The sequence below is a fragment of the Larus michahellis genome, unplaced genomic scaffold, assembly GCF_964199755.1.
Source record: "Larus michahellis unplaced genomic scaffold, bLarMic1.1 SCAFFOLD_34, whole genome shotgun sequence".
Taxonomy (NCBI): domain Eukaryota; kingdom Metazoa; phylum Chordata; class Aves; order Charadriiformes; family Laridae; genus Larus; species Larus michahellis.
In genome coordinates this window covers 954398-1023920 of record NW_027436399.1, presented here as the reverse complement: position 1 = coordinate 1023920, position 69523 = coordinate 954398, and the positions used below count along the sequence as shown (strand labels likewise).

The 69523-nt window shown below is 52.2% G+C and overlaps 5 protein-coding genes across 5 annotated transcripts in view; 1 reads left to right on the top strand and 4 right to left on the bottom strand.

The window, feature by feature from the left end:
• Nucleotides 1-4570, top strand: part of LOC141737312 (olfactory receptor 14J1-like) — a 7267-nt gene extending 2697 nt beyond the window's left edge. Inside the window, exon 2 of the mRNA XM_074571991.1 lies at nucleotides 4516-4570. Within this exon, the coding sequence (XP_074428092.1) occupies nucleotides 4516-4570 (55 nt within the window). The remainder of the gene's footprint in view (nucleotides 1-4515) is intronic.
• Nucleotides 4571-24689: 20119 nt separating this feature from the next.
• On the bottom strand, nucleotides 24690-28183 carry LOC141737366 (olfactory receptor 14J1-like). Its single transcript, XM_074572052.1, has 2 exons — nucleotides 28121-28183; nucleotides 24690-25928 (listed from the first exon to the last, which is right to left on the bottom strand). Exon 2 carries the CDS (start codon nucleotides 25903-25905, stop codon nucleotides 24973-24975), a length of 933 nt encoding a protein of 310 aa, XP_074428153.1. The 5' UTR covers nucleotides 25906-25928; nucleotides 28121-28183; the 3' UTR covers nucleotides 24690-24972.
• A 6405-nt stretch (nucleotides 28184-34588) lies between these two features.
• Nucleotides 34589-36134, bottom strand: LOC141737367 (olfactory receptor 14J1-like). Its single transcript, XM_074572053.1, has one exon. It carries the CDS (start codon nucleotides 36096-36098, stop codon nucleotides 35067-35069), a length of 1032 nt encoding a protein of 343 aa, XP_074428154.1. The 5' UTR covers nucleotides 36099-36134; the 3' UTR covers nucleotides 34589-35066.
• Nucleotides 36135-48697: 12563 nt separating this feature from the next.
• On the bottom strand, nucleotides 48698-55808 carry LOC141737311 (olfactory receptor 14C36-like). Its single transcript, XM_074571990.1, has 2 exons — nucleotides 55805-55808; nucleotides 48698-50142 (listed from the first exon to the last, which is right to left on the bottom strand). The coding sequence occupies exons 1-2, from the start codon at nucleotides 55806-55808 to the stop codon at nucleotides 49160-49162; spliced, it is 987 nt and encodes a 328-aa protein (XP_074428091.1). The 3' UTR covers nucleotides 48698-49159.
• Nucleotides 55809-60847: 5039 nt separating this feature from the next.
• On the bottom strand, nucleotides 60848-61765 carry LOC141737310 (olfactory receptor 14C36-like). Its single transcript, XM_074571989.1, has one exon. The coding sequence runs from the start codon at nucleotides 61763-61765 to the stop codon at nucleotides 60848-60850; it is 918 nt and encodes a 305-aa protein (XP_074428090.1).
• Nucleotides 61766-69523: the final 7758 nt, after the last annotated feature.

Sequence of the window (69523 nt, the reverse complement as noted above, 5' to 3'; positions counted from 1 at the left end):
TGTGAGATAAATTTGATGAAAGAAGCACCCTTTTTTCTGCTCAGGGACTGGGCGACAAGGAGGGTGATGGGTGGGTATGGACTCATAGAATCATAGACTCATAGAATGATAGAATGTATTGGGTTGGAAGGGACCTTGAAAGGTTATCTAGTCCAAGCCCCCTGCAGTGAGCAGGGACATCTTCAACTAGATCAGGTTGCTCAGGGCCTCATCCAGCCTGGCCTTGAATGTCTCCAGGGATAGGGCCTCCACCCTCTCTCTGGGCAACCTGGGCCAGTGTCTCACCACCCTCAGTGGAAAGAACTTGTTCCTAATGTCTAATCTAAACCTGCCCTGCTCTAGTTTAAAACCATTGCCCCTCTTCCTATTGCTACATACCCTTGCAAATGTCGAGCCATTGACCACTGCCCTCTGGATGCCATCATCCAACCAATTCCACATCCACTGAACAGTCCATCCATTCAATCCATATCTCTCCACTTTAGAGAGAAGGATGTTGTGGGGGACCGTTTCAAAGGCCCTACGAAGCCCCGATATACAACATCTGTAGCTCTTCCGCTGTCGACTGATGTGGTCACTCCATTGTAGAAGGCCACTAGATTGGTCAGGCAGGACTTGCCCTTGGTGACGCCATGCTGGCTGTCTCGAATCACCTTGCTGTCCTCCATGTGCCTTAGCACAGCCTCTAGGAGGATCTGTTCCATGATCTTGCCAGGCACAGAGGTGAGGCTGACAGGGCCGTAGTACGCAGGGTCCTCCTTTCTACCCTTTTTAAAAATGGATCTCATGGTAACAGCATCAGAAAAAAAAAATCCAAAAAAAACAAAAGCAGAAAAAAAAGCCCAACACAAATTTGAACATCGTGGGAGCACAACTGGGATGGACAGACTAGCACACTGATATCACCCTCAGGGACTGAGCAGCTGCCTTCTGCTTCCTCATCATCTGGAGGCACTACTGTCTGTCACCCAAGTCAGACCCTTGGGTCACATGAACCATTTTTCAGTTCTCATAGACTATACTCATTATTTCTCCATCGACTCTGACAAGAGCCGAGTTACCCAGATATCCAGGCTGTGGACGGCATATTTCTCATGCAGTGACCGCTTGGAGTAGCTCTACTGACCTCTCTCCATATTTGCCATTCTACAGCTTTGAGAGGAGGAAATCACCCTGCAGCGCCTGGCCCTGGCCATGGCTACTCCAAGCCATAGCACTGATTCCTCACAGCCTTTCTGACTTTGGTCTTTCGGTCCTGGTGGGAGATGATATTATTGTCTTAATCTTGAATTTGTTGGGTAACCCAAAAGGAGAGACTGGAGGCTGTTGGGTTACATGTAGGGCTTCAGAGAAATCAGGGAGTGCATTAACCTCACACAAGGGCAGGAGATACTTCCCCCTGGAAGGGGTTATTTGTGCTATTGGCCACACAGCCACCCAAGGCAGCTGGGGTAAGAATCACTCAACCAGGTTTTAGGCATTGGGGTGAAATGAATCTGCACAAATACAGAGATTTGCAGTGTAGTGACGTGACCCCGTCCTTTTTTCCTTCTCATGCACGCAGCTCAAATACAAGCTTTGTCTCCAGGCCCCTTCTGGATGTGAACCATCATGCAGACAGCAGAAACAGTGTGAGTTCAGCCTCTCGGGGCAAACTTTGTCTAACATGGGGGTAACGTGGGGCACAGGCCCAGGTTTGAACGCAGAGAGGTGGAGGTGCGGAGAAGCCTTTTCTGTTGCTGCACCGTTGAGGTAAACCCAGATTGAATCGGTATCTTTTCTGCTTCCCTGGGTTTTGGGGGGTTTGTTTTTTATTCCCCTTCCATGAGTTTAGCAGTTTCCCTTTGAGCAGCTAAATCTCATTTTTCAGTTTCTCCACTTTTTAAAGACATAGATGAGTCATGCCTGACATCTCATGATGGCTGAGGGAAATGTCTCAGCCTGCAACTGGAAATAGGTGAAGTTGTGAGGAGATAAATGTGTTGCTTCAGACAAGAACTGGTATGAATACAGCAAAAACAGAGAGTGAAGGTGAATGAGCAGGAAAAAAAGGAAACCTGCCCAGTCCATAGAGCTCTGCAGAAGGGGGCTGGAGCTGTACATAACATGAGGTGATACAAGTGGGATCACGACTTAGAGAAAATTTTTCAGCAAGGCTGTGTGAGAGAGGACCAGATAAACAAGAGACTCCACAGTGTGCGGAAGTGATGGGAAAAAAGGTCTTGGGGTAAAAGCGTGAGAAACAACGGGAGAGATTTGGGTTGCAGAGATTTGAAGTAGTCCTGTCCAGGTCTGAGAGGCTGAGTTTCAGAGACAAGGGAAAAGAGAGAAACTCTCAAGCATGTTTTGGAATTCGTGGTACTATCACTAACAACAGAGAGGACGTTGCTGCAAGGCAACTCTTATTCTTCATGATGATGCACTAAAGCTCTTTTATTTCCTTCCCAACACTTACTATTACTTGTCAAAGTAGCTGTAATTTTCAGTAATTAGCCTCTGGCACAAAGTTCTCAGGACAGTGTTTTTGCTCTCGCTGCTATCTCTTTGTCACCATTTAAAGATGACACCTCGTAGACAGAATTGCCCTGAATTCATGCCCGCTTTGTGTATTTTCTCCCTGGTTCCAGTAAGAGGTGGAGGGTGGGAATAGGGAAGTTGGTCCAGGCCAAGGTACAGATCCCAGATTTCTGGAAAGGCACAAAGGAAGGCAAATTTTTCATGTGGTGGTGTGACCGGTACCCACTGCTCCTGACCCCTGGAGTACACTGACACAACACTGTGACCTGCATTTCCAGTCTGCTGAGTCCTAACTGTGCAGCAGAGATCCTAGAAGCTCTGAACTGCCTTCGTCTGCCCTGCGTTTCAGCACGTCAAATGAAAGTAACCGAGTCAAAGAGTTGGTTTTGAGCTTCTTCACAGCCTAAAGCACCGCATGGGTAAGGAGACTGGCCAGGAAATGTAAATAATCAAAGGTAGGATGAGACACCTACAGAGCACAAGACAATGCCACCCTGAATTGTCCCAGGAGCTGAAGAAAACCTCACCTGTAGCTGACTCTCCTCTCCCAAGGAACACTGCAAGGCACAGGCTCATGGAAGAGTTTTTGGGAAAGGGGTTGATGGGGAAGCCTCTGGTCCAGCCTCTCACCAAAAGGTAGGGTTGTCAATCCCCAGGTCAGGTTGGGTGACATTCTGGGGAGCTGAAAACCTCCAAAGATGGAGATAACAGAGAGTCGATGGGTGTCCTGCTGCAGGGCAACGTCCGCCTAGTCCGTGTTTCCTAATGCTCAGTATAATCTCCATGGAGGATGCTTGCCACTGTTGTCTCTGCCAAACATCCTGGAGGTGGATTGTCTCCACCTTCCTCTCTCGAGGAAGATGTCACCTGCTCTTAGACTGCCCTGTGCCTCCCCTTCAGCAGACTGAAGAGGCCCAGTTGTCTCAGCCTCTCCACACAGCTCATGTGCTTCAGGCCCCTAACCCCATCCTCACAGACTTCCTCTGGACTTTCTCCAGTTTCTCCATCCTCCTTTCCCAATAGGATCCATATATGGCATCCACCATAACTCCCACACCCTTCTCCCCAGGACACTCCTCAGCCAGTCGGGTCACAGCCTGTCCCAGTGCACGAGCTTTGTTCTGCCCCCAGTGCACACCTTGCCCCCTTTGCCTTATGAAACTTCACTTCAGGAGGTTTCATTTGGCCAAGTCCCCAAGTGTGTCAAGGTCCCTCTGGACTGAAAGGCCAAATCATCAGCATTTAAGGTTTGATGGACAGTGCCTCAAACCAGATAAGCATATGGGGAATTGCAGGATGCTACAGGTCATGAAAGAGAATGATTTGCTTTATGGATTTGCCACCCAAGTTTGAAAATCAGCACACCAGCCATCTCAGATATACCCCAAGGTTGTAACAAAATGAAAAGCGTGGCCAAGGGGGAATGGATGGACAGGGAAACCGTTCATTTTGGAGGGCAGTTGGATATAAAAAGAGAAGCAATTGTCGTTTCAAGGAATGAAAAGGTCAGGGCTGTTTGGGGGCACCTCTGAAGCACCCTGGCACCTGATGTGAATTACTTCTGGGGTCAGAGACAACCTAAGAGCTTTCCCTAATTTGAAGAAATGAAGGGGAAGGAAGGACAGTCATATTTAGGCTAGAAGGGTCCTCGGGAGGTGTCTCGAGCAGCCTCCTGCAGGGCCAGACCAGTTACTGAGGGCTTTCTCCAAACACATCTTGGTCACTTGCTAGAAGAGATCCAGTGCACGCTCCCTGGGAAACAGCTTCCAGCACTTGACTATCCTTATGCTGGAAAAGTTTCTCCCTGTATCTACCCTGACCCTCTTGTTTGTCATCCCATTGCCTCTTGTCTTTGTGTCTTGTACCATGGACATGAGGCTGACTCAGTCTTCAGAATGAAAAGTCTGGGAAGATCATGGAACAGATCCTCCTAGAAGCTATGCTAAGGCACATGGAAGACATGGAGCTGATTTGAGACAGCCAGTATGGCTTCACCAGGCTCATGTCCTGCCTGACCAACCTAGTGGCTTTCTACAACGGCATGACTGCATGAGTGGACAAGGGGGGAGCTATGGATATCATCTCTCTGGACTTCTGCAAGGCCTTTGACACGGTCCCACACAACATCCTTCTCTCTAAGTTGGAGAGATATGGATTTGATGGGTGGACTGTTCGGTGGATAAGGAACTGGCTGGATGGTCGCATCCAGAGGGTAGAGTGGTCAATGGCTCGATGTCCAGATGGAGGGGGGTGGTAAGCAGTGTCCCTCAGAGATCCGTACTGGGACCGGTGCTGTTCAACATCTTCATCAATGGCATAGACAGTGGGATCAAATGGACCGTCAGCAGGTTTGCTGATGACACCAAGCTGAGTGGTGCGGTTGGCATGCCAGAGGGACAGGATATCATCCAGAGGGACCTGGCGAGCTAGAGAGGTGGGCCTGAGCAAACTTACGAAGTTCAACAAGGCCAAGTGCAAAGTCCTGCACTTGGGTCAGGACAACCCTCGTTACCAATACAGGCTGGGGGATGATGTGATAGAGAGCAGCCCTGTGGAAAAGGACTTGGGGGTCCTGGTGGATGAAAAGCTGGACATGAGCCAACAATGTGTGCTTGCAGCCCAGAAGGCAATCGTGTCCTGGGCTGCATCGAAAGAACCGTGGCCAGCAGACCCAGAGAGGGGATTCTCCCCCTCTACTCTACTCTCATGAGACCCCACCTGGAGTATTGTGTCCAGCTGTGTAGCCCCCAGCACAAGAGGGACATGGACTTGTTGGAGCGGGTCCAGAGAAAGGCCACGAAGATGATCCGAGGGCTGGAGCACCTCTCCTGTGAAGAGAGGCTGAGAGAGTTGGGGTTGTTCAGCCTGGAGAAGAGAAGGCTCCGGGGAGACCTTATAGCGGCTTTCCAGAACCTGAAGGGGGCCTATCAGAAAGCTGGGGAGGGGCTGTTTGCAAGGGCATGTAGCGATAGGATGAGGGGCAATGGTTTAAACTAGAGCAGGGCAGGTTTAGATTAGACATTAGGAAGAAGTTCTTTCCACTGAGGGTGGTGAGACAGTGGCACAGATTGCCCAGAGAGGGGGTGGAGGCCCCATCCCTGGAGACATTCAAGGCCTAGGCTTGATGAGGCTCTAAGCAACCTGCTCTGGTTAAAGATATCCCTGCTTACTGCAAGGGGGTTGGACTGGATAACCTTTCAAGGTCCCTTCTAACCTAACAGATTCTATGATTCTATCATTCTAAGAGCTGGACATGGATGTGAAAACCATCAGCAACCAGCCCTAGCTCTTGTGATCATGACCTTGTTAGGTCACCTCCCAAAGGGAAGGAGAAAGTTTATTCTCCTGCCAGGTGCCAGACCTCACAGGATCAGACTTTGGCCTAGTCTTGCGACTTTTTAGGGGGGAGCCCGTGTGAGCAGCACAGAAGGGCAGCAGAGCCTGGTACAGCAGTTCTTCAAGTATGAGAGTGTGCAGAACCATCATCAGGGCAACAGGCAGAGCTATCAGGAGAGAAGCTTGGGGAAACAGGAAAGTCATGGGGAAGCTCCATAGAAGAAAGGAAACATGCAAGACGTGGATGCAAGGATTTAAAAAAACCAAAACCAACACATCACAACACCAAAAAAAGGGAGGAATTCAGAAATAGAGTTGGATTTAGGAAAGCCAGAGCTCACACAGAGCTAGAACACTTGCAAAGGAGTTCAAGGGTACAGGGGAATAGTCACCGGCATAGGACAGTGTAGGGCAGCCTCTGGTGGGATCCCACTCTCCTTTCGGGGGGGGGGGGGGGGCTTTGGGGGGCCCTTTGTGGGGGCTGGGATTGCCCAGATCCTTGTGTATTTTACTGTGGCTAACTTATCTTCAATTGAGGTGCCTGAGAAGACACCAGGTCACTACAGCTCCAGGGCTTTCTTGCCTCTTCACCCACCCACTCACTGCCTAGAGCCTAGGAGGACTCCTACCGCTGTCCTGCACTCAGCATCGCACACCCCCACACCTCCCTGCCCCCAGGAGCAGCCCTGAGCATCCCATGAGGGAAAGGATCCCCATTGCTGGGGGATGGCCATCAGCGCTTGAACATCCTGCTTGATGGAACACATCAGGGGCTTTCACAAGAACCTCCAGATTTGATTTTCAACCTGTAACCAATGCCCCTGACTTCCTGCGTCACCAGCCACAGGTTCCCTTCCCAGCGAGGTTCCCTTTCCTGGTCATTCCCTCCATGGTCTCTCTCCACTGATTAGCCTCGCTGGGGCCCAGTAGCACCCTCAGAAACTTGGAGATTTGCTGCTGACTTCTACTTCTCCAGAGGCTTGGGCTTTCAGGATCTGCAGTTCAGGAACTTGGCACCAGAGGGCTCATTAACATGCAAAACTCACCCACAAGCCAAGCCTGTAGGCATGATTTTCTTAACTCTTTAGTTGTTTTCTGGTTAATCAGAGAAATTTCAGAAGTTAAAATATTGCAGTAATAGAAAACAATAAGAAAGGTTTTTCCTTTTGCTCCAGTTTTCTTCATTTCTTTTCTTACACATTAAGTGATAGCGGCAATCTCCAAATGGTATTGAAAGCCGACATCTCCAATGGAGGCTGAAAATACAGACAAGTAAAGACCCCAAATGTCAGACACTCTATGGGCAGTCCTTGTCCCAACCCACATTTCTCTCTTCAGCCACCTGGGACTCCAGCAGCCTTGTTCAAGTCCGAGTTTTCTCCACTGCAGTCTGTAGCTCCGTCTTTCACCCCATCAGCACTGGTATCCACAAGTTTTATGAAAACCAGTGCCAGCCTTGGCTGTCGTGACCATGAAATAGTGGGGTCTCACCTCCCAAGGAGAAGGAGAATAGAAGAATGCAGATGACAGACCTCAGAGGAGCAGACTTTGGCCTAGTCTTCTGACTTTTTTGGGGGAGCCCATGTGAGCAGCACAGAAGGGCAGCAGAGGGTCTGCAGTACAGTGGTCTGCAAGGACAGCGTCTTTCAAGTGCGAGAGTGTGGTCATACCCATAGTCAGGACAACAAGCAGAGCTACCAGAAGAAGAGCTGGGGGAAACCAGACACTCATGGGGAAGCCCCATAGAATAAAAGAAGCATGAAGAGGTGGATGCAAGGATGAAAACAAAGGAGGAATTGAGGAATATGGTTGGTTTTAGAAAAGCCAAAGCTCCCGTAGAGTTGACACTTGCAAGGGATTTGAAGGGCACAACAATGAGCAGTTACTCCTTCAGGAACAGCTAAAGAATAAACAAAGATAATGTGTGGTCACGGCTGAATTTGCAGAGAGTAGGTGTAGATAGGTACGAGGTACTCTTGGCCTGCGTCTTCACCAGCAAGGTCTCCCAGGTCCGTGTGCCTAAGAGGCAGAACCCCATGCGAAATCCAGGAGTGGATGCAGATCAAGTCAGGGGCTACATAGGTAAGGTCAACCTTTGGTAGTCCATTGGACCAGACAGGATGAATCCAAGGATGTTGAGAGACCAGGCTGATGTCAGAGCAGGGCTGCTCTGATCCATTTTGGATCATTTTGTGTGGCTGGGCAGCAGCTCTGTGGAAATGGCCCTGGCGCTCCTTGAGTTTTATCAGGCCAAACAAGAGCCAGCAGCAAAGGCGGCCAACAGCATCTGAGGCTGTATGAGCAGGAGCACAGCCAGGAGAAGTGATTGTCCTGCTCTGCTCCGCACCTTTTACACCACACCCTGCCCAGTGACAGTGAGACAATGGCAAACAGGAGCCAGCTCACTGGAGGGCCACTAAGGTGGTAGCCCTTCCATTGTCCTTCAAGTGTTTGTGTGATTTCCCTAACAACAGCAGCATATACCACAACAAGAAAACATTAAAGCAACAACATCATTGATCGGCCTAAATATAAATACCTGCCCTGGAGCAGTCTACATCTGTGGTAGCCCCTCTGGGCAATGACAATGGAATCAAAGAATCAGCATCGCAGAACAGTAGGGGTTGGAAGGTTTGAAGAGGTAAGGTCTGTTCAGAGGATGTTTAGACTTCTGTGACACTGACTGTGAAAACATTCATGAGAGGCCTTTACCTATTTACAACCACTAACCTGAAGCCCTACCACCACCTCTAAGTGAAGGTAGTAGGGTAGCAAACACCGAGGGAAATGGGCAAGACAAATTGTAGCAGGGCTGAGTAGAGAGGAAGGATCACCTCCACCGACCTGCTGGCAGTGCTCTTCCTAGTGCAGCCCAGAAAGCCATTGGCCACCTTGCTGCAGAGGTGCAAAGCCTGGAGAAGAGAAGGCTTTGGGGAGACCTAATATCAGCCTTCCCACACCTTCTTGGCTAGCATCAAGAAAATGCAGACGGGCTCTTCAGTATTGTGCATGATGGGAGGATGATGGCCAATGGCATCAGCTGAAAAAAATGAGCAAAACATCCTCCCTGCCAAGACAGTCAAACACTGGAGGAGAGTTCCCAGAGGGCTTGTGTCATCTCCATCCTTGGAGCTTTGCAAGCCCAGAGCTTTTCAAGCCCAAAATGAAGGAAGCCCTGAGCAACCTGGTCTGACCCCATAGCTGACCCTGCTGTGAGCAGGAGGGTGGCCTAGAGATTCTGCATTTCACTCCACCATGGAGCTTTCCTTCATGAGGGGAGGGAAATCAGTCAGGTTCCTGGTGACCTCGGAAGTCAATCAGAAAGTCTGGTCAGACTTTCTTCTCCCACTCTGGGCATAGTTGCTCAGATGCAGGGCTGCTTGGCAGGTCCCCACAAACAGCCCTGATCCTTTCCATTGCTTCACCATTTCTTTTTCCCTCTTTTCCCACTCACAGGTTCCTCCCTTTGACCATCCTTGTATCCTCCCATGGGCAAATAGACCATCTCTATTTCCTCTTTCCTCCATGGTCCTAGTTTGGCTTCCTTTGTACTTTCATTTGGTGTTTCTGAGCTTCTCACCATGGGAATGCGTACCTTGGTGAACAATGGCATTGATCAAGTGCCTCCTTTGATTATCTGTAGTGTCCTGCCATTCCTCATGCTGTTATCTTGTCAGAGGCAGCACATGTCAGGGAGAGCCATCTGCAGGCACACATGAACGACTGGCCCAATGGAGCTTCATTCCTGGGGGACCCTGATAAACTCTGGGATTCAGCAAATGGAAAACTCACACAGTTTTAGAAGGAGAAGTGGTCAGACCTTTCCTGGGGGCAGGATCACCCCACAGATGAGGGCACGCTGTGGCCTGACTGGCCAAGGACTGACCCCAAGGAGAAGGGCCTGGGCATTACGAGGGATGCAACTTTAGCCAGTGGTACATGCGGACCGTGAACTGGACTAGCTGCACACAGGGCTGCATTAGGGGGCACGTGGCCACCAAGACAAGGCATTTATCTTGTCTGAGGGCAATAAAGAAAGATTTCAGGGCCTTGGGATGGCTTGTCAAGGGTTCAGGAGTACAAATTGCGTTCTCCTCTGCCCTTCCAGTTTTGGGGACTGATGAATGTGTAAACAAGAAAATCAGACAGATCAACACTTGGCTCCAAAACTGGTGCTACGAGTAAGGTTTTGGGTTCAGTGATCATAGTTTAATCTACAGGACACCGAGCCTGCTTGCTAAGAATGGGAAAACCCTATCCCAAAAGGGGCAAAAGGGACTAGGCCAAGAGTTAGCAAGGCTCATGGACAGGGCTTTAAACTCGTATCGAAGGGGGAAGGGGATAATACCAGGCCCACTAGTAATGAGCCTAGGGATAAAGGGCCAAGGATGGGGGTGAAATTGGTAGTCCAGCGGAAGTGCATCTACACGAATGCACGCAGCATGGGCAACAAACGGGATGAGCTAAGCCATTGTGCAGCAGGACAGCTATGATGTAGTCGCCATCACGGAAACGTGGTGGGATGACTGTCACGACTGGAATGCTGCAATGAATGGCTATAAGCTCTTCAGAAGGGATTGGCAAGGAAGGAGAGGCGGGGGTGTGGCTCTGTACACCCGGGAATGTTTTGATTGTATAGAGCTAGATTCCAGTGATGGTAAAGTCGAGTGTTTATGGGTAAGGATGAAGGGGAAGGCAAATAAGGGAGATCTTGTGCTGGGAGTATGCTATAGACCACCCAACCAGGATGAGGAGACGGATGAGGTATTCTATAAGCGGCTGGCTGATGTCCCACAATCGCCAGCTCTTGTTCTGGTCGGGGACTTCAACCTGCCAGGTATCTGCTGGAAATATAACACAGCAGAGAGCAGGCAGGCTAGGAGGTTCCTCGAGTGCGTGGAAGAGAACTTCCTGACACAACTGGTAGGTGAGCCTACCAGGGGAGGTGCCTTGCTAGACCTACTGCTCACAAACAGAGAAGGACTAGTGGGAGATGTGGTGGTCGGAGGTTGTCTTGGGTTTATTGATCATGAAATGGTCAAGTTTTCAATACGTAGCAATGTAAGGAGGGGGGTTATTGAAACCTCCACCTTGGACTTCTGGAGGGCGGACTTTGACTTGTTCAGGACACTGGTTGAGAGAGTCCCTTGGGAGACAGTCCTGAAGGGCAACGCGGTCCAGGAAGGCTGGACGCTCTTCAAGAAGGAAATCTTACAGGCCCAGGAGCAGGCTGTCCCCAAGTGTCGCAAGTCTAAAGGGCAGGGAAAATGGCCAGTCTGGATGAATAAGGAACTTCGCATGGGACTTAGGAATAAAAGGAGGGTTTACGCCTTTTGGAAGAAGAGACAGGCAACTCAGGAGGAGTACAGAGATCTCCTTAGGTTATACAGAGAGAAAATTAGGAAGGCAAAAGCCCAGCTGGAGCTCAACTTGGCCACTAATATTAAGGACAACAAAAAACACCCCATGGTGTTCAGCCTCCTGAGCTGGAAGATAAGGGTGGAGAGCAGAACAACCCACCCATAATCCAGGAGGAAGAAGTCAATGGTCTGCTTCTGCACCTAGACGCACATAAGTCTATGGGGCCAGATGGGATTCACCCAAGAGTACTCAGGGAGCTGGCGGGAGAGCTCACCAAGCCTCTCTCCATCATTTATCAACAAACCTGGTCAACAGGGGAGGTACCAGATGACTGGAGGGTGGCTAATGTGTTGCCCATCTGCAAGAAGGGTCGGAAGGAGGATCCGGAGAACTACAGGCCTGTCAGCCTGACCTCGGTACCAGGAAAGATCATGGAGAGGATCATCATGAGTGAGCTCTCACGGCAAGTGCAGGGCAGCCAAGGGATCGGGGCCAGCCAGCAGGGGTTTAGGAAGGGGAGGTCCTGCTTAACCAACTTGATCTCTTTCTATGACCATGTCACCCGCCTTCTGGATGCGGGGAAGGCTGTGGACGTTGTCTATCTGGGCTTTGGTAAGGCCTTTGACACTGTCCCCCACAGCATTCTCCTGGAGAAGCTGGCGAATCCTGGCATAGACAAGTGTACTCTTCGCTGGGTTAAAAACTGGCTGGATGGCCGTGCCCAGAGAGTTGGGATTAATGGGGTGAAATCCTCTTGGCGGCCGGTCACCAGTGGTGTCCCTCAGGGCTCAGTTTTGGGGCCAGTTTTGTTTAATATCTTTATCGATGATGTGGATGAGGGGATTGAGTGCACCCTCAGTAAGTTTGCAGACGACATCAAACTGGGTGGGAGTGTTGATCTGCTTGAGGGTAGGAAGGCTCTCCAGAGGGACCTGGACAGGCTGGATCGATGGGCCAAGGCCAACTGTATGAGGTTTAATAAGGCCAAGTGCCGGGTCCTGCATTTTGGTCACAACAACCCCAAGCAACGCTACAGGCTTGGGGCAGAGTGGCTGGAAAGCTGCCCGGCAGAAAAGGACCTGCGGGTGCTGGTGGACGGCCAGCTTCACGTGAGCCAGCAGTGTGCCCAGGTGGCCAAGAGGGACAACAGCATTCTGGCTTGTATCAGGAATAGCGTGGCCAGCAGGAGCACGGAAGTGATGGTGCCTGTGTACTGGGCACTGGTGAGGCCTCACCTCGAGTGCTGTGCTCAGTTCTGGGCCCCTCTGTACAAGAGGGACATTGAGGTGCTGGAGCGTGTCCAGAGGAGAGCGACCAGGCTGGTGAGGGGTCTGGAGACCAGGGCATATGAGGAGAGGCTGAGGGAGCTGGGCATGTTTAGCTTGGAGAAGAGGAGGCTGAGGGGAGACCTCATTGCCCTCTACAACTCCCTGAAAGGAGGGTGTGGAGAGGTGGGTGTTGGCCTCTTCTCCCAGGTGAATAATGACAGGAGCAGAGGAAATGGTCTGAAGTTGCGGCAGGGGAGGTTTAGGTTAGATATTAGGAAGAATGACTTTACTGAAAGAGTGGTCAGGCACTGGAACAGCCTGCCCAGGGAGGTGGCTGACTCACCATCCCTGGAGGTATTTAAGAAACATCTAGATGTGTCACTTCAGGGCATGCGCTAGTGGCAGAGACTGTAGTTTGTTTGGTTGGACTCGATGATCTTAAGGGTCCTTTGCAACCATGAAGATTCTGGGATTCTGTGGTTTCAGCAGACCTGCTGATCTGTTAGTCTCAGTCTCTTGTCCAAACTTAACATCTGCTTTTCCATTTCTCTCCCCTCCCCAACACTCACCAGCAGTAGGAAACTCAAAGCACAAACTCAGGAAAGATCTTTGCCTTTATAGGAATTTCTGCATTAACAACGGTCACGAAAACTCCCCTCAGAAATGTCCTGGGCGTGATGTGGAATTGTGAATAGCCATGACCCATGCAGCACCCTCAACAGCAGAAGGACTCTGCCCTGCTCGGGGTCACTCCTTCCACCCACACCTTCTCGCTGCAGCGCTGTGAGGAGCTCCTTGGGCAGGCTGAGAGCTGACCCTGGCAAGCAGCAGAGTCCCTGCCCCGGCACACAGAGCCCTGGGCTGCAGGGACCCTGCTCTCAAGGACAGCCCTGGGCACCCCTGCCTGCACACCCACCTTCACAGTCCTGCAGCCGTCCCTTGAATAAGGTGTCTGTGATGCCGTGTCCCTCTGAGGGTGTAGCGGGGCAGCCCTGCTCTGCAGTACATCCTTCCTCTCACTAAGGAAACTCTTCCAGTCATCCTGCCAGATTCTAGATTCTTTCTGCCTCAGGGTGGGATGTGCCACCTCCAGGAGACTCTTGCAGGATACTCATCTGCATTGCCCAGCTGCCAGGTACTTGCTGTGTCAGGGCGTGAAGATCTCTCCCTCAGTGAACTCCCAGTGTCCTCCCACTACTCTCAATCCCTTCATCCCCCAGCCTGTATTGAGACCAGGGCTTGCCACCACCCAGGTGCTGGACCTTGCACTTGGCCTTTTTGAAGCTCATAAGGTTCACATGGGCCCACTTCTTGAGCTTATCCAGGTCCCTCTGGATGGCATCCAATCCCTCAGATGTGTCAACTGCACCCCTCAACTTGGTGTTGCCTGCAAACTTGCTGAGGGTACACTCGATCCTTCTCTCTGTGTCGTTGATGAAGATACTAGAATCAAAGAATCATAGAATTGCCTGGGTTGGAAGGGACCTTTCAGATCACCAAGTCCATCCACCAGCCTAACGCTGACAAAACCCATCACTAAACCATATCTCTAAGCACTACGTCTGCCCATCTTTTAAATACCTCCAGGGATGGTGCCTCAACCACTTCCCTGGGCAGCCTGTTCCAATGCTTGATAACCCTTTCAGTGTAAAAAAGTTTCCTAATATCCAGTCTAACCCCCTGGCGCAACTTGAGGCTGTTTCCTCTTGCCCTGTCTCCTGTTACGTGGGAGAAGAGATCCAATGGCTCTTCAATGGCTCCCTTTCTTCAATGACTGATGGCTGAGGAGGACCCTGTCTGTTATCCGGAATCCTGTTCCCATCCATTGCTGAGTCCAAACAGAAACTTCCCCAGAGCCTGCTGGTGACATCTTCCTGGGAACTTGATACATTTTTTTATCTGTTGTATCAATATCATTATTTCCTTTTTAATTTATTATTCTATTTTATTGAAGTAGGGGAGTTCTTTCTAAACTCATAAATCTCTCTATCTGTCTCCTTCCTCTCCTTGGAATGAGAGGTGGGGGAGAGCATCTGTCATCTTGTCATTGGCCAATCTGGCATAAACCAAGACACATGGGCACTGCTGGTTTCCCTCTCTGGAGAGTGCCAGAGGCTGGATCCCCTTCTCAGGACAGTCTCCTTGCAGGAAGCCACAGGCACCGGGGCAGCTCACCGGGTTCTTACTGGCACTTCACTGGCATCTGTTTTGATATAGTTGGTGCTTTTCTGTGACTGCTTTTTCTGCACAGGTGATCATAAAAAGACAACTATTCCCAAAGAGATGGTCAACAATGCCCCGTTATGGCCAGGAAAGAGCTCTGGAGGAAGGAAGGAAAAAGCACCTGGACGATGTAAAATGCTCACGGCATCTTCAGCAGAGTAAGCGGTCCTGAGCAGCAGTAATTGTCTGTGTGTAGGTCTGGGACAGAGGGTCTGGGGATGTCAGTGATAAACAAGGGGATGGCTGATGGCTTTCATGAATCCTGAAAACCATGTCTGCAACCAGCAATGGAAAACAGTTAATGTCTGTGGGCGGAAGCTGAGGAAGAGGATCATCCTGAGAAGATGTCAGGAAGGAAGGTCCCCTCCTGTGCAAACCAGGGATGACAGGGACATTTCCACCTCATGTGCAGGCCTCAGCCTAGGAGATGGGGAATGCCCACGGCTTGGTGTAGCTGTGCTCAGTCGTGCCCTATGAGCTGACCTTGCCCTTTTCTTCCTCCACTCCCTACACATGGATGGACCTCAGGAAACAGCCATGAGCCTGGAGGATGCACAAACCTCCTGGGCCAAGGTCCCATCACTGCAGGGGGAAAGAAGCGGCTTTCAAGACACATAAGCGTGCAGGAAGAGAGTGTCGTGTGTGTGACAGCGTGTGTGACAAAGACAGGAAGAGGGTATGAAATAGCAGGGAGTGGGAGAGTGTCATGCTGAAGTGAAATAGGTGAAGTTTTCATTTTGAGGCAGCAGAAAAAGGAGTACGTTGTGTTCAGTGCTGGGATATGGATCTAAATAGAGGATTCAAGCAAGTTTATGGGCTGTGACATCTTTGGTGATTGAGGAGCAGTAGCAGGGCTTTGGAAGAAGCTGCAGAGGTTATGAGGAACTCTCAGATATTGGCAAATCCTCAGAAAATGCCAGCTTTGTGTTTCAACTAACAGAGAGTGAGGATGGGAGTCATCAGTAAAGACTGTGACATCCTGGGGTCAGAGCGAGGTGGGGAAGCAGGGGTGGTGGTAGTTAAAACCTGCAGAGAAAGTCACTGGCATAGGACAGTGTAGGACAGCCTGTGGTGGGGGTGGCCCCTTCTTGGGGGCTGGGATTGCCCAAATCCATGTCTATTCAACCATGGCTAACGTATCTTCGATTGAGGTCCCCAAGAGGACACCGGGTCACTACAGCTCCAGGGCTTTCCTGCCTCTTCACCCACCCACTCACTGCCTAGAGCCTAGGAGGACTCCTACCGCTGTCCTGCACTCGGCATCACACACCCCCATGTCTCCCTGCCCCCAGGAGCAGCCCTGAGCATCCCATGAGGGAAAGGATCCCCATTGCTGGGGGATGGCCGTCAGCGCTTGAACATCCTGCTTGATGGAACACATCAGGGGCTTTCACAAGAACCTCCAGATTTGATTTTCAACCTATAACCAGTGCCTCTGACTTCCTGCGTCACCAGCCACAGGGGATGTTCCCTTTCCTGGTCATTCCCTCCATGGTCTCTCTCCACTGATTAGCCTCACTGGGGCCCAGTAGCACCCTCAGAAACTTGGAGATTTGCTGCTGACTTCTACTTCTCCAGAGGCTTGGCCAGTCCTTCAGGATCTGCAGTTCAGGAACTTGGCACCAGAGGACTCATTAACATGTAAAACTCACTAACAAACCAAATCTGTCGGTATGTTTTTATTAATTCCTTAGTTCATATCTGGTTCATTAGAGAGACTTCAGAAGTGAAAATATTTCAGTAATAGAAAACAATTCATTCTCTTCATTGCTCTCCAGTTTCCCATCCCCTTACTCCTCGCTCAGTCACATCCCTCTAAACTCCCCAGGTGCTGCTTTGAGCTTCAGGCAGTTGGAAGAATGCCCTGGTCTTTCAGCAGGCTGATAATCTCTTCAGCCAAATCCTTCCAGGTGTTTATATCTGTCATATCCCATCCATCTCTCTCCCATACTTGGAGTGAGGTTATCCCTTTGGATGGTGACCCTCGCTGGAGGAGGTTCACCAGGTTGAAGAAGCCCATGTCACTCACCATCCCCACACAAGGCACATGCGTTAGGCCCTAATCCTCAAAACTAAGAAATTCCAACTGAACTCAAGAAAACAGGTTTTGGCATCAAGAACACACAACCCTGGCACGGGCTGCCCTGAGAGGCTGTGGAGTGTCCTGTCGTGGAGATACTAAAACCCAGCCTGGACATCTTCTTAAGTGACCTGCTCTGGCTGACTCCCTCTAGGGCAGGGGGATTGAACTTGACGATCTCCAAAGATCCCTTTCAATCTACATGATTCTGTGAGGACATGGCAGTCCAGCAACATCTAGGGTAGATGCTTGTGAGGTCCCTTCTGCCTGAGAACCCAACAGGCCAGCAGCAGGCCAAGGCCTGGCATGTTGATTGTGAGGTCACTGCTGCTATAACGGCAGGAACCTGGTGGCAGGCCAACCCCAGGCTCAAGGCTGGGTTCGGTGCCTACGAGGTCATTTCTCCATGAGTAGCTGACAGGCCAGCAGCAGGCACGTGGTGTGGATGTTGGTTATGAGGTCAGTGCTGCCACAGTCTCTGATAGGCCAGAAGCAGGCAGATATTGATTTGGAGGTCACTTCTGCCTGAGTCCTTGATAGCCCCGCAGCAGGCAAATGGCCTGAATGCCAGTTGTGAGGGTGCTGCTGCCTGAGGACCTGAGGGACCATGAGCAAGCTCGTGGGTGTTTGAAGCCCTGTGTTCCAGAGCACCCCTTAGGCCAGCAGGTTGAAGACCAGGCTTGGTTCTTGTGAGGCCCCAAGTATGGGACATGCCAGCAGCATGCGTATGAATGCAACACACAGTATGGGACACGCCAGCACGTATGGAACACACCAGCGGCTAGAGGTCGCTTGTGGGATCACTGCTGCTTGGGCACATGATTGTCCAGCAGCAGGCTCATGACTGGGGTCTGTGTTTGTGAAGTCATTTCCTTCTGAATACCTTTGTAGGCCAAAATGAGGCTTGTGGCTGTGTTTGGAGCCTGTGTGGTCTCTTCATCTTGGAAACTTTCTGGACTCTAACATAGGTGGTGGGACATCCACACTAATGGTCCCAAGGCTTCTTCCAGCTTTTACTTTCTGAGCAGTGAAATGTCTTGGGATTTCTCTTCCATGGGTTGAGGCTTCTGGGCTCACTGGTAGGGCGTCCAACAAAGCTAAGATGCCTGGGCATGAAGAGTGAAATATTTATTAATATACAAACAGTGGTTTAACAAAATTAGTAGTGAACGCGACAGTGTTTTATGGGATGTGATGACAAGGTACACTTGATTCTTTATTGCACAGAGGACAGGGTTGGACAAGCTGTCAGGGAGACCCTCCCGTTGAGTCATGAGGCTCAACTTGCTTTCTAAACTCCTCCTCGGAGAGGAGTCTGCCTGTGGCTGGATCCAATGCGAGTCCCAGCCTTGGTTAACGGTTTATGTCTAAAGGATTATATATGTGCAATCAATCCTTTCTATCACTTAGCTAAGATTTCACAGTTTAACGTTCTATTAATCACGTACCGAGAATCTGTTGTGGCAAGGAATCTCTCGACGTGTAGGAGTAGAACCTTAAGCGAGCATCCCTGCTCAAGGGGAGATCCTGGCGTGCAGCCCACCGCCGTGCAGGAGAGCTCCAAGCACTCTTGGGCTGTCCACTATTTATAGAGTAAGAGAATTGACCTACAGTCATATTCGCGTGGGAACAAAATATCTAGGCCCCCACTCCAGACAGTGTGTTGGCTGTGTTGCCAGCCATCCCCCAAAGTCCAGGTGACACTCATCACACCTCCCACTGATGGTTATGGCTTGAGCAGGAGCTGGGGAGGGGCAGAAGCGGGAGAGCGCAGCGCCACAAGATGCGGCACACAGGGATGTGGTTTAGTGGTGGACCTGGCAGGGCTGGGTTTACAGTTGGACACAATGATGTTAAAGATCCTTTCCAACATAGATGATTCTATGAGTCTGTGATTGTTTTGAGCCTCGGGACTCTGTTTCCTCCTCGCCCCTTCTCTGGGAGGCCAGGAGGTGTCCCAGAATTTTCCTACACTTGGCATTGCTCCCCCTCACATCCCTCTGCCCCAGGAAGAGCCCTGGGCCACAAGCGAGGGACAGGATCTGCCTTGCCAGGGCCTGGGGCTGAGGGCTTGGCCTTTCTGCTGCATCAAACAAAGCAAGGGTTTCTTCAGCATTACAGCCACCTGCACTCTGCCTTTGCCCACCTGCAATCACAGCCTGCAATTATCTGCTCTAACGAGTCCCTGGGGAGGCTTTGTCAGGAATGGCCCTCAGTGGGGCTCATTAATGCTTCCAGGTACTTGGAGTTTGACTTCTGATTTCTTGAGCACTCTGTTCAACCTTCTCTCAGTATCTGAGGTCTGTGGACTCAGCAGCAAATACCCCATGGGGCTCATTAAAAGACAGAAAGCCTTAACAAGCTTCTCTTTTTGTAATTTTCTTCAAGACTTGTACAGCTAATTGGAGAGGTTTCATAGTGTAATGAAGTAGGAAGATTTCAAAATGCATCTGAGAAAAATGATCTTTTCTGTTAAAGGATATATTTTATTACTTTTCACTTTACAGAAGAGGTGATAGAAGCATTCTCTGATTGATATTGGTGCAGTGTTTCCTCAGGAAGTCTGGACACCTAGGGAAAGCAGTCCCTTGATGTCCATCGCTGGATGGACAGCCTTGCTCCTCACCTCCCCAACCTCACCATTTCTGACATTGCCCACCTGGGACTTGCATCACTGCTCCTTGCATCAGACTTCTCCACTGGTCTCTGCAGCTGCAGGTTACAGCTCCATTGCACCATCTCCCACCTGAGCCCCTTAGAGACCTGGCTGCACCCAGGCACAGGAGAATTTTCCCCATTCTTCAGAAAAGAAAAGTAAAGCACAATCAGTTTTCATAAACAATAAATGGTATTCTGTAATCATATGCTAAGTACAAGCTACCACTAATGAAGCTGATTTCTACAAGGGATAAACTTAGGTAGTTAGATAAAAAACGATAGATATAAACATAATTAAAGAGCTGGCTAAGGAGGCAATTAGACTGTTGAGAGACAGTCAGGCTGTTCAGTCCCTGAAGGTGAAAGCAGCAGCGTGGGCAAGAGGTACCTGAATGAACAAAGAGTAAATGGAGAAGAAAACTGAAGAATTATGGAAAGGGCCTTTGCCTAGACAGTCTGGATCTGACAAGGTGACTTTAGAAATGGTCACTGTATCGGGACAAGTAGACAAAAAATTAGAGAAACTAACTGCACTGTGTAACAGGGAGAATAGTTGTAATGGTGTCACAGGGAAGATCAATATTTCTTTGGAATATCCTTTCTGAGAGGTCATGGGATTGGCAGAGGTCTCTTGTGAGAGAGGACAAGCAAGTGGTGCACCCGTCTTTGGAAGAATCCAACAGTGCACCCCAGGGAACCAGAGGCTGCAGAAGCTCATGTCGGTGAGGAGCGGGCCATCAGTTGGAGTCCTCTTGGGTGACATTTGTGGGCACCAACAGCAGAACGTGTCCAAAACCCATCAGCATGGACTTACCAAGGGTCAATCATGCCTCGCCAACCTGACTGCCTTCACCATGAAGTAGCTGCATTTGTGCATGAGGGCAACTCTCGCCACGTTTGTCAATAGCAATAAACTCGGAGGATCATTTGTTTACCAATTAATTGACCAATTACTCCCATGGGCAAAACAGACCCAACTTGGGAAAATTCATTAAATGTATTTCCAATTGATTGTAACAGAATAGGACAGTGAGAAAGAAAACACAATTCAAAACACCTTCCCCGCTCCCTCCCTCCCTTCTTCCCAGGCTCAACTTCATTCCTAACTCTTCTACCTTTGCCCCGAGTGGCACAGGGGGGTTGTGGAATGGGAGTTGCCGTCAGTTCATAACACTTCGTTTCTGACCTTGCCCAAATGTGGGTCCTTCCCACTGACTGCAGTTCTCCACAAACTGCTCCAGCGTGGATCCTTTCCACAGGGTACAGTCCTTCAGGCGTGGACTGCTGCAGTGTGGGTCCCCCACAGGCCACGGGTCCTGCTGCAAAACCTGCTCCAGCATGGGCTCCTCTCCTTGGGCAGCAGGTCCTGCCAGGAGCCTGCTCCACCGGGGTCCTCCATGGGCTGCTGCTCTAACGCTCCTAAAGGAAAAAGGCCAGCCCAGCACGGCTTCTCTTCTGGACCAGACCACAAGAAGTCCCGGAGGATGGTTGTTTCCTATGCCCGTGGGACTTGAGAAAACTCAGAAGACTCCAGTGTTTTGGGTATTGCTGAACAGAGTTTGCATGGTGTCAAGGCCTTCTCTGTTTCTTCGTTCTGCTCCCTCCAGTGAGTAGGTGGGAGGTGAGAAAGAAGTTGAGAGGGGACCCAGCCAGGACCGCTGATCCAAACTGACCAGAGGCATATTCCATACCATATGACCTCATGCTCAGGAATAAAAGCTTGAGGCACAGGAGGAAGATGGTGGGTTTTTTTATTGTTTAAGGAGTCTGCTGCTTGGAGACTGGCTGGTCATTAGTCTGCTTGTGGGAGGTGTTGAGTGATGGTCTCCGTTTCACTTGTTGAGGTTTTTTTTAATCTCTTCTCTTCACCAGTTAAATTGTTATGTTGACCCAAAACTTTTCACACTTTATTTCTTCCTTGTCCCCCTTGTGAATGGGGAAGAAAGTGTGAGCGACTGTGTGGCTGCTGGGCTATTGGCTATTGGCCATGGTCAACACATCGCAGCCAGGAATATTGTGATAGCTGGGAGCGAGTTCAGCGGTTGGCCACCAAGATGCTTAGGGGCTGAAGGGGAAGGGCCTTCTTTAGCCTGGAGAAGGGAAGGTCTTGGGAAGCTCATAGCAGCCTGTGTGTCCCTATGGGGACATTTTCAGGGCCATGGAGCCAGGCTTGTGACAGTGGTGCTTGGCAGGAGGTTAATAGACAATGGTCAGATGTTGAAATAAGGAGGGTTCAGGACAAAGAAAATGAGAATCTTTTTCTCTGTGAGGGCATCCAAGCATTGCAGGAGGTTTCCCAGTGACATTGTGCCATCTCTGTCCTTGGATGTTTTCCATCTCCTACGGGATAAAGCCTTGAGCAACATTTGACCAGCATTGGTCATGCCTTGAGGCATTTGACCAGCTTCCTGAACAAAGCTATCAGTATGCCATGCCTCCTGAGATTCCTGGGAGCAGCCACTTTCTTGTCTTTCTTGTTCTTCTACAAACTTCTCCACATCTCCAGACCAAGTGGTGATTTAGGCTGTAAAGAGAATGGAAACAAAGCCTCTGGCTTGGTTACTATCAACTTAATTGCTAGAAGAGAGTGAGATGGAGGGATCTCAGAGCTTCCAGATTCCTGTGGAAGTTTGAAGGCCTCCGAGAAAGGAGTTGAAAATAAGAGTGTTGAACTAGCCTAGCCTTTACATCACTTCACATGGGATGCTTCTGCTTCCCACTTTCAGTCATTGGCACCCAGAAACCTCACATGCTTTTCTTCCTCTCCTCCCCAAACCTGACCAAGTGACATGAAGAAAGAAAGCAGAAAGGCCCTAGGCCCCTGTGAATCAGCTGGGGTCTGGCACTTGGAGGGCCGTTCAGTGAATGGCAGTTCTTTCGTGGTCCACCCGATAAAGAATCAAGCTGGGAAGTCAGCCTGCAAGAGCAAACCAACAAGGTCCATGGACAGGCAAGGCTGTGTCTGGAGAACCTTTACACCTACAGCATAGATCAAGCTGGGGCTGAACCTCAGGCCTGGGCTTAAAGGGGATCCTGAGCTGATGGACAGAGGGGTGGGAGGAGGCCCCAGGTGAAGCTGCTCAGGGCCATGAAGGCCTGTGGATGTTTTCAGGGCCCTGACATGCTTTCCATGGGAGCCCACCTGCCAGTGCCCTCAGTAGGCCTCCTTCCCTACTGTCCAGGGTCTGTGCTCTGCTCCTCTCCTTCCCTGTTCCCCTGGAGATCTGGGAGACCACCATTTGATGGTCACTACAGCCAAGGCTGAGACTGGTCTTCACATCTCTGTCCAGCTCTGCCTCTTGGCAGTACCAGCTCCACTTGTGCATCAGTGTGGCCCATTTGGCAGCTGTGCTAAGAACCATCAGCATGGACTTACCATGGGTAAATCAAAGAAAAAGGAAACCTACAGAAGGTGGAAGCAAGGACAGGTACCTGGGAGGAATACAGAGAAATTGTCCAAGCAGCCATGGATCATGTTAGGAGAGCTAAAGCCCAGAGAGAGTCAAATCTGGCCAGAGGCATCAAGGGCAACAAGAAAGCCGAATAAAGAACACGGACTTCACAGTATCCAAGTGCTGTTGTGTAGAGTTCTTTGTTTCAACACCAAGCTGTGTGAAGCAGTTGACAAGCTGGAGGGATGGGATGCGATCCAGAAGGACCTGGACAGGCTTGAGAGATGGGCCTGTGTGGACCTCATGAAGTTCAACCAGGGCAGGTGCAAGGTCCTGCACGTGGGTCGGGGCAATCCCAGGCACAAATACAGGCTGGGTGGAGAATGGCTTGAGAGCAGCCCTGAGGAGAGGGACTTGGGTGTGCTGGTGGATGAGAAGCTCAACATGAGCCAGCAATGTGCACTCGCAGCCTGCTCCGGTGTGGGTCCCCCACAGGCCACACTGCCTGCCAGAAACCCTGCAGAGGCATGCTGGAGTGGATGGCAGGTGGACACAAAATGATGGATGAGATTCCCACAACGAGAGTAAAAGCTGCAGTCCCCAGGGCCAGAGAGAAACAGGCCTTGGCTGCGCAGCCCTGGCAGGAGAGGGGTTTGCTGTCCCAGGTTACTCTGAAGCACTGTGGGACCTATGGCAGCGGTGGAGCTGATCTGCAAGAAGGACAAGCTGCTGCTGAGAAAGTCCCTGGGGGAGGACAGCTTGTGATCTAGCCACACTGTGGGCATCATGCTGGGGGCTGACTGGCTAGATAGTGGCTCTGCAGAGAAGGACCTTGGGGTCCTGGAGGACAAACAGCTGAGCATGAGCCAGCAATGCACCACCATGACAAAGACCAACAGCCTCCTGGGCTGCAGCAGGAAAAGCATTGCTGGCAGATGGAGGGAGGTGACCTTCCCCTCTCCTTGGCACTGGTGAGGCCACACCTGGAGCGCCCACACCCTGCACACTCACACAACTTAGCTCTACACTGACATTTTCCTCTCCCAGGCTTTTACCAGCCCATCCCAGCTGTTCCTCATCTCTCTCCAGAGCCCTTGCCCTCTCCTCTGCCCAGCCAAGCACAGCTGCCCAGTCTGGGCTGGTCCCACAGCAGTGCCCACCACAGTCGCTGCAGAGCTCTCGGCACTCACTCCACAGCCCCAGCTCCTCTGAAGGGCACACAGCCCCTGGGGGGCAGACAAGGAGCTCAGCCTCCCCATCAGCCCCAGGCTAGTGCTGGCCTCAAGGCAATGAGGAAAACAGGCTAGTCACTCTCTGCCTCTCCTGATAGCCTTTTGAGGTGACCCCCAACCCTGACTGAATTTGCCCCCTCCTCTGCTCACATCAGCCCCGCTCCCCAGGACAGCACGACATTCCTTGGCCCTGAGGGTCCTCCGGCAGCTCCCACACCTCTCCAGCCTCCCTTTCCCACGCCTACGGGATCCACACTGACTTTCTGGGCATTGCAGAGTCCTTGTTTGTGCATACCTCAGTTTAGTGTTTTGCTTGTGGGGGACTTCACCTCTGTGGACGTTTCATCTCCTGTGTCTTCATTCACTCCCAGCTCAGGGCACGTGGTGAGTCCCCATCCTCTCCTCACACGTCCCAATTCATTTCCAAAGAGTCTGCTGTGTGCCATAAGTCCTGACACATGTGAAGCAGCCTGAGGAGGTAATCGGGAGCTCATGCACCATCTCCACTACCACTGGAGACAAGAAGAGAGCCTTTCAAACCAGAACATTTGGTCCACGGAACCCAATAGTACAGTGAGCTTAACCCCAAACACAGGGAGAACACAGGGAGAAGAGACTCTTTGAAAGACCAGTTCGTTGGACATTTTATTGGCAGCACCTTTGGAGGAAGCACCTAGCATCCAGGCACTGCACCTGGGAGATGCCTTTTTCTTGAAGAGCTGCTATTAGACAGGTCACTTTTGACACAGTGTTGTGCAAGGCTCAGACACAACTGGAACAAACCTCAAGACAAGTGGTACAAGCCCAGAAAATTATACAGAAGCAGGATGACTGCAAGAGAAAAAAAGCAGGCTTATTGCCTAAGAGAAAGTCTAGAAAACATGCGGAGAAGGGGAGACAATTTATTAATGGTGAAACAACGTCCATTGAGCCAGTTTCCATAGGGCATCCTTGAGCTCCTGGTTCCTCATGCTGTAGATGAGGGGGTTCACTGCTGGAGGCACCAATGAGTACAGGACTGCCACCACCAGGTCTAGAGCTGGGGAGGAGATGGAGGGGGGCTTGAGGTAGGCAAACATGGCAGTGCTGAGAAACAGGGAGATGACAGACAGGTGAGGGAGGCACGTGGAAAAGGCTTTGTGCCGTCCCTGCTCAGAGGGGATCCTCAGCACGGCCCTGAAGATCTGCACATAGGACAGCACGATGAACACAAAACAACCAAATGCAAAAGAGACACTAACCACAAGAAGCCCAGCTTCTCTGAAGTAGTAGTCTGTGCAGGAGAGCTTGAGGATCTGGGGGATTTCACAGAAGAACTGGTCCAGGGCATTGCCCTGGCAGAGGGGCAGGGAAAATGTATTGGCCGTGTGCAGGAGAGCATAGAGAAACCCAGTGCCCCAGGCAGCTGCTGCCATGTGGACACAAGCTCTGCTGCCCAGGAGGGTCCCGTAGTGCAGGGGTTTGCAGATGGCAACGTAGCGGTCATAGGCCATGACAGTGAGAAGAAAATACTCAGCTGAAATGAAAAAGAAAAAGAATAAGAGCTGGGCCACACATCCTGTGTAGGAGATGTCCCTGATGCCCCACAGGGAATTGGCCATGGATTTGGGGACAGTGGTGGAGATGGAGCCCAGGTCGAGGAGGGAGAGGTTGAGCAGGAAGAAGTACATGGGGGTGTGGAGGCGGTGGTCACAGGCGATGGCGGTGATGATGAGGCCGTTGCCCAGGAGGGCAGCCAGGTAGACGCCCAGGAAGAGCCCGAAGTGCCAGAGCTGCAGCTCCCGTGTGTCTGCGAATGCCAGGAGGAGGAACTGGGTGATGGAGCTGCTGTTGGACATTTTTGTCCTCTGGACATGGGGACCTGTTCAAAGAAGAGACCAAAGTCTATTCAGTTTCTCAGAAAAACTTCTGAAAGTTCCTCTCCCCTTTCAAGCAGACCTTTGGCAGGTCCCTTTCATGAGCTGTGGTTGGTGCTGGCTGAGGGTGCCGCTGGGAGCAGGGGGCTCTGCAGGATTCAGTCCTGCCTACAGCAATTGGTCGATAGGAAGACGGGGTGATCTTAGCCTATATCCACTTTTGATATCAAAGAGCTTTCCAGCATTGTCACTCCTAATTCACCCGACAGCAGAGCAAAGTTGAGGGGAATTTGCTTTGTGGACTTTGTTCCAGTTGTCACACAAGAGCTGAGGAGTTTTGGAGCATTCCTGCTGCACTCCAAGTGAAATCCTGTGGGTGCTGGCAGGCAAAGGGACTGTCCCTCAGTGAAGAGTGTGGAGAGCTGACCTGTCCCTCAGCCCTGCTCCCAGCTGCCCTGGGCAGGCACCTTTTTGAGCTGGAGGACAGTAACACCCAGGTGTTCCCCCCAGAAGACCAGGACACTGCTGAGAGCAGAGGAATCTCATCTCTCCCCTCCCAGCCAGGGACACAGAGGCCTCATTGCAGCTGCCGACCTACAGCCGTCCCGTGGCATCTCCTTGGCCTTAGCGCTGTGGTGTCTTCTCTGTCGGGTACTTAGAAAACACAGAGATGCCATGGCAGAGTTGTGACCTTCTGGAGGGCAGCCTGCAGCTCAGCAGGGCCCCCTCAGGGAAAGAGCCCAATGTCTTTAAGATGGGGTGTCCTAAAAGGTCTTTTCCAGTCAGGCACACTCTGGTGCCTGGCTCCAAAGTCCGCGAGGGGATTTGGCTGCTTTTCCTCCATGGAAACATCTGCATGGCAGGACCCAAGTGCTTGTGTCTCAGCTGAAGCTGAATCCCCATCTCCCTCTGTGTTGGTTGAGCTGTTGGGAAGGAAAGTGATGGCCGAGCGTTTGTGACGCTGAGAGTGGGGGGCTGCACTGTGTGGGAGAGGAGACCTGGGAGCTGCTGCAGGAAAGGTGCTTGCACTGCAGCGGATGGCAGGGGGGTGCCCGAATCCCCCCTCCCCTCACGTTTCTGGGATCTCCTCCCTCTCCCTCTCTGACAAGGTTTCTGCTGCCTGGAGCTGTCTCTGCTGGGAACCACTTCTCTGTGCCCAGGTCTCCTCCTTTGCAGTGCTCACAGAAAGAGAACTCCATCCCACCTGCGATGTGCTCAGCTCTGCCCTGCAAACACCTCCTGGCAGCAGGGAACTGCTCCAGGGCATCTCTGCCTGCACAGGGGCAAAGGGGCGGCTCAGAGAACTCAAAGGGAGTGGGCGACCCCGTGCCTTCGCAAGAGTGGGAAAATAAAGTCCCATCTCCCACTGTCCACCCAGCCAAACAAGGTGACTCATCTCAAAGCACAGACTCCTTCCCTTTCAGGTAATCCCCACTTTGACCAGCCTCTTGAAAAGTTTCCTTGGAAATGCCCTGGCAGTGATCCCCCGGGGTGCAGGGACCGTCTGCGGAAGGACAGCCCTGGGCTCCTCTGGCTGCACACCCAGGTTGGTACCCCTGCAGTCATCCCAAAGACAAGGAAACCACCGTGCCCCGACCTACTGAAGTGCAGCAGGGAAGCCCTGCTCCAGAGCACGTCCTCCTCCTCTACTTGGGAATCTCTGAGAATCCTCCTGCCAGGTCCTGCAGGCTGCGGGATGAACCAGGTCTAGGATGTCCTCCAAAGAACACCAAACTCAGTACCCTGCAGCCAGAGACTTACCATATAGAGGGCTGTGAAGATTCCTCCCGCAGTGAGAGCTCAGCTATCCCCCCGCTCCTAGAGTGCCTTTAACACCTCTGCCTTGCTCCTCTCCCCTTGGCACCTGCAGGCAGTGCCCTCAGCCCTGCTGCGCTTTGGGCAGAGCTGTCTCTCTGCAGTGCTGTGGAAGGAGTGCTGCCCGCTTGCCATGAGCTCCCTCTGTCCCAGGAGCCCAGCCCAGCTCAGCAGCAGAGGACCAGCCCAAGGCAGCCCTTTCTCTGCCCACTTTGGCCTCCCTTCAGGTGTCCCTGGGGCTCCAGGGGAACCTGCTGGGAAACAGGATGAAGTCAGCACTGAGGTTCCCTCCCTCAGCTGGGCAGAGACACTTCTTTCCAGCTGTGTCGTTTCTATTACCAGAGACAGAGTTAGGCATGAGAATAGCCTTTCCTTGTCTCACCATTAGACAGGACACCCAGACAGCTCTTTACCCCTGGTGAGTGCAGTGATGCAGCTGAATCATTTGAGGCATCTCATCCTGGGTTTGAAGTCCTGGGCTAGGAGAGGACTCCCTCTTGTTCCTTCCACAAACCCACAGGAGGTGGGATTCTTCTTGCCTCAGTTCAGGTGTGCACAAATACAGGCAGCTGTGTGGGAGCTCCTTGTCTCAGCTCTCAGGCTACTTCATGGAGATTGAGGGTGTTGTTCAGGTGGAAACACCTGGTGACATTGGAGGTGACACCAGAGCTTGTCCAAGACATTTGCAGGTGACTGCAAGCTCTAATGCAGCAATGCTGAGAGACAAGGCAGCATCGGGGGGCACCATCCTGGAGCCTTGTGAGGAATTCCTTTGGCAGATGGAAATGACAGCAGGTGTTTACGTTTAAGACAACTAAAACCTTTCCTTTTCCTTATATCTACAGCAGCCTACAGAGGTCATCAGCTGAGCAAATGGACCTAAGTCCCTCTCTTTCTCTTCTCCATCAGCTGTAGTTCCTAGCTCTCCACTGACTGTAATGGCAGTTGTTTCAGGGACATCCCTACATGGCTTAACCCAATTCAGGAAGCTTCTCAATGGCCAAACACAGGCCTGTGGTGCTAAGTGAGATGCCAGCGCTCTCCAGCACAGGCTGGCAGGGACCGCACAGGACCTATGGGAAAGCCATTGGTGTTCAGAGCAGATGCCTGAGGGACACCTCAGAGGGCACTGCAGGCCGATTTGGTTCCTTTGTGCAAGCCTATGTGGCATCTCAGGCACGTTCAGTTTCCATGGATCAGTGACTGAAACCCACCACTGCAGTGAGGCACGGTCTCACCCATCTCCATTCAGCTGATGCAGAGAAGGTCATGAACAGGAAGCCTATCACACTGGGGTCTCAAATGATTTGGCTGCTCCCAAACTCTCCCAGTTCTTCTTTCAACAATCCTTTCCTGAGGCCCTTGATGAGGGACATTTTGAGCAGCACCTTGTCATCCTGGAGATCAGCTTCACCTCCAGCACAGGTCTTCAGCAACACTACAGACAACAAAGCCTGCTTCTTCCAGGGCTACAGAGCCCAGCCTGGCTTTTCTGGTGTTGTAGGGAGCAGCGTTTCCTCGTTTAGTGCCTTCACATTGCCGCCTGCCGTCGCATCCAGTATGTCTCTGGTCTCGAGCACAGCATTAGCAGGTGTGGGGTCTTGGGCACTTGGTACTGGGTTTGCCTGGGACAAGTCCAAGCTTGGCCCCAGTGCTCCAGCTCAGGTGCTGCAGACCAAATGTGCACCAGTGCCCTCAGCCTGGGGCACAGACCGGAGGAGCTGGAGTCCCGTGTGCCATCCTAGAGTTTGTACGTTGGTGGAATAAGTGGCAAGGGGTGGTGGGACAGCTCACAGTGGTGCTGCCATGGTGCATAGGGGCTTTTCAGGAGAGACGGGCCAGGAAGATGAGGAGGGAGATGCCCTCCATGTGCAGGAGCTTGTTGCCTGTATGGAGCTCCTCTATGGGATGCGCAGCAGGTTGTGTGAGCCCTTGTGAGTGAGGGTCAGAGGAGAGGCCTGTTAGTGTGACACCCTCGTGGGAGACAAAGCACCTGCAATCAGGGTAAGGAAGTGGAGAAAGGTTTGCTTAAGCGAGCCATGGAAGTCCTCAGATCCATGACCCCAAGTGCTATTGGAGACTTTAATGACACTCACTGGCAGGTGAGCATGGCAGGATGCATACTGTCCAGCTGGTGTTGGGGTCTCTTTGGACAACTTCTTTGCACAGGCGCAGACCAACAAAGGTGATGCTCACTCCAATCCAGTCCTTGCAAAAGAGGAAGCGCTGATCAGGGATGCGAAAACCAGTGTCAGCTTTGGCTGTAGGGACCATGAAATACCGGGAGAAGATTTTAGCCTCTTCAGTGGACTTTCAGTGGTAGGCCCATGGGCAGCAGTATTCAAAGGCAGCAGAGCTCGGTACAGTTGGTCTTTCAGAGAAGCATCTTCCAAGCATAAGAACTGTCGACATCCATAAGCCGGAAAACAACCAGACATTTCAGGAGAGCAGCTTGGCTAAGGAAGGAACGTGGATGCAAGGACTGATGCAGGAATTTAGAAATAGGGATGGCTTTAGAGGAGCCAAAGCTTCCCTAGTGTTGACCCTTGCAAGAGCTTCGAGGACATCAAGAGGATCTCTTAGTACTTCCAGAAGAATTCAAGAAAAAAACCAAAGATTATGTGTGACCACTGGAGAATTTAGTAAGAACAGGTGTAGAGAAATATGAGATACTGTATCCCCCTTGCCTTAGTCTTCCCCAGCAAGGTCTCTCAGCCCTTTGCCCCTCAAGGCAGGAGTCTGGAAGAAAATAACCAGCAGTGAATGTGGATCAATTCAGGTGTCACTTAAGCAAACATAGTCCTTACCAGCCTATGGGGCTGGAGGGGCAGGCTCCCAAGGACCTGAGCGAGCAGGACGGTGTCACCGTGAGGCCATTCTCCATCATCTTTGAAAGGTCACGGAGTCTGAGGGAACTCCCTGATTACTGTAAGAACCCAAACATTGCATGCACCTTGCAAAAAGGCCCAAAGGATGAGCAGGGTGACAGAAGGCTGTGCCCCCCTGTGACACCCCTTTCTGGGTGTCTGAAAGAGAAGGTGATTTACCCTGGATTTACCCAAGGTAGCTTCTTCCTGGCCATCCTTTTTACGTTTTCTGAAGAAAGGAGAGGATTTCTGGGCAAGGAAGAGCAATGATTGTCTTCTACCTGGAAGTCAGCAAGGCTTTCAGCATCATCCCCCACAATGTTCAATGTCAGCACACTATGGTCTGCATGGATGGATAAATAGATGGGTAAAAACCAGCTGGACAGGAGGGCTGTCGTGGTTTGGGGCAGATTGGCCAATGGTGAGATGACAGATGCTCTCCCCCACCTCTCACTCCAAGGAGACACAGAAAAGAGAGAAAAAGATTTATGAGTTTAGAAAAAAATGGTTACTGTAATAAAAAAGTAATAGTTCATTAAAGTAGTTACATCAATGAAATATTAATAATAAAATATAAAGGAAATAATGAAATACATACAACGTATACCAAACCGTTGGTATACAGCGAGCCCCTTCACAGCTTTGGCTGGCACAGGCGGGGGGCTGAGGGCTTCTTTTCCACTCTGCCCAGGTACAGGACTGCGTCTGTGAGACTTCAGTAGCAAAGCACCTGGAGGTGGACTAGATGATTTCCAGAGGTCCCTTACAACCCCTATCATTCCCCGATTCTGTGATTTTATCTACCCCACAGGATCCAGCCACAGGCTGACTGAAGGAGCACTACAAAACAACCACCTTGAGCAACTGCACTGGGTGCACCTTGGGTGGCTGCCAGGCCCCCACCCAGCTGCTCTCCCACCCTGCAGATCCAAAAAACATTTGTGGGTGGCTTTTTAGCACCTGGTTTAACCCCACGACCTGCCTGGAGGGCAATGAGTGTTGCCTCTGCCCCAAGAAGGCAGCTGGTTGCTATTCCTGCCCTCCTTGAGCTCACCAGTTGGGCCCCTGCACCTCCTGCGTCCTCTAGTTTTTCCCGCTCTTGCTCAGGGCACTGAGTTCCTCCTGCTCAGCTCAGGGCAGGGAGTTTTCCTCCTGCTCCACTTGGGGAGATTTTCTTCGTTATATCCTTCCTTTGGGGCATCCAGTGTGGCCTCAGCCTTGCTTGGGTGGCTTCTTTTCATCGTGTCCCCCTCAGGACAGATGGTTTTTCCCCTCTCTTGCCTGGGGAGGCTCCTTTTGCCCCTGCCCTACACCAGGTGCCTGGATTTACTCCTGCCCTGCTCAAGGTGGCTCTTTGTGCCTCTGCTGAAATCGGGGTGACTCGCTTTGCTCCTGCCCCACTTGGGGCATTTAGTTTTTTCCCTCTCCGGCTCAGGGCATCTCCTTCTGCCCCTGCCCCCGCCCCACTCGCAGAGGCCATTAATGTCCCAGCCACAGCAGGACCACTGGGGCTCCAGCGCCATTTCTCTGGGACTAACCCCTGGTCAAGTGCTGCCCTGAATTGTCACATCACAACCACGCTTTTGCTTCCCAGCCTCCTCTAGCACCGCTCCTCCAGCTGGCATCTGACATTGAAAAAAGAGCCTGAGCCCTGTGATCCCTCAGCTTTTATACTGAGCAAGATTCAGGTGGGATGGAGTACTCTGTTAGTCAGCTTTGGGTCACCTCTCCTGTGCGCTCCTCCCCAAAGGTGCCATCCCTCTGCGCTTCTCCCTTCCGACCCTCCGTGCCCTGCCATGTTTAACCCACCACAGTCATCCTTCCCAACTCTCCTGCTACCAACAGTGCTAACAGGGTGGGATTCCTCAAGGGCTCCCCCAGCTTGGCATCATCTACAAAGGAGGTGAAAGTGCATTGTCTGCCATCATACGGAGAGATAATAATGTTCCATAGTAGTTGTCAAGGGCTGGTCTTTGATGGATGCCACTAGTAAGTGGGTTCCAGAAGGACTTTGTACCACAGATGATGTCCCTCTGTCATTACTCAGACAGCTTTCCACCAACCACATCGTCCACTTCTTCAGCCCGGCTGTCAACAACCTGGCTATACGGAGACTACAGAAGACCATGTCAAAGGCCTTGCTAAAGTCCGGGTACACAACAACCCCTTCTATTCCCTCCCACATGTCTTCTGCCATCCCTTTCTTGTCCTTCAAACGCCTGCAGATGGCTGCAGGAGGACTTGTCATATCCCCTTCCCTGGTGAGGCTGGCCAGTCTGTCATTGTCCCAATCCTCCTTCCTGCTTTTTTGAAAACTGGTTTCATTTCTGCTTTTTCCAAGGCTCTCAGATGGCTCTGGCCTTTCCAAGGTGTTGGAGAGAGGTCTCACAATGGCACTGGCCAGCCTTCTCCATCTCCATGACACCAAAAGTCTTCTCACTATGACATGCTGCCAGAGGAGTGCCCAGGACACAATGCTCGCTGTCCAGATCCTTGGGGGCCGCTTCAGAAGAAAACCAGAAGTGATTTCTTCCTACAAGCCCACGACTCCAACGGGATCTCTCTGCAGCCGACAGCTTTCCTAAGCTGTTTCTGTCAGTTCCTCCCAACCCCCATCCTTCCTTCTCCTCAGGCTGTAGATGAGAGGATCGAGCAGGGGTGAGGTGCGTGTTGAAACAGGGCTTTGTTAAACTCTCTCAGGAGGGCTGTTCTGGGCATCCCACTGACAGTGGTGGGGGTGCCGCAGAAAGGAGTGGCTCCAGGGAGGGGAGAGGAGCCGGTGGAGAAGGCCTTCTGCCTGCCCATGCTGGGCAGGAGAGCTGCCCCCAAGTGCAGGCAGGGGAAGAATGGGTCTAAAAAGCAGGTTATGAAAACAAAGTCCATGATGAATGTAATGGTTTCACATCAGGAGAGTTTCAGCATTGGTGCAAACAGCCCAGCCCACCTATTTCTGAAGACATTTGCTTCTCTGTCAGGTGCTTAAAAATATTGTGAAGGACGTTCAGAGAGGTGAAACATGGAGGGTGTGTGCCTCTCACTGCATTCCTACTCCCTAGACGTGCTCTGTGCTCTGTGAGAGGTGAGAAATGCCGTCTTCTAGAGGGCAATGCCGCTCACGCCTGCAGAACCCTTTCGGACTGCACAGGGGAGATGCTCCACAGAGGTGCTTCTGTCACACCGTGTAATCAAAGGGACAGGCCATGAAGAGAGGGGAGGGTGAGGTAGCACACAGGCTGTTCCTGGAGACACACCCAGCACTGTCAGGGCGCTGGCAGGGCTGCTCAGAGACACGAGTCCTTCCCTGGCACGGGCAGAGGCCCTGCAGCAGACTCCATGGCCTCCTGTTGCCACTCCCAGAGGCCGGCAGCACCTCAGCCCCGCGCTGTGTCTCCCTGCTCGGCACCTCTCTGAGATGCCCCACGGCGTGAGGAATGGACACAGGGACCTGGGGTCAAGGAAGCCCATCCCAGTGCTGCATTCAGGGGGTTTCCCAGGGGACGTTACTCTCCAATGAAGGGACACTGCCTGTCCCACAGCACTTTCGGGCATTTCTAAGAACAGCTGCTGGTGTTTGTGCTCTCTCGGGTTCATGTCCCCACATGCACACGGTGTGCATGCCGAAATCTCCTCTGAACCATGCAAACAGGGACTTCTGACCTCGTTATTCGGTGTCTCTCCACAGGCAGACAAACATCCTCTCTGGGTTTGCGTAGGCGTCCAGTTCTGCAAATGGTGGTTTCAGGTGTCTGTTCTGTGACGATTGCCCTGGGACAGCTTCCCCGGGGTGTCCAGCAAACAAAGGCACAGACCAGACCCCGCTCTGCTGGTCCTTCAGTTCTGTCCCTGGAGGTGTGGCTGTGCAAGGACACTGTTGTGTGTGCCCTCACCCTGCACACGCACACTCTTTACCTCTTTACTGGGCATCCCTCACCAGGGCACGTTTGAAGGAACGCTCTTGACAGCAACTGTGGAAGAAGACCTGATCCTTCCTGCGCTGCCCTGAGCAGATCCCCTTTCATGGTGGAAACTCTGTTATGCAGACGAGCTTTTTCTCAGAGGTGCCCATTGCTTCTCCTTGCCTGTGATCACAGAGCTGCTACACAGCAGCACCATGACCAAGCTGCCAGAGCACTCAGGCCTTAGATCAACACAGGGGCTCAGAAGGCGAGTGTGGAAGTGAAAATAGAGCAGCCCCGCAAAGAACAAGTGCTGGTGCTCTGCAAGTACTGGGATTCTTTCCCCTCCTCCTCGGCGCTCAGGCTCTACCCCTGCAGCTCCAGAAAAGGCCTGAGAAGAAGGATTTTGGGCATGACTCTGTGAGTCTCAGAAATTTGGATAGATAGGTAGTAAAAAAAAAATCTCAAATAATGACATTTATTTGAGGACAAAAGTATATAATTTTTTAAAAAAAAAAAGTAAGAAAAAGCCAAAAACCCTCAACCAAACCTAACACACAGTTACCTAACCCCTAACCAAAGCTACAGAAGACGGGCTTGGCGTATAATGAATTACATTATGAGTGATTTGCAGGAGACAGTTTATTGCTGCAGAAAATAACCTGGTCATTAATTTCCAGAGGGCATCCTTGAGCTCCTGGTTCCTCATGCTGTAGATGAGGGGGTTCACGGCTGGAGGCACCACGGAGTACAGCACAGCCACCACCACATCCAGTGATGGGGAGGAGATGGAGGGGGGCTTCAGGTAGGCAAACATGGCAGTGCTGAGAAACAGGGAGACCACGGCCAGGTGAGGGAGGCACGTGGAAAAGGCTTTGTGCCGTCCCTGCTCAGAGGGGATCCTCAGCACGGCCCTGAAGATCTGCACATAGGACAGCACGATGAACACAAAACACAGAAAAGCTAAAAAACACGCTAATACAAGAAGCCCAACTTCCCTGAGGTAGGAGTCTGAGCAGGAGAGCTTGAGGATCTGGGGGATTTCACAGAAGAACTGGTCCAGGGCATTGCCTTGGCAGAGGGGCAGGGAAAATGTATTGGCCGTGTGCAGGAGAGCATTGAGAAACCCACTGCCCCAGGCAGCTGCTGCCATGTGGACACAAGCTCTGCTGCCCAGGAGGGTCCCGTAGTGCAGGGGTTTGCAGATGGCAACGTAGCGGTCATAGGACATGACAGTGAGAAGATAAAACTCTGCTGCAGCACAGAAAAAGAAAAAAAACACCTGTGTAACACATCCTTTGTAGGAAATGGCCCTGGTGTCCCACAGGGAATTGGCCATGGATTTGGGGACAGTGGTGGAGATGGAGCCCAGGTCAAGAACAGAGAGGTTGAGGAGGAAGAAGTACATGGGGGTGTGGAGGCGGTGGTCACAGGCGATGGCGGTGATGATGAGGCCGTTGGCCAGGAGGGCAGCCAGGTAGATGCCCAGGAAGAGCCCGAAGTGCAAGAGCTGCAGGTCCCGTGTGTCTGCGAATGCCAGGAGGAGGAACTGGGTGATGGAGCTGCTGTTGGACATTTGCTTCCTCTGGGTATTCATCACTGAAGAAGGAGGACAGGCCAGTGAGAAGTTAGGGGAGACTTCTCAGGGCAAAATCAACACCAGTTCTCATACCTCACACTCTGCACTGCTTTTCCATTTCTATCAGATCTTCATTCAGCTCTGTGGCTGGAGCTCTGGTTGGTTCTGTCCAGGTGTGCCAGGGGGAGCGGGACCTCTGCCCACCGGATGCCCAGGAGTCAGCCCTGCTCTGCAGCAGCAGATGCGTGGGAATGGGGTGGCCAGTCCTGGTGTCCCAATTTCTCAGATAAACCTCTCCTCATGAAAAAAGGGCTTGTCAGTCTCTGCACTCCCATTGCCATGAAACCACAGTTGCAAGAGTGTTGGAGAGAGGTTCTCATACAGCTCTCTCCCATCTCAGCAGGAGATTCTCTTGGATTTCAGAAACCCTCACCATTTCTGCTGCGTTCAGGGACAGCAAAGGGAGTCCTGCCAGGCGAGGGGATTGTCTGAGGGTTAGTGCAGAGCGAGGGGAGCTGGTCTGTCCCTCTGTCTTGTTCCCAGCTGCCCTCTGCTTGTGCCTTTCTGAGACAGAGGGGAATCACACTCACATGTAGACCTGAAAAGACACCAGGCGCTGCTGAGAGCAGAGAAACCCCCTGCCGAGAGCTCAGCGTCTCACCCTCTCTCAAGGTCTCAGCACCCCACTTCTCGCCAAGGACACACATGGCTCGTTTCACAAACCCAGCAGCCTTTCCTTGGTCGTAGCGTCTCTGCGCTTCTCCACTGGGCATTCAGGTAACAGCAGGATGCTCCAGGACAGACTGGCATCCTGGAGGGCAGCGCAGTGCTTGGAAGGACACCCCAAGGAGACACCCAAGTGTCCTAGTGATGGTATCTCAGAAGGGGAGAGTCAGCTCATTCCCCAGCCACATAGACTACTTTGCCCACAGCCCCACGGGTTAGAGGAGAGCTTGGACACTTCATTCCCATGGAGACACTTGCTCAGGGGAAGGGGTCTGCATTGGAGGGGATCCTACAGAGTTTTCTGAATCCTTCCTCCCACAGCATTTCTGGTTTCTCTTTCCTCGCATTCCCTGATCATAGCTCTGCTGCCGGGAGATTTTCCTCCTGGGAGGTGTTTCCCTGTCCCATGTCTTTTCCCCGTCAGCTCTCACAGACCCCATCCCAACCCCTGTGCGCTCCCCTTGGCCCCACAGAAACCTGCCTGTTTGCCGGGCACTGGCCGGGTTCATGTTCCTGTTTGCAGGTGGAAAAGGGCAGGTCAGAACAACCCCGATGGGTCCAGCAGAGCTGATGCTGGTGCTGCCCGTGGGCAGAGGAGTGGCTGAAGGCACTCCAGGAGGTTCCTGGCAGACCTGCTGATCACTCAAAGCTACAGCTCAGGAGTCTCACTGACTTCTTCCCACTTGAGAGCTCCCTATACATGTATCCCTTGTTCTACCTCCCCACCCTCTCACTAGGAAAATAAAAACACAAACGCAGGAAAGCTCCTTATCTGTAACGTAATTCCTGCCTTGAGCTTCCCCTTGAAAAGTCCCCTGGGAAATGTCCTGGGGGTGAACTGCAGCTGAGAGCAGCCCTGCCCCACGCAGCACCCCCTTGACAGCAGGACACTCTCCTGCCAGGAGTTGCCTCTTCCCCCCACAGCTTCTCCCCACACTGCTGGTGGGAGCTCCTCAGGTAAACGGAGAGCTGATCCTGACAGGAGATAAGTCCCTGCCACGGCACAAAGCACCCTTGGGTGAAGGGACCCTGCTCTGAAGGACAGCCCTGGGCACCCCTGGCTGCACACCCACCTTCACACTGCAGCCATCCCCGGGTGAAGGCAGCTGATGTGCCCTGTCCCTTTGACAGAGCCACAGGGAAGCCCTGCTCCAAAGCAAGTCCTTTTCCTCTACGCTGGAGAAACTGTGAGAGACCTCCTGACAGATCCCAGAGGCTGTGGGATGTGCCAGCTTTGGGAGATCATTCCAGGAACCGCAGCTGCATTGCCCTGCAGCCAGAGACTTACCCTGTTCAGGGCTGTGAAGATCTTTCTCCAAGTGAGCTCTCCTCTCTCCTCCCACCCCAGACTGCCTTTACACTCTCTGCCTCCCTCCTCTGCCCTCGCTGCCTGCAGGCAGTGCCCTCAGCCCTGCTGCGCTTGGCAGAGGAGCTGCTCCTGGGCAGAGCTGTCTCTCTGCAGCGCTGCCCGCTTGCCATCAGCTCCCTCCATGCCAGGAGCCCAGCCCAGCTCAGCAGCAGAGGACCAGCCCAAGGCAGCCCTTTCTCTGCCCCCTCGGGGCTCCCTCCAGGTGTCCCTGGGGCTCCAGGGGAACCTGCTGATGTAATCGCTGACATTCCCTCCCTCAGCTGGAGAGAGACTTATGTCCTGTGGCATTGCTTTTATTAGAAAAGAGTTGGTAGGAGAATCACCTCTTCTTGTCCCAATAGTAGACACCAGAAGGGTGAAAGGGAAGGGTCTCCTTTTTCCAAGCTCGGGGGATGATTCCATTGAGTGAATTAGGACATTTCACCCTGAGTCTGTAGTCCCAGGGCTAGAAAGACATTCACTTGTCTTATGTCGGTCCCACATCTCTGCTCTGAAGCAAAGTCTCTGCCCACACGGGGTCTTGGACACTTGGTACCAGGTTTCCTTAAGGCAAGTAGGAGCTTGCCTGGTGCCACAGCTGGGGTGCTTCAGCCCAAATGTGCAGCAATGCCCTCAGCCAGGGGCACAGACAGGATGAGCTGGAGCCATTGCTGATGGAGGCAGACCTCTGTCAGGGATGGGATGCACTGCCCAGACATGGTGGCACAGCTCAGTACAGCTGGCGTCCAAGGACAGCATCCTCCAGGCATAGCAAGGATGGAAACTCAGGCTAAACTTGAGAGGCAATTCAAGGGCACCATGGTGCATGCTTAAAACATCAGGAACAGTTAAAGAGGAAACAAAGATAGTGTGTGGCCACTGCTGAGTTTCATGAGAGCAGGTGTAGACAGATCTGAGATTGTCTATGTCCTCTTTGCCTCGATCTTTCCCTGCAAGGTCTCCCAGGCCTCTGTGACTTGAGGCAGGACCCTGGAGGAGAACAACCAGCGGTGGATGGGCATCAAGTCACGAGTCACTTGAGCAAGCGCCATCCTCACCAGTCTCTAGGACAGGATGGGTGGCATCCCAGGGAGCTGAGAGAGCAGGCCGATGTCACGGAGAGGCCACTTCCATCATCTTGGAAACTGGGGGCACTCCCTGATGACTGGCGGCAGCCAAATATTGCATGCACCTTTCAGAAATGCCCCATGGGTGAGCAGGGGAGTGAAAGGCTGTGCTCCAGAGCAGGTCCCCTCAGGTCACAATTCTTTCATGGCTGAAAGAGAAGGTGACAGGATTTACCCAGGGGAGACTGTGCCTGGCCATCCTACTTGCTTTATGTGAAGAAAGGACATGACTGTTAGGTGCAAGGAGAGACGTAGTTATCTTTGACCTGGAAGCCAGCAAAGTTTTCAGCATTGTCCCACAGAACGCTCTTATGCCCAAGCTAGGATGGCTAATGCCTGCATGGATGGCTAATGGATAGCTAAAACCATCTGTACAGGCGGGCTCGGAGGGACATGGTCAATGCGTGTTACACTGCCTGGAGGCCTGTAGATTGTAAGGTTCTGCAGGGGTCTATCCTGCAACCTGCCCTGTTTAATGTGTTTATAACGACCCAGAGGAGACGAGAGAGTGCTTTTCCATAACAGTTGTAGATGACAGCATATGGAGGAGAACAAACGCTATGCTGGAGCTCAAGGCTTCCACCCAAAGGACAAAGACAGGCTGGAAGGCTGGGCCAAAAGGAAGCACACAGTATCCAATAATGACAACGCCAAAGTCCTCCCCTTGAGGTGCACTCATCCTGTGCAATGGCAGAGGGCATGGGGCTGCATGGCTGGATAGCAGCTCTGCAGGAAAGACTTTGGTGGTCCTTGGGTTTCATTGGGACAACATGAGCCATCGGCAAGGGAGGCCAAAAGCATTCGGGGCTGTAGGAGCAGGAGCACAGACAGTGGAAGTGATGATCCCCTTCTGCTCAGGACTTGTTACACCACATCCAGGTTATTTCTTTGGTTTATCACACACACACACACACCCCCCCCCCAATTACAGAGAGAAATTGGTACAGTGGAGAAAGTTCCCTGGAGGCCCACAAAGGTGGTCAGGGCTGGAGCACATGTTTTGTGAGAAGAAGCTGAGAGAGCTGGGCTTGTTCATTCTGAAGTCTGAGTCAGGCTCACGTCCATGGTACAAGACACAAAGACAAGAGGCAACGGGATGACAAAAGAGAGCGTCAGGGTAGATACAGGGAGAAACTTTTCCCGCATAAGGATAGTCAAGTGCTGGAAGCTGTTTCCCAGGGAGCGTGCACTGGATCTCTTCTAGAAAGTGACCAAGATGTGTTTGGAGAAAGCCCTCAGTAACTGGTCTGGCCCTGCAGGAGGCTGCTCGAGACACCTCCCGAGGTCCCATCCAGCCTAAATATGACTGTCCTTTCTTCCCCTTCATTTTTTCAAATTAGGGAAAGCTCTTAGGTTGTCTCTGACCACAGAAGGAATTCACATCAGGTGCCAGGGTGCTTCAGAGGTGCCCCAAAACAGCCCTGACCACATCCTTTTCATTCTTTGAAACCACATTTGCTTCTCTCTTTTTATCGAAATACCCTCCAAAATGATCGGCTTCCTTGTTCATCCATTCCCCTTTGGCCATGCTTTTCTTTTTTCTTACAACCTTGGGGTATATCTGAGATGGTTGGTGTGCTGATTTTCAAACTCGGGTGCCAACTCCACTAAGCAAATCATTCTCTTTCATGACCTGTAGCATCCTGCAATTCCCCATATGCTTATCTGGTTTGAGGCACTGTCCAAAAAACCTGAAATGTTGATGATTTGGCCTTTCAGTCCAGAGGGCCCTTGACGCACTTGGGGACTTGGCCAAACGAAACCTCCTGAAGTGAAGTTTCATAAGGCAAAGGGGGCAAGGTGTGCACTGGGGGCAGAACAAAGCCCGTGCACTGGGACAGGCTGTGACCCGACGGGCTGAGGAGTGTCCTGGGGAGAAGGGTGTGGGAGTTATGGTGGATGCCATATATGGATCCTATTGGGAAAGGAGGATGGAGAAACTGGAGAAAGTCCAGAGGAAGTCTGTGAGGATGGGGTTAGGGGCCTGAAGCACATGAGCTGTGTGGAGAGGCTGAGACAACTGGGCCTCTTCAGTCTGCTGAAGGGGAGGCACAGGGCAGTCTAAGAGCAGGTGACATCTTCCTCGAGAGAGGAAGGTGGAGGCAAACTCTTCTGCTGTGGCAGACGTTTGGCAGAGGCAACAGCGGCAAGCATCCTCCATGAAGATTATACTGAGCATTAGGAAACACGGACTAGGCGGACGTTGCCCTGCAGCAGGACACCCATCGACTCTCTGTTATCTCCATCTTTGGAGGTTTTCAGCTCCCCAGAATGTCACCCAACCTGACCCAGGGATTGACAACCCTACCTTTTGGTGAGAGGCTGGACCAGAGGATCCCCCATCAACCCCTTTCCCAAAAACCCTTCCATGGGCCTGTGCCTTGCAGTGTTCCTTGGGAGAAGAGAGTCAGCTACAGGTGAGGGTTTCTTCAGCTCCTGGGACAATTCAGGGTGGCATTGTCTTGTGCTCTGTAGGTGTCTCATCCTACCTTTGATTATTTACATTTCCTGGCCAGTCTCCTTACCCATGCGGTGCTTTAGGCTGTGAAGAAGCTCAAAACCAACTCTTTGACTCAGTTACTTTCATTTGACGTGCTGAAACGCAGGGCAGACGAAGGCAGTTCAGAGCTTCTAGGATCTCTGCTGCACAGTTAGGACTCAGCAGACTGGAAATGCAGGTCACGGTGTTGTGTCAGGGTACTCCAGGGGTCAGGAGCAGTGGATGATGGTCACACCACCACATGAACAATTTGCCTTCCTTTGTGCCTTTCCAGAAATCTGGGATCTGTACCTTGGCCTGGACCAACTTCCCTATTCCCACCCTCCACCTCTTACTGGAACCAGGGAGAAAATGCACAAAGCGGGCATGAATTCAGGGCAATTCTGTCTACGAGGTGTCATCTTTAAATGGTGACAAAGAGATAGCAGCGAGAGCAAAACCACTGTCCTGAGAACTTCGTGCCAGAGGCTAATTACTGAAAATTACAGCTACTTTGACAAGTAATAGTAAGTGTTGGGAAGGAAATAAAAGAGCTTTAGTGCATCATCATGAAGAATAAGAGTTGCCTTGCAGCAACGTCCTCTCTGTTGTTAGTGATAGTACCACGAATTCCAAAACATGCTTGAGAGTTTCTCTATTTTCCCTTGTCTCTGAAACTCAGCCTCTCAGACCTGGACAGGACTACTTCAAATCTCTGCAACCCAAATCTCTCCCGTTGTTTCTCATGCTTTTACCCCAAGACCTTTCTTCCCATCACTTCCGCACACTGTGGAGTCTCTTGTTTATCTGGTCCTCTCTCACACAGCCTTGCTGAAAAATTTTCTCTAAGTCGTGATCCCACTTGTATCACCTCATGTTATGTACAGCTCCAGCCCCCTTCTGCAGAGCTCTATGGACTGGGCAGGTTTCCTTTTTTTCCTGCTCATTCACCTTCACTCTCTGTTTTTGCTGTATTCATACCAGTTGTTGTCTGAAGCAACACATTTATCTCCTCACAACTTCACCTCTTTCCAGTTGCAGGCTGAGACATTTCCCTCAGCCATCATGAGATGTCAGGCATGACTCATCTATGTCTTTAAAAAGTGGAGAAACTGAAAAATGAGATTTAGCTGCTCAAAGGGAAACTGCTAAACTCATGGAAGGGGAATAAAAAACAAACCCCAAAAAACCCAGGGAAGCAGAAAAGAAGCCAATTCAATCTGGGTTTACCTCAACGGCGCAGCAACAGAAAAGGCTTCTCCGCACCTCCACCTCTCTGCGTTCAAACCTGGGCCTGTGCCCCACGTTACCCCCATGTTAGACAAAGTTTGCCCCGAGAGGCTGAGCTCACACTGTTTCTGTTGTCTGCATGATGGTTCACATCCAGAAGGGACCTGGAGACAAAGCTTGTATTTGAGCTGCGTGCATGAGAAGGAAAAAAGGACGGGGTCACGTCACTACACTGCAAATCTCTGTATTTGTGCAGATTCATTTCACCCCAATGCCTAAAACCTGGTTGAGTGATTCTTACCCCAGCTGCCTTGGGTGGCTGTGTGGCCAATAGCACAAATAACCCCTTCCAGCGGGAAGTATCTCCTGCCCTTGTGTGAGGTTAATGCACTCCCTGATTTCTCTGAAGCCCTACATATAACCCAACAGCCTCCAGTCTCTCCTTTTGGGTTACCCAACAAATTCAGGATTAAGACAATAATATCATCTCCCACCAGGACCGAAAGACCAAAGTCAGAAAGGCTGTGAGGAATCAGTGCTATGGCTTGGAGTAGCCATGGCCAGGGCCAGGCGCTGCAGGGTGATTTCCTCCTCTCAAAGCTGTAGAATGGCAAATATGGAGAGAGGTCAGTAGAGCTACTCCAAGCGGTCACTGCATGAGAAATATGCCGTCCACAGCCTGGATATCTGGGTAACTCGGCTCTTGTCAGAGTCGATGGAGAAATAATGAGTATAGTCTATGAGAACTGAAAAATGGTTCATGTGACCCAAGGGTCTGACTTGGGTGACAGACAGTAGTGCCTCCAGATGATGAGGAAGCAGAAGGCAGCTGCTCAGTCCCTGAGGGTGATATCAGTGTGCTAGTTTGGCCATCCCAGTTGTGCTCCCACGATGTTCAAATTTGTGTTGTTGTTTTTTTTCTGTTTTGTTTTTTTCGGATTTTTTTTTTCTGATGCTGTTACCATGAGATCCATTTTTAAAAAGGGTAGAAAGGAGGACCCTGCGAACTACCGCCCTGTCAGCCTCACCTCTGTGCCTGGCAAGGTCATGGAACAGATCCTCCTAGAGGCTATGCTAAGGCACATGGAGGACAGCAAGGTGATTCGAGACAGCCAGCATGGCGTCACCAAGGGCAAGTCCTGCCTGACCAATCTAGTGGCCTTCTACAATGGAGTGACCACATCAGTCGACAGCGGAAGAGCTACAGATGTTGTATATCGGGGCTTCGTAGGGCCTTTGAAACGGTCCCCCACAACATCCTTCTCTCTAAATTGGAGAGATATGGATTGAATGGATGGACTGTTCAGTGGATGTGGAATTGGTTGGATGATGGCATCCAGAGGGTAGTGGTCAATGGCTCGACATTTGCAAGGGTATGTAGCAATAGGAAGAGGGGCAATGGTTTTAAACTAGAGCAGGGCAGGTTTAGATTAGACATTAGGAACAAGTTCTTTCCACTGAGGGTGGTGAGACGCTGGCCCAGGTTGCCCAGAGAGGGGGTGGAGGCCCCATCCCTGGAGACATTCAAGGCCAGGCTGGATGAGGCCCTGAGCAACCTGATCTAGTTGAAGATGTCCCTGCTTACTGCAGGGGGCTTGGACTAGATAACCTTTCAAGATCCTTTCCAACCCAATACATTCTATCATTCTATGAGTCTGTGATTCTATGAGTCCATACCCACCCATCACCCTCCTTGTCGCCCAGTCCCTGAGCAGTTAAAAAGGGTGCTTCTTTCATCAAATTTCTCTCACAGATTTCCTACCAATATTTTGAGGGGAGAAATGTTCCTCAGAGGAACTTCTATATTTAGAATGGTGCATTTGGTATCTCTACTTCTGCCGCTCTCTTTCTTCTTCTTCCTCTCTCTATTCTGTCTTCAAAGAGCTCTCCAAGGAAAAGATCCATTGAACCCTAGAATGGTTCAGGTTGGAAGAGACCCCTGAACACCCTTGTACCGGGTCTGGCTGGGATGGAGTTAACTTTCCCCGTAGCAGCCATACCCTGCTGTGCTTCCTACTCGTGCCTAGAATGGTGCTGATCCCGCACCAGTGTTTTGGCTATCGCTGAGCAGCGCTCGCACTGCATGAAGGCTGTCCCTCCAACCTCCTCTAAAGGCAGTACACTCGGGGTGGGCAAGTGGTTGGGATGGGCCATAGATGGGACAGCTTTACTGAATTGACCAAAGGGATATTCCATGCAATGTGGCAACATTCTCAGCAATAAAAGCTGAGAGAAAGGAATTGGGAGGACATTCGCTATTAACACATTTGTCTTCCATAAAAACCACTACATGTACTGAATCCTTGCCTCCCAGGAGGTGACTTGACGTTGTCTGATGATGGGAAATAGAGAAAAAATCTTCCTTGGTTTGCCTTTTCTTCTGCATGTGGCCTTTGCTTTTAAGCTTTTTCTTTTTTTTTTTAATGTTTTTTATTAGATGATTTTTTCCCTCCTTCTACTTACTTTTATTTTGACCCATTAGTTTTTTCACCTTATTTTGTCCTGGTCTCTTGCTGAGAATCACACAGGCTGTTCCTGGCATCACACCCAGCACTGTCAGGGCGCTGGCAGGGCTGCTCAGAGACACGAGTCCTTCCCTGGCACGGGCAGAGGCCCTGCAGCAGACTCCATGGCCTCCTGTTGCCACTCCCAGAGGCCGGCAGCACCTCAGCCCCGCGCTGTGTCTCCCTGCTCGGCACCTCTCTGAGATGCCCCACGGCGTGAGGAATGGACACAGGGACCTGGGCTCAAGGAAGCCCATCCCAGTGCTGCATTCAGGGGGTTTCCCAGGGGACGTTACTCTCCAAGTGAAGTGACCTCCAGACACTGTCTGCCCCATAGGCCTTCATTGAAGCCCCGGGAATAGCTGATGGTGTTTGGGCTTACTCGGGTTCATCTCACCCCACGCACATGATGTGCATGCTTGCATCTGGTTCCTACAATACAAACATGGACTTCTTCAGAAGACCAACTGACCTCCCCAAGCTGGGGCGAGAGGCCAGTGGTGGTTGTTACTGGATAAGTTGTAAGCATGACCCTAGGGCATCTTACCCCTAGTGTCCATCACAGCCAGGGACAGAGAAGAACCTGCTCTGCTGGTCCTTCCTGTCTTTCCCAGGAGCCCTGGCTGGGCGAGGGACCTGCTGCTTGTCCCCCCCTGCACACTCACACAGTTCAGCTGCACACAGGTGTTTTCGATTGCGGGGCGCTTTCCTGGGCATTTCCTTGAGAGCAACTTTGGAAGAAGGCCTGAGCCTTCGCGCACCGCCCTGCGGCAATGCCACGGTGTGACGGAGGAGCTGTTGGGGAGGCCAGCTCTGCCGGAGAAGCGCCCAGTGCCTGTCCCTGCCTGTGGGGACAGGACAGCACACAGCAGGAGTATGAGCTGCCAGAGCACTCGGTCCTTACAGCAACACCTGCGCTCAGCAGGAGAGTGTGGAAACAGAAAGAGAATAAGTCTGAAAAGAGCAAGGCTGGTGCTCCCTGACAGTGCTGCTGTGCTGAGACCCTTTCCCCTCCACCTCTGCTCACAGGCACAGCCCTGCAGCTCCAGAGCAGGTCCCAAAGGAAGGATCTTGGGCAAACAAGTCGCTAGAAGATCCTTTCTTTTGTTTAAAGACACAGAGAGCACTGGTCCTCTTTTACAATGTCTGTGGGATTCACAAGTTAAGGTAGATGCACAATTACAAATAGCAAAAATGATGACACTTCTTTGTGGACAGCATTATACAAAGAAAACCAATGCCAAAATCACAAACTCAAACCGAAACTAACACAAGCTACAGAAGATGGGCTTGCCCTGTAACAAGCTACATTCTGAGTGGTTTCCAAAAGAAGACCGAAGAAGTTTATTGCTTCTGAAAATCATCTGGTCATCAGTTTCCACAGGGCATCCTTGAGCTCCTGGTTCCTCATGCTGTAGATGAGGGGGTTCACTACTGGAGGCACCACTGAGTACAGGACTGCCACCACCAGGTCTAGAACATGGGAAGAGATGGAGGGGGGCTTCAGGTAGGCAAACACGGCAGTGCTGACAAGCAGGGAGACCACGGCCAGGTGAGGGAGGCACGTGGAAAAGGCTTTGTGCCGTCCCTGCTCAGAGGGGATCCTCAGCACGGCCCTTAAGAAGTGTTCCAGGACATCTGGACCAGATCCGGTCCAGACATCTGTCCAGGACAACTGGGACAAGAAGGAAATGATTGCTGTAGATGACAGAAATCCCCCTAGCCAAGGTGCAGCCGCCTTCTGGAGACAACCCTTCCAGTTCCTGAGCCTTGCAGAGAGCAGGGGGTGGCATACAGCCCAGTCGTCATCGTAGGATGGGGCCACCAGCAGGAAACACTCTGTACATGCCAAAGGTGCAGGAAAGAGCACTACCATTGCTGTGAGCAGAGATTGTGCTGTCCCCAGCCAGGGGACAGTCAGAGTGGTGGAGCTGGAGCAGGTTTACAAGATTTCCAGAGGCAGCCCCATGATGAGGAGGGTGTTCCCAACCACAGTCATGGGGCAGGTCATGAGAGAGAGGAGGACGAGAATTTTTCTGAAGGTTGAGGACATCTCGTACTAAAGGCATTTGCTTCTCTGTCAGGTGCTTAAAAATATTGTGAAGGACGTTCAGAGAGGTGAAACATGGAGGGTGTGTGCCTCTCACTGCATTCCTACTCCCTAGACGTGCTCTGTGCTCTGTGAGAGGTGAGAAATGCCATCTTCTAGAGGGCAATGCCGCTCACGCCTGCAGAACCCTTTCGGACTGCACAGGGGAGATGCTCCACAGAGGTGCTTCTGTCACACCGTGTCATCAAAGGGACAGGCCATGAAGAGAGGGGAGGGTGAGGTAGCACACAGGCTGTTCCTGGAGACACACACGGCACTGTCAGGGCGCTGGCAGGGCTGCTCAGAGACACGAGTCCTTCCCTGGCACGGGCAGAGGCCCTGCAGCAGACTCCATGGCCTCCTGTTGCCACTCCCAGAGGCCGGCAGCACCTCAGCCCCGCGCTGTGTCTCCCTGCTCGGCACCTCTCTGAGATGCCCCACGGCGTGAGGAATGGACACAGGGACCTGGGCTCAAGGAAGCCCATCCCAGTGCTGCATTCAGGGGGTTTCCCAGGGGACGTTACTCTCCAAGTGAAGTGACCTCCAGACACTGTCTGTCCCACAGCCCTTAATGGAACCCCCAGGAACAGCGGATGGTGTTTGTTCTCACTCAGGTTAATCTCACCACACACACATTATGCTCAGGCCTGTGGTTGTTACTGCCCAGGTGTGTGACCATTGCCCTGTGGCAGCTTCCCTGGGGTGTCCTGCACACACAGGACCTGACAAGAACCTGCTCTGCTGGTCCTTCATGTCTTTCCCAGGAGCCCTGGCTGGGCGAGGGACCTGCTGCTTGTCCCCCCCTGCACACTTTACACAATTAAGTTCTACGCTGGTGGTGCCATTTGTGGGGAACTTTGCTGGGCATGTTCTTGACAGCAACATTGGGAGACGACCTTCCAAAGGTGTTTTTGCCTGAAGACCTTCAGGCACTGCCTGAGGACATTCCCTGCTGCGATGGAGGTGCTGTTAGGGAGGCCAGCTCTGTCAGAGAACTGACCCGTCCCTGCCCCTGCCTGTGGTCACAGCGCTGCCACACCACAGCAGTAGGAGAGAGCTGCCAGAGCAATCAGGCCTTCCAACAGCACAAGGGATCAGAATGGAGAATGTGGAAATGGGAAGAGAGCAGCTGTGAGAAGGCCAAGGCTGGTTCTCCCTCCTCTTCTTCCCCCTCCTCTGTCCTGTTCTTTCCCCTCCACCTCTGCACACAGGCATGCCCTGCAGCTCCAGAGAGGCCTTCAAACGGAGGATCTGGAGCAAACAAGTCGCTGGAAGGTTCCTTCTTTCTTTTTTTAAAAACACAGAGAGCGTGGGGCCTCATTTACAGAGACTGTGGGACTCACAAATTGGGAAAGATGCATAATTAGAAACAGCACAAATGACAATATTTCTTTGTAGAAAACTTTATACAAAGAAAACAAAGAAAAAAAAAACATAACAAAACAACCAAACCACAAACCACAAACCAATACCCAATGGTACAATTACTTTGCCTACGAAGCCAACATGGGCTTGGCCGGCAATGAGTTACATGATGAGAGATTTGCAGAAGATGACAGTTTATTGCTTCTGAAAATCATCTGGTCATCAGTTTCCGCAATGCATCCTTGAGCTCCTGGTTCCTCATGCTGTAGATGAGGGGGTTCACGGCTGGAGGAACCACCGAGTACAGAACTGCCACCACCAGATCTAGAACTGCAGAGGAGATGGAGGGGGGCGCTAGATGAGAAAACATGCCAGTGCTGAGAAAGAGGGAGACCACGGCCAAATGAGGGAGGCACGTGGAAAAGGCTTTGTGCCGTCCCTGCTCAGAGGGGATCCTCAGCACGGCCCTGAAGGTCTGCACATAGGACAGCACGATGAAAACGAAGCAAACAAAAGCAACCAAGGCACTAACCCCAATAAGCCCAACTTCCCTGAGGGAGTCTGAGTCTGAGCAGGAGAGCTTGAGGATCTGGGGGATTTCACAGAAGAACTGGTCCAGGGCATTGCCCTGGCAGAGGGGCAGGGAAAATGTATTGGCCGTGTGCAGGAGAGCATTGAGAAACCCACTGCCCCAGGCAGCTGCTGCCATGTGGACACAAGCTCTGCTGCCCAGGAGGGTCCCGTAGTGCAGGGGTTTGCAGATGGCAACGTAGCGGTCATAGGCCATGACAGTGAGAAGAAAAAACTCCGCTGAAATGAAAAAGACAAACAGAAAGACCTGGGCAGTACATCCTGTGTAGGAGATGGCCCTGGTGTCCCACAGGGAATTGTCCATGGATTTGGGGAGAGTGGTGGAGATGGAGCCCAGGTCAAGAACAGAGAGGTTGAGGAGGAAGAAGTACATGGGGGTGTGGAGGCGGTGGTCACAGGCGATGGCGGTGATGATGAGGCCGTTGGCCAGGAGGGCAGCCAGGTAGATGCCCAGGAAGAGCCCGAAGTGCAAGAGCTGCAGCTCCCGTGTGTCTGCGAATGCCAGGAGGAGGAACTGGGTGATGGAGCTGCTGTTGGACATTTGCTTCCTCTGGGTATTCATCACTGAAGAAGGAGGACAGGCCAGTGAGAAGTTAGGGGAGACTTCTCAGGGCAAAATCAACACCAGTTCTCATACCTCACACTCTGCACTGCTTTTCCATTTCTATCAGATCTTCATTCAGCTCTGTGGCTGGAGCTCTGGTTGGTTCTGTCCAGGTGTGCCAGGGGGAGCGGGACCTCTGCCCACCGGATGCCCAGGAGTCAGCCCTGCTCTGCAGCAGCAGATGCGTGGGAATGGGGTGGCCAGTCCTGGTGTCCCAATTTCTCAGATAAACCTCTCCTCATGAAAAAAGGGCTTGTCAGTCTCTGCACTCCCATTGCCATGAAACCACAGTTGCAAGAGTGTTGGAGAGAGGTTCTCATACAGCTCTCTCCCATCTCAGCAGGAGATTCTCTTGGATTTCAGAAACCCTCACCATTTCTGCTGCGTTCAGGGACAGCAAAGGGAGTCCTGCCAGGCGAGGGGATTGTCTGAGGGTTAGTGCAGAGCGAGGGGAGCTGGTCTGTCCCTCTGTCTTGTTCCCAGCTGCCCTCTGCTTGTGCCTTTCTGAGACAGAGGGGAATCACACTCACATGTAGACCTGAAAAGACACCAGGCGCTGCTGAGAGCAGAGAAACCCCCTGCCGAGAGCTCAGCGTCTCACCCTCTCTCAAGGTCTCAGCACCCCACTTCTCGCCAAGGACACACATGGCTCGTTTCACAAACCCAGCAGCCTTTCCTTGGTCGTAGCGTCTCTGCGCTTCTCCACTGGGCATTCAGGTAACAGCAGGATGCTCCAGGACAGACTGGCATCCTGGAGGGCAGCGCAGTGCTTGGAAGGACACCCCAAGGAGACACCCAAGTGTCCTAGTGATGGTATCTCAGAAGGGGAGAGTCAGCTCATTCCCCAGCCACATAGACTACTTTGCCCACAGCCCCACGGGTTAGAGGAGAGCTTGGACACTTCATTCCCATGGAGACACTTGCTCAGGGGAAGGGGTCTGCATTGGAGGGGATCCTACAGAGTTTTCTGAATCCTTCCTCCCACAGCATTTCTGGTTTCTCTTTCCTCGCATTCCCTGATCATAGCTCTGCTGCCGGGAGATTTTCCTCCTGGGAGGTGTTTCCCTGTCCCATGTCTTTTCCCCGTCAGCTCTCACAGACCCCATCCCAACCCCTGTGCGCTCCCCTTGGCCCCACAGAAACCTGCCTGTTTGCCGGGCACTGGCCGGGTTCATGTTCCTGTTTGCAGGTGGAAAAGGGCAGGTCAGAACAACCCCGATGGGTCCAGCAGAGCTGATGCTGGTGCTGCCTGTGGGCAGAGGAGTGGCTGAAGGCACTCCAGGAGGTTCCTGGCAGACCTGCTGATCACTCAAAGCTACAGCTCAGGAGTCTCACTGACTTCTTCCCACTTGAGAGCTCCCTATACATGTATCCCTTGTTCTACCTCCCCACCCTCTCACTAGGAAAATAAAAACACAAACGCAGGAAAGCTCCTTATCTGTAACGTAATTCCTGCCTTGAGCTTTCCCTCAAACAATCCCTTGGGAAATGTCCTGGGGGTGAACTGCAGCTGAGAGCAGCCCTGCCCCACGCAGCACCCCCTTGACAGCAGGACACTCTCCTGCCAGGAGTTGCCTCTTCCCCCCACAGCTTCTCCCCACACTGCTGGTGGGAGCTCCTCAGGTAAACGGAGAGCTGATCCTGACAGGAGATAAGTCCCTGCCACGGCACAAAGCACCCTTGGGTGAAGGGACCCTGCTCTGAAGGACAGCCCTGGGCACCCCTGGCTGCACACCCACCTTCACACTGCAGCCATCCCCGGGTGAAGGCAGCTGATGTGCCCTGTCCCTTTGACAGAGCCACAGGGAAGCCCTGCTCCAAAGCAAGTCCTTTTCCTCTACGCTGGAGAAACTGTGAGAGACCTCCTGACAGATCCCAGAGGCTGTGGGATGTGCCAGCTTTGGGAGATCATTCCAGGAACCGCAGCTGCATTGCCCTGCAGCCAGAGACTTACCCTGTTCAGGGCTGTGAAGATCTTTCTCCAAGTGAGCTCTCCTCTCTCCTCCCACCCCAGACTGCCTTTACACTCTCTGCCTCCCTCCTCTGCCCTCGCTGCCTGCAGGCAGTGCCCTCAGCCCTGCTGCGCTTGGCAGAGGAGCTGCTCCTGGGCAGAGCTGTCTCTCTGCAGCGCTGCCCGCTTGCCATCAGCTCCCTCCATGCCAGGAGCCCAGCCCAGCTCAGCAGCAGAGGACCAGCCCAAGGCAGCCCTTTCTCTGCCCCCTCGGGGCTCCCTCCAGGTGTCCCTGGGGCTCCAGGGGAACCTGCTGATGTAATCGCTGACGTTCCCTCCCTCAGCTGGAGAGAGACTTATGTCCTGTGGCATTGCTTTTATTAGAAAAGAGTTGGTAGGAGAATCACCTCTTCTTGTCCCAATAGTAGACACCAGAAGGGTGAAAGGGAAGGATCTCATTTTTCCAAGCTCGGGGGATGATTCCATTGAGTGAATTAGGACATTTCACCCTGAGTCTGTAGTCCCAGGGCTAGAAAGACATTCACTTGTCTTATGTCGGTCCCACATCTCTGCTCTGAAGCAAAGTCTCTGCCCACACGGGGTCTTGGACACTTGGTACCAGGTTTCCTTAAGGCAAGTAGGAGCTTGCCTGGTGCCACAGCTGGGGTGCTTCAGCCCAAATGTGCAGCAATGCCCTCAGCCAGGGGCACAGACAGGATGAGCTGGAGCCATTGCTGATGGAGGCAGACCTCTGTCAGGGATGGGATACACTGCCCAGACATGGTGGCACAGCTCAGTACAGCTGGTGTCCAAGGACAGCATCCTCCAGGCATAGCAAGGATGGAAACTCAGGCTAAACTTGAGAGGCAATTCAAGGGCACCATGGTGCATGCTTAAAACATCAGGAACAGTTAAAGAGGAAACAAAGATAGTGTGTGGCCACTGCTGAGTTTCATGAGAGCAGGTGTAGGCAGATCTGAGATTGTCTATGTCCTCTTTGCCTCGATCTTTCCCTGCAAGGTCTCCCAGGCCTCTGTGACTTGAGGCAGGACCCTGGAGGAGAACAACCAGCGGTGGATGGGCATCAAGTCAGGAGTCACTTGAGCAAGCGCCATCCTCACCAGTCTCTAGGACAGGATGGGTGGCATCCCAGGGAGCTGAGAGAGCAGGCTGATGTCACGGAGAGGCCACTTCCATCATCTTGGAAACTGGGGGCACTCCCTGATGACTGGCGGCAGCCAAATATTGCATGCACCTTTCAGAAATGCCCCATGGATGAGCAGGGGAGTGAAAGGCTGTGCTCCAGAGCAGGTCCCCTCAGGTCACAATTCTTTCATGGCTGAAAGAGAAGGTGACAGGATTTACCCAGGGGAGACTGTGCCTGGCCATCCTACTTGCTTTATGTGAAGAAAGGACATGACTGTTAGGTGCAAGGAGAGACGTAGTTATCTTTGACCTGGAAGCCAGCAAAGTTTTCAGCATTGTCCCACAGAACGCTCTTATGCCCAAGCTAGGATGGCTAATGCCTGCATGGATGGCTAATGGATAGCTAAAACCATCTGTACAGGCGGGCTCGGAGGGACATGGTCAATGCGTGTTACACTGCCTGGAGGCCTGTAGATTGTAAGGTTCTGCAGGGGTCTATCCTGCAACCTGCCCTGTTTAATGTGTTTATAACGACCCAGAGGAGACGAGAGAGTGCTTTTCCATAACAGTTGTAGATGACAGCATATGGAGGAGAACAAACGCTATGCTGGAGCTCAAGGCTTCCACCCAAAGGACAAAGACAGGCTGGAAGGCTGGGCCAAAAGGAAGCACACAGTATCCAATAATGACAACGCCAAAGTCCTCCCCTTGAGGTGCACTCATCCTGTGCAATGGCAGAGGGCATGGGGCTGCATGGCTGGATAGCAGCTCTGCAGGAAAGACTTTGGTGGTCCTTGGGTTTCATTGGGACAACCATGAGCCATCGGCAAGGGAGGCCAAAAGCATTCGGGGCTGTAGGAGCAGGAGCACAGACAGTGGAAGTGATGATCCCCTTCTGCTCAGGACTTGTTACACCACATCCAGGTTATTTCTTTGGTTTATCACACACACACACACACACACCCCAATTACAGAGAGAAATTGGTACAGTGGAGAAAGTTCCCTGGAGGCCCACAAAGGTGGTCAGGGCTGGAGCACATGTTTTGTGAGAAGAAGCTGAGAGAGCTGGGCTTGTTCATTCTGAAGTCTGAGTCAGGCTCACGTCCATGGTACAAGACACAAAGACAAGAGGCAACGGGATGACAAAAGAGAGGGTCAGGGTAGATACAGGGAGAAACTTTTCCCGCATAAGGATAGTCAAGTGCTGGAAGCTGTTTCCCAGGGAGCGTGCACTGGATCTCTTCTAGAAAGTGACCAAGATGTGTTTGGAGAAAGCCCGCAGTAACTGGTCTGGCCCTGCAGGAGGCTGCTCGAGACACCTCCCGAGGACCCTTCTAGCCTAAATATGACTGTCCTTTCTTCCCCTTCATTTTTTCAAATTAGGGAAAGCTCTTAGGTTGTCTCTGACCCCAGAAGTAATTCACATCAGGTGCCAGGGTGCTTCAGAGGTGCCCCCAAACAGCCCTGACCACATCCTTTTCATTCTTTGAAACCACATTTGCTTCTCTGTTTTTATCGAAATACCCTCCAAAATGATCGGCTTCCTTGTTCATCCATTCCCCTTTGGCCATGCTTTTCTTTTTTCTTACAACCTTGGGGTATATCTGAGGTGGTTGGTGGGCTGATTTTCAAACTCGGGTGCCAACTCCACTAAGCAAATCATTCTCTTTCATGACCTGTAGCATCCTGCAATTCCCCATATGCTTATCTGGTTTGAGGCACTGTCCAAAAAACCTGAAATGTTGATGATTTGGCCTTTCAGTCCAGAGGGACCTTGACGCACTTGGGGACTTGGCCAAACAAAACCTCCTGAAGTTTCATAAGGCAAAGGGGGCAAGGTGTGCACTGGGGGCAGAACAAAGCCCGTGCACTGGGACAGGCTGTGACCCGACTGGCTGAGGAGTGTCCTGGGGAGAAGGGTGTGGGAGTTATGGTGGATGCCATATATGGATCCCATTGGGAAAGGAGGATGGAGAAACTGGAGAAAGTCCAGAGGAAGTCTGTGAGGATGGGGTTAGGGGCCTGAAGCACATGAGCTGTGTGGAGAGGCTGAGACAACTGGGCCTCTTCAGTCTGCTGAAGGGGAGGCACAGGGCAGTCTAAGAGCAGGTGACATCTTCCTTGAGAGAGGAAGGTGGAGGCAAACTCTTCTGCTGTGGCAGACGTTTGGCAGAGGCAACAGCGGCAAGCATCCTCCATGGAGATTTATACTGAGCATTAGGAAACACGGACTAGGCGGACGTTGCCCTGCAGCAGGACACCCATCGACTCTCTGTTATCTCCATCTTTGGAGGTTTTCAGCTCCCCAGAATGTCACCCAACCTGACCCGGGGATTGACAACCCTACCTTTTGGTGAGAGGCTGGACCAGAGGATCCCCCATCAACCCCTTTCCCAAAAACCCTTCCATGAGCCTGTGCCTTGCAGTGTGCCCCAGGAGAAGAGAGTCAGCTACAGGCGAGGTTTTCTTCAGCTCCTGGGACAATTCAGGGTGGCATTGTCTTGTGCTCTGTAGGTGTCTCATCCTACCTTTGATTATTTACATTTCCTGGCCAGTCTCCTTACCCATGCGGTGCTTTAGGCTGTGAAGAAGCTCAAAACCAACTCTTTGACTCGGTTACTTTCATTTGACGTGCTGAAACGCAGGGCAGACGAAGGCAGTTCAGAGCTTCTAGGATCTCTGCTGCACAGTTCGGACTCAGCAGACTGGAAATGCAGGTCACGGTGTTGTGTCAGGGTACTCCAGGGGTCAGGAGCAGCGGATGATGGTCACACCACCACATGAAAAATTTGCCTGCCTTTGTGCCTTTCCAGAAATCTGGGATCTGTACCTTGGCCTGGACCAACTTCCCTATTCCCACCCTCCACCTCTTACTGGAACCAGGGAGAAAATGCACAAAGCGGGCATGAATTCAGGGCAATTCTGTCTACGAGGTGTCATCTTTAAATGGTGACAAAGAGATAGCAGCGAGAGCAAAACCACTGTCCTGAGAACTTCGTGCCAGAGGCTAATTACTGAAAATTACAGCTACTTTGACAAGTAATAGTAAGTGTTGGGAAGGAAATAAAAGAGCTTTAGTGCATCATCATGAAGAATAAGAGTTGCCTTGCAGCAATGTCCTCTCTGTTGTTAGTGATAGTACCACGAATTCCAAAACATGCTTGAGAGTTTCTCTATTTTCCCTTGTCTCTGAAACTCAGCCTCTCAGACCTGGACAGGACTACTTCAAATCTCTGCAACCCAAATCTCTCCCGTTGTTTCTCACGCTTTTACCCCAAGACCTTTCTTCCCATCACTTCCGCACACTGTGGAGTCTCTTGTTTATCTGGTCCTCTCTCACACAGCCTTGCTGAAAAATTTTCTCTAAGTCGTGATCCCACTTGTATCACCTCATGTTATGTACAGCTCCAGCCCCCTTCTGCAGAGCTCTATGGACTGGGCAGGTTTCCTTTTTTTCCTGCTCATTCACCTTCACTCTCTGTTTTTGCTGTATTCATACCAGTTGTTGTCTGAAGCAACACATTTATCTCCTCACAACTTCACCTCTTTCCAGTTGCAGGCTGAGACATTTCCCTCATCCATCATGAGATGTCAGGCATGACTCATCTACGTCTTTAAAAAGTGGAGAAACTGAAAAATGAGATTTAGCTGCTCAAAGGGAAACTGCTAAACTCATGGAAGGGGAATAAAAAACAAACCCCAAAAAACCCAGGGAAGCAGAAAAGAAACCTGTTCAATCTGGGTTTACCTCAACGGCGCAGCAACAGAAAAGGCTTCTCCGCACCTCCACCTCTCTGCGTTCAAACCTGGGCCTGTGCCCCACGTTATCCCCATGTTAGACAAAGTTTGCCCCGAGAGGCTGAACTCACACTGTTTCTGCTGTCTGCATGATGGTTCACATCCAGAAGGGGCCTGGAGACAAAGCTTGTATTTGAGCTGCGTGCATGAGAAGGAAAAAAGGACGGGGTCACGTCACTACACTGCAAATCTCTGTATTTGTGCAGATTCATTTCACCCCAATGCCTAAAACCTGGTTGAGTGATTCTTACCCCAGCTGCCTTGGGTGGCTGTGTGGCCAATAGCACAAATAACCCCTTCCAGCGGGAAGTATCTCCTGCCCTTGTGTGAGGTTAATGCACTCCCTGATTTCTCTGAAGCCCTACATATAACCCAACAGCCTCCAGTCTCTCCTTTTGGGTTCCCAACAAATTCAGGATTAAGACAATAATATCATCTCCCACCAGGACCGAAAGACCAAAGTCAGAAAGGCTGTGAGGAATCAGTGCTATGGCTTGGAGTAGCCATGGCCAGGGCCAGGCGCTGCAGGGTGATTTCCTCCTCTCAAAGCTGTAGAATGGCAAATATGGAGAGAGGTCAGTAGAGCTACTCCAAGCGGTCACTGCATGAGAAATATGCCGTCCACAGCCTGGATATCTGGGTAACTCGGCTCTTGTCAGAGTCGATGGAGAAATAATGAGTATAGTCTATGAGAACTGAAAAATGGTTCATGTGACCCAAGGGTCTGACTTGGGTGACACACAGTAGTGCCTCCAGATGATGAGGAAGCAGAAGGCAGCTGCTCAGTCCCTGAGGGTGATATCAGTGTGCTAGTCTGGCCATCCCAGTTGTGCTCCCACGATGTTCAAATTTGTGTTGTTTTTTATTTCTGTTTTTGTTTTGATTGGATTTTTTTTTTCTGATGCTGTTACCATGAGATCCATTTTTAAAAAGGGTAGAAAGGAGGACCCTGCGAACTACGGCCCTGTCAGCCTCACCTCTGTGCCTGGCAAGATCATGGAACAGATCCTCCTAGAGGCTATGCTAAGGCACATGGAGGACAGCAAGGTGATTCGAGACAGCCAGCATGGCGTCACCAAGGGCAAGTCCTGCCTGACCAATCTAGTGGCCTTCTACAATGGAGTGACCACATCAGTCGACAGCGGAAGAGCTACAGATGTTGTATATCGGGGCTTCGTAGGGCCTTTGAAACGGTCCCCCACAACATCCTTCTCTCTAAATTGGAGAGATATGGATTGAATGGATGGACTGTTCAGTGGATGTGGAATTGGTTGGATGATGGCATCCAGAGGGCAGTGGTCAATGGCTCGACATTTGCAAGGGCATGTAGCAATAGGAAGAGGGGCAGTGGTTTTAAACTAGAGCAGGGCAGGTTTAGATTAGACATTAGGAACAAGTTCTTTCCACTGAGGGTGGTGAGACGCTGGCCCAGGTTGCCCAGAGAGGGGGTGGAGGCCCCATCCCTGGAGACATTCAAGGCCAGGCTGGATGAGGCTCTAAGGAACCTGATCTAGTTGAAGATGTCCCTGCTCACTGCAGGGGGCTTGGACTAGATAACCTTTCAAGGTCCCTTCCAACCCAATACATTCTATCATTCTATGAGTCTGTGATTCTATGAGTCCATACCCACCCATCACCCTCCTTGTGGCCCAGTCCCTGAGCAGAAAAAAGGGTGCTTCTTTCATCAAATTTCTCTCACAGATTTCCTACCAATATTTTGAGGGGAGAAATGTTCCTCAGAGGAACTTCTATATTTAGAATGGTGCATTTTGCATCTCTACTTCTGCCGCTCTTTTTCTTCTTCTTCCTCTCTCTATTCTGTCTTCAAAGAGCTCTCCAAGGAGAGATTCATTGAACCCTGGAATGGTTCAGGTTGGAAGAGACCCCTGAACACCCTTGTACCGGGTCTGGCTGGGATGGAGTTAACTTTCCCCATAGCAGCCATACCCTGCTGTGCCTCCTACTCGTGCCTAGAATGGTGCTGATCCCGCACCAGTGTTTTGGCTATCGCTGAGCAGCGCTCGCACTGCATGAAGGCTGTCCCTCCAACCTCCTCTAAAGGCAGTACACTCGGGGTGGGCAAGTGGTTGGGATGGGCCATAGATGGGACAGCTTTACTGAATTGACCAAAGGGATATTCCATGCAATGTGGCAACATTCTCAGCCATAAAAGCTGAGAGAAAGGAATTGGGAGGACATTCGCTATTAACCCATTTGTCTTCCATAAAAACCGCTACATGTACCAAATCCTTGCCTCCCAGGAGGTGACTTGACATTGTCTGCTGATGGGAAATAGAGAAAAAAATCTTCCTTGGTTTGCCTTTTCTTCTGCATGTGGCCTTTGCTTTTAAGCTTTTTCTTTTTTTTTTAATGTTTTTTATTTTTTGATTTTTCTTCTTTCTACTTACTTTTATTTTGACCCATTATTTTTTTCACCTTATTTTGTCTTCGTCTCTTACGGAGAAGCACACAGGCTGTTCCTGGAGACACACACGGCACTGTCAGGGCGCTGGCAGGGCTGCTCAGAGACACGAGTCCTTCCCTGGCACGGGCAGAGGCCCTGCAGCAGACTCCATGGCCTCCTGTTGCCACTCCCAGAGGCCGGCAGCACCTCAGCCCCGCGCTGTGTCTCCCTGCTCGGCACCTCTCTGAGATGCCCCACGGCGTGAGGAATGGACACAGGGACCTGGGCTCAAGGAAGCCCATCCCAGTGCTGCATTCAGGGGGTTTCCCAGGGGACGTTACTCTCCAAGTGAAGTGACCTCCAGACACTGTCTGCCCCACAGGCCTTCATTGAAGCCCTGGGAATAGCTGATGGTGTTTGGGCTTACTCGGGTTCATCTCACCCCACGCACACGATGTGCATGCTTGCATCTGGTTCCTACAATACAAACATGGACTTCTTCAGAAGACCAACCAAACTCCCCAAGCTGGGGCGAGAGGCCAGTGGTGGTTGTTACTGGATAAGTTGTAAGCATGACCCTAGGGCATCTTACCCCTAGTGTCCATCACCGCCAGGGACAGAGAAGAACCTGCTCTGCTGGTCCTTCCTGTCTTTCCCAGGAGCCCTGGCTGGGCGAGGGACCTGCTGCTTGTCCCCCCCTGCACACTCACACAGTTAAGCTGCACACAGGTGTTTTCGATTGCGGGGCGCTTTCCTGGGCATTTCCTTGAGAGCAACTTTGGAAGAAGGCCTGAGCCTTCAGGCACCGCCCTGCGGCAATGCCACGGTGTGACGGAGGAGCTGTTGGGGAGGCCAGCTCTGCCGGAGAAGCGCCCAGGGCCTGTCCCTGCCTGTGGGGACAGGACAGCACACAGCAGGAGTATGAGCTGCCAGAGCACTCGGTCCTTACAGCAACACCTGCGCTCAGCAGGAGAGTGTGGAAACAGAAAGAGAATAAGTCTGAAAAGAGCAAGGCTGGTGCTCCCTGACAGTGCTGCTGTGCTGAGACCCTTTCCCCTCCACCTCTGCTCACAGGCACAGCCCTGCAGCTCCAGAGCAGGTCCCAAAGGAAGGATCTTGGGCAAACAAGTCGCTAGAAGATCCTTTCTTTTGTTTAAAGAGACAGAGAGCACTGGTTCTCTTTTACAATGTCTGTGGGATTCACAAATTAAGGTAGATGCATAGTTACAAACAGCAAAAATGATGACACTTCTTTGTGGACAGCATTATACAAAGAAAACCAATGCCAAAATCACAAACTCAAACCAAAACTAACAAAACCTACAGAAGATGCGCTTGCCCTGTAACAAGCTACATTCTGAGTGGTTTCCAAAACAAGACCGAAGAAGTTTATTGCTTCTGAAAATCATCTGGTCATCAGTTTCCACAGGGAATCCTTGAGCTCCTGGTTCCTCATGCTGTAGATGAGGGGGTTCAGTGCTGGAGGCACCACTGAGTACAGAACTGCCACCACCAGGTCTAGAACATGGGAAGAGAGGGAGGGGGGCTTCAGGTAGGCAAATATTCCAGTGCTCACAAACAGGGAGACCACGACCAGGTGAGGGAGGCACGTGGAAAAGGCTTTGTGCCGTCCCTGCTCAGAGGGGATCCTCAGCACGGCCCTGAAGATCTGCACATAGGACAGCACGATGAACACAAAACAACCAAAGCCTAAAGAGACACTAACCACAAGAAGCCCAATTTCCCTGAGGTAGGAGTCTGAGCAGGAGAGCTTGAGGATCTGGGGGATTTCACAGAAGAACTGGTCCAGGGCATTGCCCTGGCAGAGGGGCAGGGAAAATGTATTGGCCGTGTGCAGGAGAGCATAGAGAAACCCACTGCCCCAGGCAGCTGCTGCCATGTGGACACAAGCTCTGCTGCCCAGGAGGGTCCCGTAGTGCAGGGGTTTGCAGATGGCAACGTAGCGGTCATAGGCCATAATGGTGAGAAGACAGAACTCTGCTGCAAGAAGGAAGATGAAGAACAAGAGCTGTGCAGCACATCCTGCATAGGAGATGTCCCTGGTGTCCCAGAGGGAATTGGCCATGGCTTTGGGAAGAGTGGTGGAGATGGAGCCCAGGTCAAGAACAGAGAGGTTGAGGAGGAAGAAGTACATGGGGGTGTGGAGGCGGTGGTCACAGGCGATGGTGGTGATGATGAGGCCGTTGGCCAGGAGGGCAGCCAGGTAGATGCCCAGGAAGAGCCCGAAGTGCAAGAGCTGCAGCTCCCGTGTGTCTGCGAACGCCCGGAGGAGGAACTGGGTGATGGAGCTGCTGTTGGACATCTGCTGTTTCTTGGCATGGGGGCTCTGTCCAAAGGAGGAAAAAAACGGGAAAAAATTAGGACAGACCCCTTATAGCAAAGACAGTCTGCTTTTCAGAGATTGTGGTTTTAATTTTCTACTATCACATCTGGCGATTGTTCTATTGAGGGGTAGAAATCCTCATGTTTATGACTGAAAATGTGGAGTCTTGATACAGGACAGGACACAAGGCTCTGTTCTCTGTGGTTTAGTGCAGAGCCAGGAGAGCTGCAGTGTCCATCAGTCTTTTTTCCGTCTGCCCTGCGCTTCTGCTTGTGCTGCCTTGAAGATGACTTCACACACAAATTCCTCTTAAAAAACAAACCCAAACAAATAACTGAACTCATATGGGAACAGCAGAGCACTGTTTGAACGGACAAATATACAAATTCTTCTCTTTCCCAAACCAGAGTTAGAGCTGTGATGGAGAGAGCAGGACACAACCCCTCACAGAGACAATCAAAGGACTCTGCGAGGACAGTGCCCGACCCCCAGGGAAAGGCTCAGCCCTCCCTAGGATCCCACAGGAGAGCTCTGCCTTTCTGGGGGCAGCTGGCAAGCCCAGCAGGACAGGCAAAGCAGAGAGTCTGGGGTCCCGGAGACGAGGTGTTCTGAGGGGAGAGTCAGCTCATTGCCCAGCAGAGAATGCCCAGAAGACGTCTCCAGTGAAGGACCAACAGAGAGATGCCTGAACGCCCCCTCCCCAGTGCGTGTTGGCAGTTTCCCCCAGCCCTTGCCCATGTCTCTGCTGCCTGGAGCTGCCCCTGCCAGGAGCTGCTGCTCTGTGCCCACGTCTCCTCCCTGTCCCTGCTCCCACAGCCCATCCCACCCGCTGGGGGCTCAGCTCTGCCCTGCAGACCCCTCCTGGCAGCAGGGCACTGCCCAGGGCCATCTCCCTCTTTGTGGCTCCTCAGGAGGAGAGGAGAGAAAGCCTGATGCTGGAAGCAAAGGTGCTGCTGGTGCTGTGTGTAGGGAGAGGAGGGGCTGAAGGCACTTTGTGAGCTTTCTGGCAGATCTGCTGATCCCTCAGTGGAACAGTGACAGCTCCTTTCCCTCAGGAGACAGCTGAGAGCACAGACCCTGCAATGTCTTCATCTTCCAGGCAGCCCCTGCCTTGTCTTTCCTCTGGAAATGCTGCCTCTGCCAGTGCTCTGGGGGAGATCTGCAGCTGTGGGCAGCCCTGACCCACACAGCACACACTCGAAAAAGAGCCAAAGGACCCTGCCCTGAGGGGAGTCTCTCCTTTTCCCCACAGCTTCTCCCCACAGACGCTCGGGGGGGAACTCCTTGGGCAGGCTGAGAGCTGACCCTGGCAAGCAGCAGAGTCCCTGCCCCGGCACACAGAGCCCTGGGCTGCAGGGACCCTGCTCTCAAGGACAGCCCTGGGCACCCCTGCCTGCACACCCACCTGTCTTCAAAACCCTGCCACAGTCCCTCGCAGAAGGCAGCCCTCCTTCCTTGTCGCTGCCATGGTGCAGCAGGGCATCCCTGCTCGGAAGCACGGCCTCCTTCTCCACAGCAGAGAAGCCAGGAGAGCCATCCTGACAGCTCCTCTCAGCCAGCCCTAGAACATCCCTCCAGGAGACCCCCCTGCATTGCCCCACAGCCAGAGACTGACTGTGTCAACAGGGGTGAAGATTTCCCTGAGAACGAGCTCAGAACTCTCCTCCCACTCCCAGCTGCCTTTATCCTCTCTGTGCCTGGCTCCTCTCGGGTGCCTGCAGGCAGTGCCCTCAGCCCTGCTGCGCTTGGCAGAGGAGCTGCTCCTGGGCAGAGCTGTCTCTCTGCAGCGCTGCCCGCTTGCCATCAGCTCCCTCCATGCCAGGAGCCCAGCCCAGCTCAGCAGCAGAGGACCAGCCCAAGGCAGCCCTTTCTCTGCCCCCTCGGGGCTCCCTCCAGGTGTCCCTGGGGCTCCAGGGGAACCTGCTGGGAAACAGGATGAAGTCACCACTGATGTTCCCTCCCTCAGCTGGGCAGAGACACTTCTTTCCAGAACTTTTAATTCTCCTCTCAAAGTTACATCAAAATATCACCTTTTTTGCTCTTATTATTAGAAAGTGTTCCCAGACAGTGACAGGCAGTCATCTCCCTTACCCCTGCTGAGGGAAGGGATTCAGCTGAATCTGTGCTTCATCTCATCCTGCGTTTCAATTCCTGGCATTTGAAGGAGACACAACTGCCTTCCATGCCTGCCACAACCCACAGGAGGTGGGATTCCTCTTGCCGTAGGTGTTCAGGTGTGCATAAAATACGCACATGCACGTGAACTCCTTGTCCAGCTCCTGTGCTCATCAATGGAGATGGAGAGCAGGACACAATGCCTGGTGACATTGAAGGTGTCAGGGATGGTCAAAGGTGTGAGCTGATAACTGCAAGCTCTACTGGAGCCGTTCATAGAGACAGGGCAATGTCTCAGGGACCCTGAATGAGCCTTGTGGGAAATTCCTTTGGCCGAGTGAAATGACAGCTGAGGCCAAATAAAGGCCAAAAGAATCTTCTCCTACTTGTATGTTCATGGCAGTCTTTAGGGGTATTCATATGAACGACCGCAGTCCTGGGACACAGGGAGAGCTTGGTCTCTCTCTTCTCCATCAGCTCATTTTTCCAGATCTCCAGTGACTCTAATGGCATTTGTGCCATGTTCAGCCCCACTTTGCCTAACAGAATTCAGGGCAGCAACTCAATATAATGTTCAAATCCAGGCCCACAGAGCTACATGAGGTGCCAGGGCTGGCATGGACCACACAGGACCTACAGGAAACCAATTCCCTTTCAGTGCGGATGCATCACAGATGCCCCACATGGCATGCTAGAGCGTTCTATTTGGTGCTTTTGTGCCGTTGACTGATGCATTCAGTCATCAGTCATCAGAGAGGCGAGGTCTGTCCCTTCTCCACACAACAGCTGCAGGCATTGCATGGACATGGAGGACGTCACACGGGGGTCTTTACTCACTGCCCTGATGATACAATCAATGAAAAGACCAATAGATTTCACAGTGTGCCTGCATACATTTTGTCCTCAAGGGCAGCATCCTCCAGATCCAGCAGTGGTGCATATCAAAACTCAACTGAATCTCAAATAGGAATTCCAGGGCACCGAGATGAGCTTTAGGTAATTCAGGAACAGTTAAACGAATTAAAGGGAATAATGTAGGACCAGTGCTGAATTTAGTAGGAGTAGGTGTAGGTAGATCCGAGATATTCAATGTCCTCTCTGCCTCAGTTACCACCAGTGAGGTCTCCCAGGCCTTGGTAGAACAAGTCTTAAATAGGAACACGAAGAAGTCTCCAGGTAAATGAGGAGATTCCTGTGGGGAACAGTAATTGCCCAGGCACTCACTGGCCAGGCAAAGAAACAAGGTGCCAGCAGCCTGGAGCATCATGAGACGACTTCTTAGCAGAGCTGCCTGGTGGGCCAGGAAGGGCGATGCTCACCTAGACCTGGTCCTGGCCAACAAGGAACAGCTGGTCAGGGATGTGACAATTAGTGTCAGCCTTGCTGGAGTGACCAGGAAATAGCGGGGTCCCAGAGGCCAAAGAGGAGTGAGGAAGGCCAGCAGAGGAACACACGTGGGTGGCTCCAGAGGAGAAGACTTTGATGTACTCGGGGGACTGATACAAGCGGTGCCATGGCAAGGAGTTTTGAAGGGGGAAGGAGCTCAGGAAATCATATAGGCATTATGGCACAGCCTCCTCCAAGCACAGGAATGATGTCTTGGAATACCATGAAGAGAAACACTCGTCTCAGGAGGCTGCTGGTATAAACGGACTGGGCTGCAGGGCAAAAAGGCAGCACACAGGAGGTGGAAGGCGGGGAAGCTGCAGAGGAGGCATTTAGAAACCTGGCCCCAGGATGTCGGGAGGATGCCAAAGCCAAAGCTCCCAGAGGCTTGAGAGTTGCAGGGATGCGGAGAGGAAGCACAATGAGCTGACAGAGGCTCAGAGGGTCATGTGGAATGAGTCACACTCTGCCTGGAGGCCTGTAACAAGTGGGCACTGCAGAGGTTTGCATGTTGACTGCGTGCCTCAGCCTAGGAGATGGGGATTCCCCCTGCTGGGGGTGGCTGTGCCAGTCCATCCACATGGGTCTAGATGGGGCAGACTCTTCCCGAAGACATTTCTGTTACCCAAATGTGTTGGGATTAATGCAGAACTGGCTCTTCAAAATCAAGCGTTAAATTGACTTGACCTCTTTGCTTGGACATCTTTTCATTTTGACTGCACTCCTGAAATCCCTCTAATGAGCCAGAGAAGAGCTGAAGACTAAAGGAAACTTATGCCCAGACTTGGCGCCTTCGTGTGTTTTTTGTGGTAAGGAGCGCTCTGGTGCCGAGTTCCTGAAGTGCAGATCCTGAAAGATTGACTAGTCCTCTCGAGAAGTAAAAGCAGCTAACCTCCAGGTTTCTGAGGGTGTTATCAGACCCTGCTGAAGTCCCTCACTGCAGAGACCATGGAGGGAAGGAGCAGACAAAGTTCCTGTCCCTGTGGTGTGGTGAAGCAGGAAGTCGGAGACACATGGGCCGGGAAGAAACTTAAATGTGGAAATCACTGTGAAAGGCCTCGATGTGCTTCACCAAACAGGATGGCCAAGCCTGGACACCCGTCCCCTGGGGAGGGATGTCCGTTGCCTTTTGAGATGCTCTGGGCTCTGTTTGGGTGATGTGGCAGTGATGAGGTGCCAGGCGCAGGTCAGCAGTAGGAACCTCCCAGGCTCTGGGGAGGGTGGGTGAGGAGGCAACAAGGCGCTGGAGCTGTAAGGACTTGGTGTCCTCTCATTGAGCTCAGTGGATGAGACAGAAGCCACAGCTGAGCAGACAAGGGTCTCCGTTCTCTTGGGGTGTCAAAGCCCCACCAAGGCCCTTGGCCATCCCCAAAACACAGCTACACTCTCCTGTGCCTGGGTCTGCTCCCTTGCTTCCAACACCAAGCTGTGGGTTTCTGAGGATTTGCCAGTGCCTGTGAGCTCCCCACAACCCATCCCGTTTCTTCCAAAGCCTTGCTAATGCTCACTTATTGCGCAAGATTTCCAAGCCCCAGAGTTCCTGGAATCCCGTATGTAGCTCCACATCCCAGCACCAAACAGCACATCCCCTTTCTTCTTAATGATGGTTCATGCGAGAGGAGGCAGACACAGCGGAGTGTTGGTGGGCACCGGTCAGCGGCACGGTGCCGAGGGCTGGGGCTTCCCTTGCGGCATCTCGGGGAGGGGAGGCACCCAATGCAGAAGTGAGGGCTGCGCTGCTGGGACGCGTGGTGTGGCAGGGAAAGGACGACTGGGCCGCCAGCAGAGCTAGCGCAGAGAGCGGGGTGGGCATGGGCAGAAAAGTCACCTGCAAGCACGCGGGGTCCCGAGGGAAGCATTTCTCTCCTGCCCTCGTCGCTAGGCTGGGCCTGCGGGACGCCTCAGCATGCAGGGGCGTGAGCGCTTGTCCAGGCAACAGTGAACCCCAAACCGGTGTTACCTTTCAGAAAAAGCTCCGGCAAGACCCGGCCAAAGTAGACGATGCCCCTGAACTGCCGGGAAGGACTGACGTTTCTTGCCTGTGAGAGTGGCTGCTGCAGGAGGAGAGAAAGAGTTTGCCAGGTGGAGAGAGGAGGAGGAAGCAGAGGTGAGAAAAGGCCAAGTAACGCTTGCTCTTGAAGGGGGCCCGTGGTCCCCAAGAGAAGTCCTGGAGCCTCATGGCCCAGTGAACAGACAAAGCCCGGCGGTGGAAGGAGCCGGTGCCGGATGCAAACACGTTGGCACAGTCTGTCTTTGGAGCCTTGGGCAGGCAGCTGGAAGCTGCTGCCGGGGCTCCTGGAGCAAAGCAGCTGGGAGCAGGATGACGGGAGCGGCTGAGCGGAAAACAGCCTGGCCCAGATGGACAGAGCGGCTCCTTCTCAGCTGCCTTCCTTTCTCTTGACAGGCACCTCACGGTGATCAAGCAGCGGATTGAAAGACTGGAGGCTCTTCAAAAAGAGCAAGACCTCCTCCAGCAGGCCAAGAGCCAACAGCAGCATAGATGCCACACACACAGATGCAGCTCCTTGGGGAGGAGATGGGGAGAGCACCTTGGGGTGTGGGGACACTGCGGGGAGGGGGACACACGTGCCACATTCAGCCCCCTGACTTCCCCGTGTGGGAGCGCAGAGGAGGGGCAGGTGTACAACCTGCAGCTGACCCTATCCCTGACCCCAGTGTCATCCCTGTAGGTGCCATGTCCCCATCGCTGTCCCCACAGGTGTCCTGGCCACACCACTGTCCCCAGCCCTGTCTCTGTCCCTCCAGGTCTCTTGTCCCCCTCCCTGTCCCCACAGGTGCCCTATGCCCAGGGCTGTGGGGACAGCGGCCGCCTGCTGGGCTGGTTCCATGGCAGCATCAGTTTTGTCCACCTCCGTGTCACAGTGAGACCAGGGGACACTAGTGACCCCACTGGGGGCTGGAGAGGGGCCCCCAGGCTCAGTTGTGTTTTGTAAAGTCTCCTTTCAAGAGCACAAAAACGCATTTTTTGTTTCCAAAGCTTCTATTTCAGGCTCCAAAAAGGCATTTTTAAGATTAAGCCAGTTTTAGGGTCCAAGATGCATCTTGGATGTCAAAACCCTAATTTTGATGGTCCAACCCCCTCTTTTAGGAACCAAATTATCATGCTTTTGAACCCAAAGCCTCATTTTTAGGTACAAAGCCTCATTTACAAGTTCCAAAGCCCATTTTAAGATTCAAAGACCCATTGTCAAGCTCTCAAACAGCTTTTTTAGGATCCAGCCAGTCATTTTTAGAGACCAAGCCACATCTTGACTGTCCAAAGCGAGAGCAAGTGGCCCACACGCGTGTCCAGACGGGCCTCCAGGTGGGCCCCGGGGTGGCTGGGCAGCAGCCGGGCAGCGGCGTGGCAACATGACGATGTGCAGTGCGGTGTCGCGGCAACGTGACGATGCAACAATGTGCGTCTGCTCTCGAGAGCCGCTTGCTGGGAGACTGGCTGTGGTGGCCGCAGCTGGGTGCCTCTGGAGCGAGAGGTGCCATCGCTCTGTCTACCCGTCTTTTAATTACCTCCAGGGATGGTGCCTCAGCCACTTCCCTGTGCAGCCTGTTCCAATGCCTGAAAAACCTTTCAGGGGAAAGATTGTTCCTAATATCCAGTCTAAACCTCTGCTGGGGCAACTGGCGGCCATTTCCTCTTCTCCTGATGCTTGTTTCTTGGGAGAAGAGACCGACCCCCACCTCTGTACACCCTCCTTTCAGGGAGTTGCAGAGAGCGAGAAGGTCTCCCCTCAGCCTCCTTTTCTCCAGGCTAAACAGCCCCAGCTCCCTCAGCTGCTCCTCATCACACTTGTTCTCCAGACTCCTCACCAGCTTCATTGCTCTTCTCTGGACCTGCTCCAGCCCCTCAGTGTCTTTTTTGTGGTGAGGGGTGCAAAACTGGACACGGCAATCAAGGTGGGCCAAGTGCAAGGTCCTACACTTGGGTCAGGACAACCCTCGTTACCAATACAGGCTGGGGGATGATGTGATAGAGAGCAGCCCTGTGGAAAAGGACTTGGGGGTCCTGGTGGATGAAAAGCTGGACGTGAGCTAACAATGTGCGCCTGCAGCCCAGAAGGCAATCGTGTCCTGGGCTGCATCAAAAGAAGCATGGCCAGCAGACCCAGAGAGGGGATTCTCCCCCTCTACTCTGCTCTCGTGAGACCCCACTTGGAGTACTGTGTCCAGCTCTGGAGCCCTCAGCACAAGAAGGACATGGACCTGCTGGAGCGGGTG

What these genes read in the sequence shown, in the direction of transcription:
- LOC141737366 (XM_074572052.1), bottom strand. Translation starts at nt 25,905, where the DNA reads ATGTCCAACAGCAGCTCCATCACCCAGTTCCTCCTCCTGGCATTCGCA.
- LOC141737310 (XM_074571989.1), bottom strand. Translation starts at nt 61,765, where the DNA reads ATGTCCAACAGCAGCTCCATCACCCAGTTCCTCCTCCGGGCGTTCGCA.
- LOC141737367 (XM_074572053.1), bottom strand. Translation starts at nt 36,098, where the DNA reads ATGAATACCCAGAGGAAGCAAATGTCCAACAGCAGCTCCATCACCCAG.